Below are 60,948 nucleotides of genomic sequence, written 5' to 3' on the forward strand. Positions count from 1 at the left end.
GCTCTTATGAAAACATGCCTCAACATTCCAACATGTCTAAAAATCAGTGTTTAAAAACTCTTACTCAGACAAGGGCTTCGCCAAGGTAAAACCAACTTTTGTTGTGCGAGTCAATGATTAAAACCGTTAGTTTTTCATTAATGCAGGCCAAGCAAAAGAGTTTTTTGTTGACTTGTTTGGACCAAAATTGAGTTGACTCTTGAATAGGGGAGTTCTTAAACAGTGGTGTGTATATATATATATATATATATATATATATATATATATATATATATATATATATATATATATATATATATATATATAGAGAGAGAGAGAGAGAGAGAGAGAGAGAGTATAGAAAATATACCTATATAAATAGGATTGTGTAAAACGGTTACACATACTGTGTAAGTAATATCAAGAGATAGAGAGAAAGATAAACTAAGTTGTTATCCTCACAGCTGTGTTAAGTGTGTTCATCTTGTGTGTGTGAAAACAATTTCCAACATGGAAATCTTATATATTTTTGTTTTAAAATGTGAGGTTTTGTGACAGGCTTTTTGACACCCTTTTATCTCACTTTTTGGATCAAAAGAGACAGGTCTTAAATGCCTAATCTCATGTATCCTATTTCTCTATTTTGCAGCCATTTCCACTAAGTACGTCCCACGAGTGGAATGAGCTTTCGTGAGTCAAAGTTATGGTGGTGGAGTGTGTGTGTGTGTGTGTGTGTGTGTGTGTGTGTGTGTGGTGAGGGGGGTCGCTCAGTCAAGTGATTTCAGCTAAAGTTGTCACTTAGGACCAAAAAAGAATTATTTTTCGTTACTAAAATTGATGGAGTAATGATGTAGAGCGGAGGCGCGGAAAATGTGCTCGCAATGGCGGTAGCTCAATTTGTTTACAATGATGTAGGGCAGAGGCACGAAAAAAAACTTGCTTGCGATGGGGGACGCTCAATTGCCTTTCGATGATGTAGGGCGAGTGAATGACTTCTAATTCATAAATTGTGGTTGATTCATAGGCAAATAGGTAGGGCATCCACAAATTAAGGCCAAGCTGCCAATTCTGTTTTTCTTTTAAAACTTAAAAGAAGCTAAACCATAACAAGGCAAGTCAAAATGTAGTCCACACTTGAAATTTGCTTGTGTGCAAGTGTACAACCTCAAGATCAACAACTACGCTGAGTCTTCTACACCATGTGTGAATTGTTCTTGGAATTATTAGGTGCTGAAGCGCAGTTGTGCACTTTAATTTTCAACTGAGAACTACTTGTAAACAAGGAATAATGGAATATCTTGGATGAGGCATTTGGTCAAACAGTTTATGAGCAGAATTTTCTTCTTCAAAACACTAAGCTCCATGTGATATCATCATTCCAATACAAAAACTGAGCATTAAAGAAATACAGGATAGTAAAATGATCGGCCTCTTTAGCTAACAGATCAGTGATGCCTCTTGGTAGGATTTCCTTCTGAAGGTTCTGATTATCTCACCAATGGTCACACATGAGATCTCCAAACCTATGAAAAACATTTATCTCTACCTCCTTTGTATTGGCAAGTATTGTATTCAATCAACCAGATCTGGAGTGGATCTGAAATTTCAATCGGTAGTAAGGATAGGGTAGAAACTCAGCAGTAGTGCTCTGATCGTGTAGGCAAAAAGAGCTTACCGAGTTCCCAAAAATCTTTCTCCTTGCTTGCAACAAGGAACTAAGAGTAATTACAGAAATCAGAAATCAGGTTCTTGATTGCCTTCTAATTCTGAAATTCTCTGAATTCGAACTCTCCTTCTCTTGCTAGATGGAGTTCTCCCAAACGAAAATTTCCGATCTCAGCTTCACAATTTCTCTTTAAAAAAAAAGTCCCACCAAGAAAATGGCAAAAGTCCTATTTATACCAACCCTATTGACATAAAAGACGAAAATAACCCTCTTACGTACACTAACACACATTTTGTAACCTAGGAAAAATACTCTCCCCTACAACGAAGATTGCCCGTACTCTTTGGCCGGGACCCGCTCTACGTCAAGTAAGATGTATTTAAAAAAAAGAGACTATTGAACCATATGTGTGAGACTCTAATCACTCTATTATATACTTTTTCATTTTCTTTTGTCAGAGTTTAATTTCTTTTCCCATTTTCCTTATTGTTTTCCTTTAAACTTGTTATTTTGACTCAACCAGCCTGAACCCCTCTTGCTTATGCTTTGTTTTTCACTTTTTTTTTCAATCTTTATTCACATGATTTAAGGTTCTTCCTTGTTGGACATGTTTTTCTTGTAACCTCTAAGCTATTGGAATACTTCGTCTCCTCTCACATTTGGCTAGTGTTGTTAGTTATACTTATAACCTAGTCAAAATAGACTTCGTATCCTCTTACTATCCATGCATTTTCTCGTGTTTTTATCTTACAAAATCCCCTCATGACAATTGTATTTCTGATAAATGCAGGCAAAAATGGAGGCCGCAATTAATGATAAGTGGCTTATAGTCAACTTGCAGTCTGTGAAGGAATTCAGCTCACACATAGTAATCTCTTCTGCATTTCCCCACTTTTCCTATTGATTTTGAGTTTTTAATTTATGGCTGGAATCTGGGCTCATTTTGAAGTTCCGTTACCTTGTGAAGTTGAACAGGGATACATGGGGAAATGAAGCTTTGGCACAAACAATCAGTACTAATTTCATTTTCTGGCAGGTTTGTACTTTTATAATTCGTTTATTGGCCCCTCTACTGAATATTTCTTTTATGATTTAAACTTTTATGCATTTGATTTTTACCGTTATGTTTCTTTTCACATGGGCATAACTGCAGGGTGTACCCTGGACTCTAGTTGTTTCATATTCCTTTCTTCATGGAGTTACATAAGTGTAGAGCTTTCCAATTTTCCTCTCCATTTATGTTGCAACATGTATCATTGTATTGGTTGTTTCATATTCCTTTCTTCATGGAGTTACATAAGTGTAGAGCTTTCCAATTTTCCTCTCCATTTATGTTGCAACATGTATCATTGTATTGAAGTTTTGTAGGTGGTTATTTGATGCATCTCTTAGTGGCTTATTTAATGTTCCATTGATATACTCGAACATGAACATGAACCTAAATCATACATGCAATACCCTGCCCAACACTTTGATACCGTGCAGAGATATATTAAATTTTGCAACTACTTTATTAAATGAATATGTAAGCTCTGAAAATATGTGAAAAGTTTGTATACATAAGAAGTCTGTCTACATGTGCATATTCTTAAAGTACATATATGAACACAAAAATAGAAGGAAAAAAGGTTTGAAGATGAGATAGATTAGTCGTATGAGCTCTGGGTTTGGTTTGATGCTTTAGTAAGAGGCAGGGGTTGCTCTCCATTTGGGGGCGGGTCTAATGCTGCAGTTTCAGTTTGGATTAGGATTTCAAGGAATGCAGTTTCTTTATGAAGCCATTATATGTCATCATTTTTAGGGTGCTTCCTTTGTCCATAGGTTGCAACTTTCTTGGTTTTCATTGATGAGTGTTGAACTCAAAATTTTATGAAATGAAAGAGGCAATGGAAAAAGGGTAAAAAAGAACGAAATGTGGGTTGCATATTACGTTGTTCCTCAAAATAAAAGGGATAAACATAAAATAAAAATACTTTAGTCGAAAAGAGAAAAATTCCTAAATATAAGGAAATGAAAGCTTTTGTGAAGGAAGAAATGAGTCATCCACGTTTCTGAAAAAAGGGAGTTATGTGGTCGTGGAATCTAAGATAAGGGGTGAGATGGCAGTTGCAATGACTCCAAGTAGAGAAAGTTGGGATCGTGGAGTGAGAGGTAAGGGATGAGGTGACAGTTGCCAGCTACTACAAAAAGAATTTTATAAATAGAGGGAAGGTCCTTTGGAAAAGGATCCGAACTTTTGGAGAAAAAAGCAACGCAAAGGAAGAGAAGAACGAAGAAGAAAGAAAAGAGAGAAAAGTGAACAAAATATTTTTGGAACTAATTGCTTTCTTTACCTTTTTGCAGCCTTCCTCCGAGAAGGAGATAGGTCCTTTGAGTTTCTTCCAGGAGACTCAAAGGGAAGAAGAAGATCTCTTTTGGGTCTCTTCCGAGAGAAAGATGATGAAGAGGATGGGTCCTTTTGAGTTTCTTCCAGGAGACTCAAAAGGACGGTTCCCCAAACGAGAAGAAGGATTTCTTTTGGGTATCTTCCAGGAGACTCAAAAGAGCAAAGAAACCCTTTCTCTTTTGGGTTTCTCTTTCGGGAGAAAGATGAGATGACTCGACACAAAGAAGACCTTTCTCTTCCGGGAGAAAGATGAGACAACTCCCAAAGAAGTTCTTTCTCTTCTGGGAGAAAGATGAGATGACTCAAGAGAGTTCCTCGTACGGAAGGGTCCTTTATATAAATAAATCCATAAGATCTTTTTCAACTAAAAGGTGTTTCTCTTCTAGGAGGTCCCTCTACAAAAGAAGAATCAAAACTACGACTCAAGAGAGCCTTTTCCAGGAGGACTCTCTTAGAAAAGGGTCGAAACAAAATCATCAGAGATGACTCAAAGGTGTTTCTCTTCCCAAAGGACGCTTTACAATAGAAGAGTCAAAACTACGACTCAAGAGAGCCTCTTCCGAGAGGACTCTTTTACAAAAGAGTTGAAACAAAATCATCAGAGATGATTCAAAGGAGTTCCTCTTCCAGGAGGACTGTCTCACAAATGAGTCAAATTAACTATTGATGCGTATTGTAGGCCCACAATAAGTGGCATATTTGCCCATTAGAACTTTTAGGATTTTTATTTCCATGTCAGTTAGTTTCTAGGACTTCTATTTCCATGTTTTAGTTTCTAGGGATTTTATTTTCCATGTTATTTTATTTTGAGGTTATTTTAATTGCCCTATATATAGGCCTCATGTATTAGGGTTTTTAGAGATTTTGATGATGAATTAATGAATTAAGAAAATTGATTTCCCCCCTATAACTCTCTTCTTCTTCTTCTTCTTCTTATTCCCTTTTCTCCTCCTCCCATTCTTCTATTTCTCTCCTCTAATTTCTTGCCTTCACTCTTTTTTCTTCTATTATCTTCTTCACTTCTTCTACTCCTCCCCGCCCCCCCTCGCCTTCTCTCTTTCCCCTATATCCTCTGCTTCTCTAACCCTGGGCCACATCAACTATCTATCCAAGACTAAAAGAAAAGCCAATTTTTTCACGATGCTCAATAATCAAAATTTGTATTTAGATAGGGAACCTGTTGACGGATAATCAGAGGTGTTTTATTTCATTTCTTCAAGAAATGTAATTAACGGCCGTTAGAGCTATACGTCCCCACCAAAATCAATAAAACCTCTTCTCGCAGCAGTGAAATTTGATCTCAACGAGTTTTATGTCTGTGATTGTCTTTTCGTGCATGTGAAATTTGTTGCGAACAATGAGTTTCCCCTTTTATTATATAAATCACATTATTTTCCAAAGTCTTTAAGACAAGCTTTAAAGTGATATTTATTTTCATTTTTATTTGGAATGGTAAGGATTCGAGCTTAAAAGTGATGAAGAGGAGTTTTGCAATGCTACTGAGAATCATGGGCTAAAAGACAAATGAAGTATGGCGACAACCAGAATTTGCCAAGTGGCTTTTACCATGATTTTATTATATATTTATATGTGATTTCAGGTGTTCATGATCGTATGCCATTGTCCTCTACGACTTATTCAGTAATAAATGCTCTAGGTTCTGCATTACATCCATGAAGATGGGCAAGAAGGGGTTGACTTATTGCAGTAAGAACAAATTGTTATCCCCGAGAATAAGATTGTGGCCATTTAATTTTACAATGTCCAGTTAGGGTCGGACTCTAGGGAGGCGGACAATGCCAGCCATTTCATAGGAAAAATAGAGCTGAGAAAAGTTGAGAGCATCTGCTTCTGCTTTTTCATATTTTTGCTGCCAAAGCAGAATGTACATTGGTATGTCTATGTGTGTGTGCTTTCTATGTTTCATGCAACAATATATGCTTGAAAAGAAGGATTCAAGTGCGTAGAAACATTTGGAAGGATATGACAGTGTTAAGAACAAATGTTTCACGGATGCTGTGGGAATATTTACATGGGGTTGAGAAAACTATTTCAGAGGATGCAGCTAAGGGCCTGTTTGTTTGGGATTATGGCAACCGATTGCCACCTCCAATACGATTATTAGACCTAAAATTACAGTAATTTTGGGTCCCCAATAATCAGATTGGGGAGTGGCAATCGGTTGCCACAATCCCAAACAAACAGGGCCTAAGGTTGATAGTCCATTACAATTGATTATTTTATGGGCAATATAAGTGATGTCATTTTAGATGTGTTTATCAAGTTTGGGATAGGATGGCTTCAGGTTGAATCAATTCGCTTTTTGACCAAACCTTTCCCTGGCCAGATCCAATATGAGCCAGTAAGATAGCACAGGCAAAGGTTGAATTTGCGATGCAAATGAGGCCAAGTTGAGGGCCCTGCTGTTTGGGCTTAAATGGTACTCAAGTAACATCTCCATAGGGACCATACCTCTTATCATGGAGGGAGACTCATGAAACACAATAGCATGGGCAAAGGATGATATGAAAGGACCTTGCGGCTTCATAATTACATTGCAGAAATCAAGGATTTGGTGCGAGCGATCCGCCCAAAAATTGAGCATCAAAGGCGGACGGCAAATGAAACGGCAGATGGATTGGCAAAACAATGAGTATTGCTGGCGTTGATGTCTATCCACATCCCACAGCCTGTTATGAGTAATGGAGATGGATAGGGCTACTAATTACTATTTTGTTATTTTTCCATTCACGGTGTTGTAATCCTTGCTGGACACATATGCCCGTATACTGTTTTGGGGGACACTTTGACCCCTCTTGTATTTTTCTGGGTTAATAAAAGTCAATTTTCAAAACAAAACAAAAAAATATGAACCAGTAAGTGTAAGATAGAAATTTGGGTTGCAAGTTTGCAACTAGCCAGTTGCAACTGAAAAGAAAGAAAATGCTCCCAATCTGTGCTGGAAAAAATCCTAGTGGTTAAACTGTGTATCACTGCCTAATAGATCTTAACTTTTTGAAATTTAGTTGATTCACAGCCATGAAATCTGGCATCTTGAACTATAGCTATGGTACCATGGATGTTGGGGAAAACACCAAAAAATACATTTTTGTTGATTAGGGTAAAGATTTGTAAATATGAGTATAATGGGTATGATCACATAAATAGCCTTGGTAGTTATGAGTTATGAGCTATGACAATTACATGAATTGAGGAAATAGCTGAAGTGTCCTTGATAAGGATAAGGTATAGCATACTAACACATGATCACACTTGTCTCAAACAACCACCTCAATAAAGTTGTTTTTGTGAGCGCCCACATTATGTGGATCAATGTTACTTCGGAAGGAATCGGAGCATTATAAAGTATGGGATATGCTATTAGCCATTTTTGACTAAAGTTGCCAGAGTGTGAAGAAAAAAGCTCTAAAGAAAGTAAAGAAGAAGCGTGTGGAAAGTGTTATTGAAATTCAACCTGAAGTATGTAATAAGTCTCGTTGAAAGGGAACAAGAATTGCATGAAAAGAACCGTTCAAAAAAAAGAAGAAAAGAATTGCATAAAAAGACTAGGGTTATAATATAGGTTAGGAGTAAGGGTTAATGTGGGTATGGATTACAATTAGTAAAGAATACTTCGCGCCTTGTTAGAATTCCAAGTTTTAGGGATTTATAATTTCACATGTGTTATTCACTTATTCATGCAGATTTAATATTTAGTTTTGGGAAAAAAATCCCCATAAGTTTCATTTGGAACTTAAGATGAGTTTTTAAATTTTAAATACTTTTTTTGAAAGTTTGCTTCTTCAGCATTATCAAAAGGAGTAAACACTCTTTTTAGGAAAAAATAATTACCTAAATAACTGTGCTCCTCCTTCAGGTCTCAGGTTCGATCCAGCTTACCAATAAAAAAAAAACCGAACTCTTAATTAAGAGGAAACACGTAGTAAGCATGTGGGGAGTTCGCATCCCATACATTTGGGAAGTGATAAGAACTTAGTTTCCTAAGAGAGAGGAAATTTCCGGTAACTATACTTTTTGACTCCGCACTAGTTGTCATTCTAAATTATAGTTTTCATTTCCATATAGGGGTTGGCTGTTTGAATAAACTAATTCCCTTTCAACGACTTGGGTTATCTGTCTAGTGTTTCACAATTGGATAACTTGTGTAGTATGGTTTTTAACACATGCTTTCCTTGCTGGTGTAATTCTCCTAGGTTTTCTTGCTCTCATATGAGTAGGGCTCATGTCTCACATAGTATTTTCTCATGGATGTTCATAATTTTTAAGGCTCATCTTTTCATAGCTTGCTACTTTCAGGGAGATGGATAAATAAATGTAATGGATATTGAATTTGTGGTTTCGGCAATTTAAATAGATTAAAGTTGGCTCGAGCACGTATCCTGAGTTTGTGCATTCATGGACAAAAATTCTCTGAAATTGAAGACCTATGCATGAAATGGAGAGTTCATATGATATTTTTTCTCATGCTTTCTTTACAATTTATTCTTTGAAATACTTTAGTTACCCGTATGGTGTATCTTGTGACCATTATAGGTATATGATGATAGTAGCGAGGGAAGTAAGGTTTGCACCTACTACAACTTGGCTTCCATTCCTGTGGTTCTTGTAATCGACCCCATTACTGGACAAAAAATGCGCTCGTGGAATGGCGTGATTCAACCTGAGAGTTTATTGGAGGTACTAGTTACAGCGCATATCTGGTGCATTTACTGTCTTCCCTAGATTATTTTTATTTTTTATTTTTTATTTTTTATTTTTTAATAGTTGTCTTCCCTAGATTAGTGTATCGAGTTTTTAGGACTAATTGATAATTTGAAGAAAAATGGTTAGAGGAAAGTCACTTTTTTGCTCCTTTCTAAAAGACACTTATTGGGTCACACTTGTGCCTCTTTGTGGGATTAGATCCATTGATCTGAATGGCAACCATAAGCCCGGCCAAATATTGTTGAGAACACCTTGATTGGATGATCCATAAGGTAAGCTCATGGTATTCTACAAGATCAATGACTTGATTGATTTCACATCCATGCGGCCCCCCTATTCCCCCTTCCAAAGGAGGTGAACATTTCCTTTTACCATTGATTGTAAAAGTGACTTTCTATATAGTCCTCTATTTTGAAATGCAATTAATGAGCTGAAAACATATACTTTGGTCATGGTTTTAAATTTTGGTTTTGGTATACGTTTCGGCCCTCACCGAAACCCAAATTTCGGCTGAAATTTCGTAATTCTGGATGAAATCCTGTACAACATTAAAAAAACAATGTTTTGTTTATGACGACGTAATTTTGGCCGAAATTACCGAAATTTTGGACTAATACTATATATTATTAAAAAAATAGATTTTTGGTATAAAATTATAAAAATCCGAAATTTCGTGCGAAATCCAACATTTCAGGGGAAATTGCTGAAATTTTGGCAAAATAATGTACTATTTCATGTATACTTAATTTCGATTTTGGTCTTGACCGAAATCATCGAAATTTAAAACCATGACCAAGTGACAAGGTCTTTATTTTTTTTTTCACAGTCCACTTGTCTAATTGTTAAAAACATATCATTTGATGTAGGATCTACTGCCCTTCATGGATAATGGCCCCAAGCACCATCATGTGTCTCTTCCTCATAAACGTCCAAGAGAGAGCTCTCAGACATCTACTCACAAGATACTGGGTATTTGAGATAGTCTTGTTTTCTTATACATCTAACACCTGATATGCAATGCTATTTCAGGTGTAGAATTTCCTCTTCCTTTAAATAGTAAACTGTTTGCAAGGTAAAACCATGTTACTGTTACTTTTCAAAAAAAGGGGCAAATGATATCAGCACAACCGTACTTTAATAGTTGCACAAACGTGGCTTGTTTTTTCATTTTTTTAATTGGTTTGTAAGAGCTTTTTGGGAACTGTAATAACCCTTGACCGCTCTTTAAATAATAAACGATAAGATGGGTTAGTGCAATTATTAAACTATGGTTGCGCTGATATCATTTCCCAAAAAAAAAAGTACAACAAAAATTTAATACAAAACACTCCAAATATTTTCTGGAAGGGATTATCAGATTTTCCTACGGCCGCCATATCTTATAATTGAGAAGCATTTCTCTTGATTTCCATCATCTTTTTATGATAAAAATCACCAATCAGTCATAATCATAACCCGGGTACCACGGGACTTGTCAACTCTAATATGATAATCTTGGAAAGATGGGCTTGGACTCTCCATAGATTATCATATTATAGTGGTTGTATAATTTTATATTGTGTTTTAGATTTCTGTCTGTTACAGTTTCTACAGATGAAGCTACCGAGGATGAGGAGGATGAGGATGTTCTGCGAGCATTGGCAGCTTCTATGGGGAGCTTGACGGATCCTGTCAGCTCCACTACTACTACTGGTAATGAAGAACCTAAAGTAGAGGTGGCCGCGGAAATCTGCGAGAGTAAAAGCCCAATTTATCCGTCTCTCCCTGAAGAACCAAAGGGTGACCGAAGCCTTCTGTGTAGAGTTGGAATCCGTCTTCCTGATGGACGAAGACTTCAAAGGAATTTCCTCCGAACCGATCCAATACAGGTAAAAAATTCTGGTTAACTTCATTTTTTCCCTCGATAATCTAATGGGAGTCAACCGCATTGAATTTCAGTCTCGAGATCAGAACCTAAGTCACAAATATCATTCTAGGGAAATTCTCGGGTTATATTAATTTTTTCACGTTTATTTATAAAAGAAAAAATGATAAAGATAAAATTATATATGTATAAATTAAGGAAAAGGTAAAAATATAAAATATCGTGATATTATTGTGGTAAAATAAAATATCTCTTTTTATAATTCTCAGAATTATTTCGGGATTTGGTCGTTTTATCAAAATGACGTAATAAAATCAGTATATTTTGAAAATATCGGAGATAGTTGTGACATAGGTCGGCTGCAGGCCTGTGGGACTTCATATGACCCCACACCCAACAACTGTAAACTGATCAAATGGCAAATCTTGTTAGCTACTTATCAAATTGATCTCTGGCCTGAAAATAGCTCACTTTAGGCTCTGTTTCTTTCAACATAAAGTGGGCGTAAAACAAATGTTACACCCATTTTTAAGCCATTTTGAAGTAGAAAAAATGTTGTTTTAAGCCCATTTTACGTCGAAAGAAACAGAGCCTTAAAAGTTGTGACTCCTGAGGACCAAGTTTTTACTGTGTCATTGTTGGTATTTTGCAGTTGCTTTGGTCTTTCAGCTGTTCTAAACTCAAGGAAGCGGAAACACGCCCATTCCGCTTGGCGCAGGCAATCCCTGGGGCATCAAACTATCTCGACTACCAGAATAAATTAACCTTTGATGAGTCGGGGTTGTCGAATTCGATGATTTCGTTGACATGGGAGTGAAAGGGAGCCTGTAGGATCATCATATGTAGCTTCTTCATTTCCAGGCAGCCTCACAAATGCTGGAATCTCGTGGAAACAACTTTCCATGTCAACATTTCTCTAAATATTTTTTGTTTGATGAACGAATTTGACTTATTTATACTAACTAAATATACACATTTTTTTTCTCTCTTTTTTGTATTTATTTTTTGTGAATATGGTACTCTATCCAGTGGCTATGAAAATCTTCACTGTCTTTCTTATCTGCAATTTTCTCCAGTTTTTTGCTTTCCCATTTTTTTTTTTTTTCCATATTTTGATATTTTTACAAAGGGAAATGTTATCCGCACTACCTTATGTTGATGAGGGCACTCCTCACTTTATTAAAAGTACGGTATGGCCCGCACCATAGGATGATCCAAACCGTCCATTAGATGGGCCACAACCTAAATAGGTTGTGCCCCAAAAATCATTTCCAAAGGTTGATACTAACCCTCCCATCTATAGAAGGTTAGGATCAACCCTCTAACATTCAGATCGGAGGGTTAGGATTAACATATGGAAATGCTTTTTGGGGCACATCCTATTTAGGCTTTGGCCCATCTAATGGACGGTTTGGATCATCCTATGTTGCTGGCCATACCGTACTTTTAATAAAGTGAGGAGTGCCCTCATCAAAATACAGTAGTGCGGATAACATATCCCTTTTACAAACCAACTTCTCTTTCAGTATTTAAAGAGCTGTCAAAAGGTTATTACATTTCCCAAAACACTCCGGAGCTAATTAAAGTAGAAAAGATGGCTGGGTTTGTGCAAATATCAAAATATGGTTGTGCTGATAAACATTTTCCTAAAAATATTAGGAGGGTCAACCCATGTAAATTCCATAGGTCTTGTTTGGATTTCAGGAATTTTCTCGAAAAAGTATGGAAAGGAAAAATATTTCTAAAATTCCCTACTTTTATTAAGACATGAAAAAAATGAGATTTTATATGGCGTAAACCCATATAGTCCAGTATTTCTCAAAAAGTCTTGTACGGCTTACACCATAGGATGATCCAAACCATCCATTTGATGGGCCACATCGAAACTACATCGTGCCCAAAAAATCATTTCCACAAGATGATCCTTGCCCTAATTGTTTTTGGGGATTATCTTTGGGGTGCAATGTAGTTATGTTGTGGCCCATCAAATGAACGGTTTGGATCATCCTATGGTGTAAGCCGTATGGTACATTTTGGAAAATACCGACCGCCTATTCAGTTTTTATTCGGAGGGGCCTTCAATTTATGATGATGTCCCTCTAAATTAACCATAATCATATCATTTCCCTCAAAATCATGGAAAGAATTTTTTTTTCCTAAAACAGAAAATTCCATACAGAATGTTTTTTCTTGCAATCCAAACAAGGCCATATAGATTGCAACATCATCGAAGTAAAATTCCCTAGGTTGCTATAACAAGGGTGTTCTGAGTAAAAAGGAGGGGTTGCTTCATCATCTAGGAATTTTTAAAAAAAAGACTTTTATGCTCCTTAGGCCTCCCTATAAAAAGGTATCGGGTCCATTCAACCATAGATCAACGGTTCCAATCCTTTCTATGTAAAATGATTATAAGATTTGAATCCAATCTGTTGATGGTCCAGATCATCCGCATCTAATGTGGGCCCAGCAGTGGACGAGCCAGATGGTGTCCGATCAGCTTCCATCTGGGAAATAATAATTAAGGCCCTGTTTGGATTCCAAGAAAAACATTTCCAATGGAAAGAATTTTCTTGAGATTTTTTCCTTCTAACAATTTAGTTGTAAAACATTTCTTGAGAAAATTTAGAAACATTTTTCCTTACCAAACTTTTCCAAATAACAAATCCTGCAAACCAAACAGGATAAAGAAAGTTGAGTGCCGAGAGAGGTTTGGAATAGGAGATGACGAGATATTGAGAAGAGTACGAGAAGTTGAATTTATCGGGAGGTGAAATAGGATTAGGGTTTTGTGGTGTCGGAAAAAAAGCAGCAGAATCGAGGTGTGTGTGGTTGCGGGATGCCCCTGACACTACTGACACTCCCGGTCAAACCGACAGTCAAAGAGCACTATCCACGTGAATTTACCGAATTACCCTCCCCTCTCTAAACCCCACCAAAATACATGGCTGAAAATTGGTTGTGATGAGAGCTCTCTCGCATGGGACCTCTACTGTATTATCCAAACCGCTCATCCTGTGGACCCTACCTTTTTAAAATATCGTGCTGATCAGAGCCACTGATCTACTGGAACCCACCAATCGGATGATTCTGAATTCTTACTAATGGTTTGCCCGAATTGGGAATCTCAACCATCTGAATCAGCATCCAATGCCGATTCCCCTAAAAATGGAATGGAAAAAATAACAATAAAGGCTGTGATATAGCCATATCGGCACACCCACGTTTTGATAATGAGCCGAATTCATCTTGTCTTCTTATATACGCTTTCACGACTCATTGCAATTCCCAAAACGGTTTAGTAGCGTTTGACGGCTGCTTAAATCATAAAAGACAAGTGACTTTGTCTTATTATCAAAACATGGTTGGGATGATATCCATTGCCTATTCAAAATTTCCAAAAAATAATTTATTTCATTCCAGGCGAAATGAGAATACCACCTCTCGGGACAAGAAATTACCCCCTGCTAATTCTATTTGTTTTTAAGCAAATGGCAGAATAAGATAGAACCTGAATAGGATGCTGATTCCAGTGCTTGATTATGACAATCCAAACGTACCTTAGGTGCATTTGGATTTCTTGAATGAGATCCAAGAATCAACATCCTATTCCAATTCCACCAATTCTGACATTTCGTTCAAAGATAAATTAATGGAATCAGGGGGGCAGAATTGACATCAAGTTAGAATGAGGAGATAAATGTAGGAATCTCTTTCCTGCTACAATATACAGTATTTTTGATTCTACCTCAGCCGGAATGAAAATTTTATTGGAATATTTTGAGTTAAATTTTTTATTTTTATTTTATTTTCCATTCTGTTCATGGCTGAATCAGAATGGATATCGGAATAAGATGACAATTCCCATTCCTGATTCCGGCAATCAATACACAGCATAACCAAAATCCAATTTCAGGACTACTCGGAGCATTTTGGGAATCGGGATTTTCCATGAAATTTTGCAGGTTTTGATTCAAGGGTCATTATCGTCATTTGGGCTAAAATTTTGACGGAGACCCTTCATTTGTTGCATTCTATGTCAGGTCTGTTTCTCAATAGTACCTTTCCGTCCAATCAATGCCAATAAGGATCGGCATCTATATTATACGCAACTTTATTTCATAAAATCTATTGGGCCCCACCTTTTGGCCCTCGATCCAACGGTTAGGATACTTTCATGGTACTTCATGATGGGACCCACCAGATGAAAAAGGCCTAATGGGCTACCTTTAGTAATTAGGGCACCAGTCTCTTTGTGCTCCTCTTCTTTTCTGCATGATATAGGTAGCAGTGGGTGTAATTGCACCATTTTTTTGGTGGGCCCCCATGGTACTTCATGATGGGACCCACCAGATGAAAAAGGCCTAATGGGCCACCTTAGTAATTAAGGCACCAGTCTCTTTGCGTTCCTCTTCATTTCTGCATGATATAGGTAGCAGTGGGTGTAATGGCACCATTTTTTTGGTGGGCCCCCACAAGAAAATTTTGTTACGTGTTTGCTTTTCCTTCTCTTGCTTTATGTGTTAGTGTATGGCAGAGATCATGACACAGTGGAAAAAAGGTTAAAACTAATTGGATTTAGAAGATCCTAATAAGCCTTAAAAGTGTTTAGAAACATTACGTGCACGTTAGAGAATCTAAAAAATAAAATAAAATAAATCTAGATTTGATCCTGGCAATCAATCTAGGGGGGGTCCCACATGGTGCACGTGGGTGTGTGATTTGGGCCATTGATTTGTTAAATGCGTACAAAAATCAAAAGATTAAACCCTCAATGACTACTAATCCACGAAAGGGCAGAGAGATTTAAACAAATGATTGCATCTAAACATGATATGTTCACTCCCTTGTTTTGATAATGACACCTCTCTTCATTGACACTTTTCTAGCTAGCTGTTAAAGGCGTTTAAGATTCTCTGCCCCCGAAAAGCTATTGATTCTGATCATTGGGTATTAGATAAAGAATCCTAATCATTCTCCTTGGACCCAATTTGGATTGCAAGAAAAACATTTCTTAAATAAAAAAATTTCTTAGGTGAAAGTTTCCTTAGACCCTACTCTTGACTCGCAATGAATTATCTATCCCTAACTCGAACTCACGAAGCACATGAGCTAGGGATATCCAAAAGCTCGGGATAGACAAAAACCAGAGCACTAATTCTAAGATTTCAATCTGCTTAATACTCTTGAGTTACGTAATCTGCTAGCTCGATGGGAGCATGTTGGGATATTTTGGAGCGTCTTCTTCTTCTTCTTTAATCGTTGCTCCCCCTTGATATGGGCAGCAACTGTGTAACAGGACGTAAGAAAACACTTCAACAAACATTTTGATTCATATTGGGACCGTCTATCATGATATAGAACTATAGGTGGGTCTGATTCTAACTGGGTACAGTACAGCCCTATTGTTCTGATACGAACCCAATGAGTCTAACCAGAGATGGGCCACTGTTAGAAAATCAACGGATCGAATAATTCTAACTTCTAAACATCCATTTTTAACTTGATAATCTTAGTAATTTTAAAACCAAATGAAGCAAAAATCAGTTCTCTTATTATTTTTTTTTGGGTGGTAAGCTACGGTTTGGCTGAGACCCCTGCCAGTTTATAAATGAAGAGAAAGGTGTTACATTTAAGTATGATAACCATCATCCCTATCCTTGAGACACACTAGATAGGAAAAACAAAGGACTCGGATGAAACAAATCATTTCTATTTTGACGCTCTAGATGTATGTTTTTTAACGAGACAAATCACACCTCAAAATTCAACGGAACGAGAGAGATCAAATCAAGCCAAACTCATCTGAACCAAGCAGCTGGTAATGACTCTCCGATCATTAATTTGAAATTTTTTTCCAACGGTAAATCAGTTTTCCATCCTTTGGTAAAAGTTATTTTCATGGAATTTTTTCACAAATAGAAGTAGGAAAATTGCAAACCTACCAGGATTTTATTTTTTCACAACTTTGTTTGGCTGCTGGTAGTCATGTTTTAATAATTGCACAAACTCACCTCATCTTTTCTTTCTTAATTGGTGTCTGTGAACCCTTTGGGAACTCTAACAATCTTTTAACAGCTGTTTTAATAATAAAAGACAAGATGAGTTAGTGTAATTATCAAAATATGGTAGTGCTAATATCAGTTGCCTTTATTTTTCATCCAAACACCCCTTTCAAGCAAGAGAAACAGGGTGATATTTGGAAAGAAAAACAGGGACAAAATAGGAAGTTATCCTTAGAAGGATGTAGGAAAAATGTGAGTCAAAGAAAGGATTTGACTAGGGTTTTGACCACTCCAGAGAAGACTGGCAATATATGTCAGCTCTGAATTCAGTCCCGTAGTACTCAGAAACCATATTTCAACAACCAATCAATGCCCGCTAAAATCCGAATCCCCAATGATGCCCCTCCTCTCCTTTTTCCTTCCATCTGACCAAAATACCCCTCCCCCAAAACATGCCGAAAAAGAAATCAGTTTTGAGTGTGAAAATTGAAAAACCTTTTGTTAATGGGGAGAAATTATATAATTTCTCGTTTAATGGGTATTTGAGCTGATAGTTACACTCCCTTCTTTTGATAAGGGCACTTCTCTTTCATTTTACACTTTTTTTTTTTTTTTTCCCATTTGGCTTTGTAGAAGTTAGGGGTGGCCAGAACCGAACCAGAACCGAAGAACCGAACCGGAACCGAATTGTAAAAAAATATTTTTGGTCCGGTTCGGTTCCACTGATGAAGAACCGAAATTATTCGGTTCGGTTCCGGGTCTAATGTTCTCGGTTCGGTTCCGGAACCGAAGAACCGAACTTTGAATATATATATATAGGGCGATGATATTGTCACCCCCCCTGCGTACGCATTCGCCCCCCTTATTAAAGCTTTTTGACGTCAAATCAAGCCAAAAGGGGAGCGAATGCGTAATTTAGGGGGGGGTGACAATATCATCGCCCTATATATATATATATATATATATATATATATATATATATATATATATATATATAATTTTTTTATATTTCTATTATACATATACTTAATAATATAAATTACTTATAATATTAATAAGTAATAGTTAATACTATTCTTATAATAAGAAAGTAACTTATATTATAATTTTAATTAAAAGTTTTTATAAATTATAATTAATAATTAATAATTAGCCATTAGAACCGAAGAACCGGACCGGACCGAACCGATTATGTTCGGTTCGGTCCTATTGTGTACTACGGTTCGGTTCGGTTCTTACGGTTCATGGAACCGAGAACCGAGAACCGAAAAAAAAGGAACCGAGAACCGAACCGGTTGGCCACCCCTAGTAGAAGTTTGAAATAGAGAGAGACAATCATCTCCATGATGAGGATGATAGAGTCTTTCTAGCAAAAGTAAAGGGTAGTATTGGCAATTTATAAAAACAAATTTCTTTCTAATTATGTTCTGTTCTCCTCTCCTTACTTTTCTTTGAACTCGTGTTTTTAATCATTTTCATGGAAGAAATGATAAAAGAAAAAAAAGCTTTCAATTGGTTTAAAATAATTGTGGAAAAAGACTGAGATATCCCTATCTTCTCTGACAGTGTCAGATACGTCCTCTCCTTCTCATACAATGACAAACGAGTCCTGCACTGGTGACAACAACAGCTGGAGTTGGACAATCCAATAACCAAAAAATTACTATGAAGTTAGGCAACTGATATTGGCACTGTCCTGTTTTGATAATTGCACTAACGCAGCTTGTCTTTATTTTTTAAATTGACTTCTGAGAGCTTTTTGGGAATTGCAATAACCTCTGAGAGCTGGTTAAAGAATAAAATAGGAAGTGAGTTAGTGGAATTATCAAAACAGGGTGTGCAAATATCAATAGCCTAAAATTCCCACTACAATTTTTTGATAGTGAGACGAACACACCTTGTCTTTTACTATTTAAGTAGCTGTCAAAAGCTATTACAATTCCCAAAAAACTCTTTACCACCCAGTTAAGAAAGAAAAGATAAGGTCAGTTCGTCTTGTTATCAAAAACATGGAAGTGCAAATTTCAGTGGCTAATTATGAAATTCAAACGTGTTGATGTTATTATGCTGCAATAACCTTGACAAGGGCTAAACGAATTCAAGCATATATGATCTCCACTCTTCATCTTAGAGATGATGAAAATGGGCTTATCTTATCATTGCAGTTTTCTAGATCTCCCAAATAGGGCCCATCAAATCAAGTGGGCCCATCACACGTCTAACATTCCGTCTAATAAATAATTCCCTATCTAACACAAAAATTAGTCTATAATAAATAAAGAAAACTGATATCCGCAACATTATGTTTTGATTAATGGGATGAACTCACCTTGTCTTAAATGTTTTAACCAGAAGCCTATATAGCTTTTGAAGTTGGTAAAAATATGTAAAACAAGGTGAGTACGTCCCATTATAAAAAAAATGATCGTGCAGATATCATCCCCCTAAATAAAAACTGTTTACCCATCTGGCAATATGGACGTCGGGGGCATATCAGTCTTTCACCACAGCACAATCCTACAACCATGCAAGTTAAAGAGACGCAAAAGGAGCAAAAAGGGTCTCTCTCTGCAGAACCCACGATAACAAAAGCAGAGAGAGAGAGAGAGAGAGAGAGAGAGAGAGAGAGAGAGAGAGAGAGAGAGAGAGAGAGAGAGAGAGAGAGAGAGAGAGAGCAGTGTAGTACTGTGCCAATCAATATAAATAAATACCAATATCGATTGAGCAGGCATTAAAAATAACAATGATAATTAATAACAAAGAAAAAGAAAATACCCAATTGCAATTGCATTTACATTGGAACTCGCAGAGATTCGGATAAAAAGAGCGAGTTTCGGCAAATGTTTCGGTGACAATTGTTCGTATCTAATGGTGGCTTTATCATCTCGTATCGTGTCGGTCCGAAACGAGTGCATGAACAGCATTAGACAAATTATTAACGGCTGTGATGAGTCCAGCAATCCCTTGCCTATTCACCTCCGTTCGATCCTCCTCCATCTGGACCCTCCTCTCCTCCAATTCCATCAAATCTCTATGCCTCTTCTCCTTTTTCTCCTCACACGCCATAAGTGTCCGAGCCAACACGGTTGCACCCTTCACTATGCTCGACCCAATGTTACGAACCTTTCGCCTTTTCGACCCCGAGTCATGCCCTGACTCACTCCCTTCCGTCGACTCGGACGAGCCCACGGACGGCGGGGCCGGAGGCGGTGGTGGAGGTAGCGGTAATGGCGGTGGTGGGGCCACCCCGAGTGAAGGTGTTGTTAACATTTTTGGGGGTTGTTGTTTTCGATTTACGACATCGTAAAGGGCTTGGAAGACATCAAAGAGGAGATTGGAGGGGAGATTTCGGTCTTTTCGCTCGTGCTTCTCCATCCGCCAATAGGAGGGGTGATCCTGATCGTCGGATCTGGCTTCGTAATCCCGAACCTGTTGGAGGAAATAGTGTGATTTCGGATTACACCAATGAATCTGATGGAGTTTCAGGCCCTGTTCGTTTAAGATTATGACAAGCGATTGTGAGTGCTAAACTAATTATTGGACTCAAATTTAGGCCTGCTCAATTAAGCTTATGCCAGCCCAAAACTAATTAATATTGGACTCATTCAAATTTGAGCCCAATAATTAGTTTTAGACTTACAATCGGTACGCATAATAATAAATGAACAGGGCCTTATAAATGTAATTTTGAGGTCAATAATAACAATCGGTTGTCATAATCTAAAACGAACAAGGCCTCAGTAATGTACCTTTAGAAGATAAAAGCAAGAATCGAATGATAGAGAATGCCTTCTTATAATCGCGAAGGAGATTGTCCCACTTATCGTTGCACTGGTTTTGGCTACGGAGGCAGCCGTTATTCCAACAGTAGTTCTCGACCCACTTCCAACGGAGCTCAGCGGTTTTACAAGAGGAGGGTTTGGTGGGGTCAGTGGTGGGGCCTTTGGTTCGACGTTCGTCGTCGAGTTTTTTAGCGGTGATGAGGACGAGGGTCTCGTGGAGGGTCCAATTGCCTTTGCGGTATTCGCGTGCGAGAGAGGTGGTGGGGCCGGAGGTGGAGGGATGGCTGGGGAGAGAGGGAGAGGGTGGAGTTTGGTGGTGGTGGTGGTGGGGGACTATGGAGGAAGTGTTTGGAGGGTCGGACATGGTGGCTCTGGCATTTGTGTGTGTTTGTGTGGGAGAGGAGGGAAATGAGAGGGAAGGGGGAGAGGGGTTTTGTTAGTAGGTAAATTGGGGTGTGAGAAGGCAGAGAGGGTGTGTGTGTGTGTTTTGTTTTCTTTTAATTAAATACGGAATGGATTTTGAGTTTATCGTGATAAATTGGAGTTTTCTCCTTCTGTTTTCCCGTGGTGTTTTGGAGATTGTTGATGAGATTTTATATGGTGTAAGCCCGTACAGTCTAGTATTTTAGAAAAGTGCACTGTACGGCCAACACTATCCCAAACCGTCCATTTGATGGACCACAACCTAAATAGACGAGTTTTTTTTATATGGTGAAAGCCCGTGTAGTCCAGTATTTTTCAAAATGGACCTTGCGCCCAACACCATAAGACGATCCAAACCGTCCATTTGAAGGGGCCACAACCTAAATTGGTTGAGCCCATCAGACCCTTTATGTAGGATGATCCCACTCGTCCGATCTATATAGTAACTGTACATTCTAGAAACCTGTATAGATTGGAGAGCTAGGATCATCTTATGGACATGGTTTGATGGGCACAACTCCCATCATATGGACGGTTTGGATCATCCTATGGTATTTGTTGTATGGTCTTTTTGAAAAATACTAGATATAGGAGCTTACACCATGTAAAAACTCATTGTTGATTGGTGCGGAAGTGTGTTAAAAGAGTTTTTACGTGGTATGTCGCAGTATAGTCAAAGTATTTTACCAAAATGATTGTAAGGCCCACTCCAGAGGCCCATTCTAGGGGATGATCCAAACCATTCATTTGTTGGGTGACACCTTGACAGCATAAATAGGTTGTGCCCACAGAATCATTATTGAGTGGGCTGTACAATACTTATTGAAAAATACTGGACTACACGGCCACACACCATATAAAATCTCGTGTGTTAAAATCCTTTCATTTGCACATTCACATTGAAAGATCAGACGAATAGAAATGTCCAATAACTTTTATAAAGGAAAGAAGTTATTTAAAACCGTACAGATATAAGCTTTTTATTCATATTAAATACCTTACATAGCAAACAATAAAACTAAGATTCCCTGTTTGGATGTCATGAAAAACATTTCTTAAGAAAAACTCTTTCTAGGAAAATTTTCCGTTTCCACAATTTAGTGGGAAATAATATGGTCATGGCTAAAATTAAACTTTGACGACTCCGGTTTTGGTAATATGGGGTCAGCAGGCATTGGAGGTCTTCTTAGAGATGAGCATGTATCCACCGAATGGGCCTTCTCCGGCCTAGCAGATTTTGTCTTATTCATTTAATTCATCTGAACGACAACCACAAGGCCGATCAAAGGCCATGAGAACACCTTGATCGAAAAAATCATAGGCCATTGATGACCTATAAAAAAGAAGAAGCAGTGTTTAGGCCCCGGCGAGAAAAGCTAAACCATTGATTTTTGCTGTCCTTAAAGGCCATGTTGGGCAACCATGAAAGAAATGGAGCCTTTGTCATGGTGAAAAAAGGGTAGAAAGAGTAGGAGAAGGAGGGAATTGAGAGGAGATGAGTGAGGAGATGATGCTAAGTGGATGAAATGAATGGGAAAAAAAAAACTCTATTTTGAGTGGAGTTTTCCTTTTTCATGTTTGTAACCCACTTCTCACTCTGTCTTCACTCATGCCCTCTAAATTCTCACACTTATATGGAAAATATTTTTTATGGCTGCCAAACATGGCCTAAACTTATTTATGAGATGTCTGTTCCCAATGATGTTACCCTTCTTGCCCTTCTCACACCACTGGATACACTAATATTCAATGGGAAAAAAATTTATGGCTGCCAAACATGGCCTAACCTTATTTATGAGATGTATGCTCGGAATGAATGTTCTAAAAATCGGCAATCTTGATTTCACATAGCATTTCTCCATGTCACTTCCACGCAAAAATTGCATTTTTACCATTGATGAAAAAGTGACTTTCTACTAGTCCTTGTTGGGATCAAGATGAAGTAGATTCTTGCCTTCCAAGCCCTATTCGTTTGAGTCCAAAAGCATGTTTATTTTGAGTACAATAATCGGTTTTGGACTCACAATCGGTTTTCAAAAAGTTGTACCCTAAGAATTGATATCAGCACCCCTCATTATATTTTCAAAAGGGTTTTAAATAAGGTTTTTTTTTTATTCAAACAACTTTTATTTTTAGGGAAAATCATTAAAAAAATGCAAAGTTTATGCGAAATTGTGAACAAAAGGTAGTGATTTGAAAATTATAAAAAATGTGTTGTCATGTGAGAGAAGATGGATTTTAGGACAAATATACCCCTCCTAATGGTTCCGGGGTATAAAATGTGGTTCCGTAGTGGTTCCGGGGTAGAAAATGTGGTTCCCTAATAGTTCTGGGGTATAAAATGTGGTTCCCTAGTGGTTCCGGGGTAGAAATTGTGGTTCCCTAAGGGGTTCCGGGGTATAAAATGTGGTACCGTAGTGGTTTCGGGGTATAAAATGTGGTTCCCTAGTGGTTCGGGAGTAGAAAATGTGGTTCCCTAGTGGTTTCGGGGTATAAAATGTGGTTCCCTAGTGGTTCTGAGGTATAAAATGTGGTTCCGTAGTGGTTCCGAGGTATAAAATGTGGTTCCGTAGTGGTTCCGGAGTATAGAATGTGGTTCCGTAGTGGTTCCGGGGTATAAAATGTGGTTCCCTAGTAGTTCCGGGGTATAAAATGTGGTTCCCTAGTGGTTCCGGAGTAGGAAATGTGGTTCCTTAGTGGTTCCGAGGTATAAAATGTGTTTCCCTAGTGGTTCCGGGGTAGAAAATGTGGTTCCCTAGTGGTTCTGAGGCATAAAATGTAGTTCGGTAGTGGTTCGAGGGTATAAAATGTGGTTCCCTAGTGGTTCCGAGGTATTAAATGTAGTTCTATAGTGGTTCTGAGGTATAAAATGTGGTTCCGTAATGGTTCTGGGGTATAAAATGTGTTTCCGTAATGGTTTTGAGGTATAAAATGTGGTTCCCTAGTGGTTTCGGCGTATAAAATATGGTTCTCTAGTGGTTCCAGGGTAGAAAATGTGGTTCCCCAGTGGTTCCGGGGTATAAAATGTGGTTCCCGTTCCGGGGTAGAAAATGTGGTTCTCACGCCGGGTCCGTATGGGCCGGGTCAACCCACGTGTCACCCGGATTTTTGCCGTATTTTTTAAGATGTTTTTGGGAAATGTTATCTGCACTACCATATTTTGATGATGACACTCACTTTATTAAAAGTACGGTATGGCCCGCACCATAGGATGATCCAAACCGTCCATTAGATGCGCCACAGCCTAAATAGGTTGTGCCCCAAAAAGCATTTCCGTAGGTCTATCCTAACCCTCTGATCAAAATGTTAAAGGGTTGGTCCTAACCCTCCAATCTTTGGAGGGTTAGGATCAACCTATGGAAATGAATTTTGGGACACAACCAATTTAGGCTGTGGCACATCTATCTAATTGACGCTTTGGATCATCCTATGGGGGGCCATACCGTACTTTTAATTAAATGAGGAATGCCCTCATCAAAATACAGTAGTGTGGATAACATTTTCCTTTTTTTGTATGGGAATTTGCTAGCCACCTTTGCCGAGGCAACTTCTCGGCTTGTGGCCCATCCTTTGATGCAAAGATTGGCAGAAGTAATATGGGTGCAAAGGTGGCTAGCAAAAGCATAATTGCACAAAATAGTAATCATTACTTGCAAAAAATAGTAATCATTACGGATTTGTGGCTGAAGTGCTAAGTTTTAAATGAAAAATTACGAAAAAATGGAAGCAAAGTATTAAAATTACGAAAAAATACCAAAATAATGCACTAACATATGATAATTACCGAACTACAAAGTTTGACTGTCTTCCGTCGGAAATCCGACTCGGAAGTCCGAAGTTTTGTTCGGACTTCCGACGGAATAAGGATAATTCCAAAGATTTTTATTTTCAAATTGAGTAAAAATTCGAAGGATAATAGGGATACACATTGTGATCTTAGTGTCATGCAAGCAACCATAAATTGAAGCTTGATTTTGATGTTTTAGAATTAAAAAATGCAAAGAAAATGGATTTATCTTGAAAATGGGGAAAACAACAAAATTCATTTTCTTTGCATTTTGTAACACTGCTTCGATAAGTTTATCATGAATAAACCCTCATGATTACCAAACCCTGTTGTAAATGGCAACCTTCAAAACCCTTTGATGGAGTTTTCCACGTTAGAAAAGTCTTGAGGAAGAAGAAGAAGGTAGTAGGTGAGAAGGTAATAAGTTAGGGATAGGTGCAAAAAGGTGAAGAAAAAAAAGAGGTGGGAGGGGTATATTTGTCCTAAAAGTCATCTTCTCTCACCTGACAACACCTTTTTTATAAATTTCAAATCAATACCCTTTGTTCACAATTTCGCATAAACTTTGCATTTTTTAATGATTTTCCTTATTTTATTTAAAGAAAACAAATTCTACTACGACCAATTAGACATGATGCTGGAAGGAAATTTTTCACGATAAAATGAAAAGAGGGAAATGATATATTTGCCCCTATTTGTTCCCAGGACCATCCAATTTTAGTGTAAAAAATAGTAGTCATAATTCTGTATACACCTGGAAGGGTGTGGCTCTTTGGCGTAAAGTCATGGGTCTGCTTCGAACCCCGAAGGGAGAGGGGACACCCTGTACACTAACGCGGGGTGGCCAGGTAAATAATAATGTATTTCCTAGGCAATTTCCGGGCTGACTTTTGCATGAGAGAACAGCCACTCAGATTAATTAAATGAATAAGACAAAATTTTCTAAAAACTAAGCATGTGTGGCTGTCCTCTCGTGCAAATTTAAGCCGCGAAATTCCCTCGCAGGTCGCAAAAAAATATTTACTATTAACACCATAGCACCAATCTGGAAAATATGATGGAGGTGCGGGGAATCGAACCCCGTGCCTCTCGCATGCGAAGCGAGCGCTCTACCATATGAGCTACACCCCCTGGTTTTGTAAGGTAACGTTTAATTTTGTTTATTTATTGCCTTAAGATTTGTGCAAAAGCTGTTTTCCGACCCAAATCAAACCTGTTGAAAATAGAAGAGAAACATTCTCTATTTATATGGAAACCTAAATAAATTTGAAGCTTAGGCCATGTTTGGCTGCCATTATTTTTTTTTCATAGAAAGTAGTTTATCAAGTTGTGGGAGAGGGGCAATGATGGAGAGAGATTATAGAGGACATGATTGAAAAGGGGGTGAGAAGTGGCTTAAAAGTTATAACTAAGGAAAAAGAACTCTACATTAAGTATAGTTTTTCTTTCCTTAATTTTTGGCCACTTTTCATCATCTCCTCACTCATGCCCTCTCAATTCTCTCCCTCTCACTCACCCTATGCCTCTCTCACCACTTGGTATTCTAATATTCCACTGAAAAAAATTCAAGGTTGCTAAACATGGTCTTAGAATTGTTTAATTGGGATGGATTTATTTTGGGAAGTTGTATATTCTCCCCATTTTCTTCCCTTGGTCACCCCTTCTAGTGTATTTATGACTACCCTTTTATACTATAAGCGGTTGTCACAAGTAAGAAAAATGGGTGAATAAATCATTTCCCTTTTTTTCATTGAAAATTATGTGCATTCGGGTTTGGACCATGGTTTAAAATTTCAGTTTCGGAATGTGTTTCGGCAATTACCGAAACTGAAATTTCAGCCGAAATCGGGTACACGATTTAAATATTAATTTTTAATACGAAATTATAAAAACACAATACTTCGAAATTTCAGCCGAAAATAGGTCCCTTTTTGGGTATTGGCATTTTCGGTTTCGGTGTTGACGGTCAAAATTTAAAACCATGGTTTGAACTATATGACTAACCACCTATATCTTACTAGCCACGGTAGCAGGACGTTAGGGCCGCACGCCAAAACTCCCTACACACATACTTCGCCACATTCGCGACGGGCAAGGATTGGCCATCCTGACTCCAACACTGACGATCGCGCAATCTCATATCATTTTTCCATGTATTAATTAGATATGGAGTCGATTTTTCGGCATGACTGTAGAAAACTGAAAAATGCCTTCTCAAATAAGGATCTAACACTATGTGCAACAAAACGTTAAGAAGAAATGCAAGAAACACAATCACACAAAACAAGAACATAAGATTTACATGATTCGATAGTGTGCTTATGTCCAAAGGAGGTGGAATCAGAAACCACCACCTCTTGGGGTGGGAAACAGGTTCCAGTATTTCTCCCCTCTAGTTCGGAATCACATCCCGATACTAACCCTTTTTCCGGCAATCTATACATGCTTTTTCTAAACCTTGCTTGGATATTATTTTAGAAAAAAGTGGGATTTTATGAGTAGATTTGAAATGTTGAAAAGAAAAGGAGCATTGTCGGAATTTAGCCTTTTAGAGTTAGGGTAGCTTGATAATTATCCTTGGCCAAGATCAATTGAGACTGCTGATTACTTGATAGGCTTGATCGGATGACCGGGAATTGACGATTTCTAGCCGGGGTGTAATTCTTGAAATTTCTTGAGAATGGTGCTCTCTCTCTCTCTCTCTCTCTCTCTCTCTCTCTCTCTCTCTCTCTCTCTCTCTCTCTCTCTCTCTCTCTCTCTCTCTCCTATATTTGTAATGACTACCTATATTCTTACTCCCCGAGTATGCGGCACAACCAAACACTAAACCACTATTCTTCAAGATAATTCCAGGCAAATCCAATGCTTGTGTCTTTTTTCTTTCTTTTTTTATGATGTAGGGTGTCCCCACCCCACTTTGTAGAGTGGGACTAATTCCCCTCCGGATGCGCGCAATCACCCGTAAACCACGCGCATCGGGTAAGCCAGGGGGATTCTAACTCTCGTCTCTGGGAGCATACCCAAGACTTTAAGCCCTTGCTTGTGTCCTCTCTGTTGACTACTTATTTCCACTACTATCCTAGTCCATGCCGTGCAACCGATTGGAGCATATCGCTAGAAGTCACATTTATGCTCCCTCCTAAAAGATAATTAGGATGATCGATGGCTTAATTACTTTGATAGGATGATTAATTCTAGCCCTCTAATCGAGACAAACTAATGGTTAGGATCATCTTATGGAGATGAACAAAGTGGGCCCCTTTCTATTTTTAAAAAAAATGTACACCTAGTATGAATATTTATTAGAAAAGTCATTGATGCCCACCTTGTTTGATGTTCAAACTGTCCATTTGTTGGGCCCCAATGTAAATATGCCTTTTTCTCATAAACATATCCATAGGATGGTCCGACGCAATGTTTAAAAATGCAGATGTGAAGCGGAACGTGGCCAAGAAAAATCCTTGCCGACTCGGTGCAGACACGGCCAAGAATGCAGTTGATGCGGTCATAACTCAAGAGAGTCAAAAGAGTGTTTATTGACTCTATAGGGCAAAAAACACGGAATTCAGATGTGGTGCAACACAGAACGCGACCAAGAAAAATCCTTGTCGTGTCAATGACTTCTTAAACATCGGTCCAAACCCTCTGATCTCTCGACGGGAGACAGCATAAATCCGTGGAGGTTCATATATGTTATCGTCTGTTTACAGGGTGGAGGGTTAGGATCATCCTACATAGATGACTTTATGCGAGGGCCTACTTACATTGAGGCCCAACAAATGAACGGTTTAGATCTTCAAAGAGTAATGGGAAATGGGCCCCACCAATAAAATTTATATGATGGCCGGAAAAAGAGTAGTGGGCCTACCTATTTGGATGATCTAAACCATTCATTTGTCGGTCTCTACCACAGATAAATCTTCTTCATGGGTAAAACACCACTAGTTAAATGATCCCAACCATCTAAACCATGGCCTCCAAATGGCGATCATTTGGATGATCTGGATATCTTGTGGGACCCACGTCGACAATATCAAACTCACTTTTCTGTATGTGCTCAACAGGACAGACATTGTCATGTGAGAGGCCAACGAGAATTAGGTTCACATGGCCTTTTTGTGGGGTCATCAAGTCTGGTAACCACCAAATTTAGGGGCATTTTTAGCAGCTCTAAATAATAGCTAACCCAATAGATGGTGTCACCTCTTTGCCCAAAAGTCCTGTGGATCAAATGACCTTCACCAATCTTATTATGGACTTATTGTAGAAAATAAATATTACTTGTTCACCTAAAATGGAATTACACGCAATTTCTGTGCTTATTCATACATAACATTCAGTAGATCATGTGCCCATTGATCTAGACCGTCCAATCCAATAGATGCCAATTGTGCTAAGCAGCCTACTCCGATGGGCTTATTGTAGAAAATAAAGCCCATCAGAACATGGGTCGATAAGGAAGACTCAAATTCGATAACTTTCGGGCTAGGGTCATTGACTATAGACGGTCTGGATCGATGGGGATGATCAATGACTACAGACGGTCCGGACGATAAGGCTTATACACTCAACTCTGGGGTATGTCACATAAACGACCACTATCTTCCTAGCTAAAGACCCCACTCTCATAAACAAGATATGAACATCTCAACTTAATTCTTCTCTAAATTTGGAGGATGACCCAACATTTGGGTTAGGGAAAAACTAAAATTTGCAACAGAATACACACCCAAATACTTTTAACTTTCACAAGAAGGCTCACTCAAAACACATGAAATTCTCAAGTGGGTCCCAACTATCAGATAGAAAACATTCAAGAAGTAGATACAAAAAATCAGTTTGGTTCTCTTCAAATATAGTAATTAAGTTAATGTTTGGCTAAAGCTTCTTTCATATTTTGCACCTAAAAGAAGTGCACATGAGAAATATGAGAAATACTATAAAATAGAGAATATCGGTGTAATGGATATGGATGAATGCATGTGTGGAGCCTTATCCTTTTCTCCTTTTAGCAGGAAAAAGGGAGACAAAGAAGCTAACGTGGATAGTGGAATGGATAATCTACTTCGTCTAAATTTGTGGGCGCCACTTGAATTCTCCTCATACACCATCAAAACCACCCATCTACAGTTATATGTATTGGGTTCTTTCATTAAAGCTCTCTGGATCTTGTTTATGTGATGAGATAGGTGGGAGCTCTTGAGAAAAAGGCCTTTTGGTGTAGTTTTTCTTTTTTGTTGAAGGCATAAACGCTTGGTATCAAGAGATTTGAGAGATTGTTTGATTGAGAATGGAGGCTTCTTTCAACCCACAAAACAACTATGGTGGGATCAGAGAGGAAGAAAAGGATATATGTGGCCCTTTATTTGAGATGTCTTCTCTCATCGAACAGCTGCCCTTTAAGTGAGTCTTTCTCTTGTTTTTTTTTTCTAATTACTCTTTCTCTCTCTCTCTCTCTCTCTCTCTCTCATTATATTGTTGGGTTTTATTTCTTATTGTAGGAGAGGTCTGTCAAAGTATTTCCAAGGGAAGTCCCAGTCATTTACATCTCTATCAAATGTGAGGTGCTTAGAGGACCTTGCCAAACCAGAGAACCCTTACAGGAAGAGGCTGAAGTCATGTAACAGCTCTGGAGGTGACTTAGACTGGCACAGACCATGCCCTGCCAAATCTTGCTCTAAGACCATCTCAAAGAAGGCTTCAAGGAGTTCTTGTCTTTCCCTCCCTGTAAAGGGGAGTAGCTTTGTGGGCAACAAACCTCCAATCCATCCACAAAGGACTAGTCACCTTTCTAATCAAGCCCCTTTGTTTGCTTGAAAGGGAAGCGAATATATAGGCTAATCAAACCCATGTCTGTAGTTATGTAAATAAGAGAACAAATTTTTTTGAGTAATGGAGATTCCTTACTGGTTTTGTTTGATGATCTTAGAGAAAACCATGTGTTTGTAATGACATGCTTGTTGGTTTTTACAAAGTCATGTTATGTTTTAACATAATCTAATGTGGCTTTGACAAAGGATCTCAGCCGTTGATCGGCTTGTGGGCCAAATCCATATATCCCACTGAAAAATCAAGTGAAATGGTCGTTGATTGAGATTAGCAGATCAAATTAAGAAACGTGATGGATAAAGCTCATGGAGAGAAGACAGCCTAGGAGATGTGAGAAACTACAATCTCTTAGAATCCACTCACAAAGAGAAGCATAGAAAACTTCGTTGGATGTTCGAAGATCATTTAGGGGCCATTTGGATACGCTGATTTTAGAATTCAGGATTTCTTCAAAATTGTAAATGAGAGACAAGAGAAGAAGCAGACCAGACTTTGTGTTTTGATTTCTCGCCCTTCTTTCCGTCAGCTCTCCGCGTATCCAAATGGCCCCTTAGGCTCCCTTTCTTTCAACGTAAAAGGGGAAATGACAAATGAGCCCATTTTCATCACTTGGGACACTCAGCTGTATTGTACGTGGCAATCAGGTCACTTCATTCCTTCATATGTGAAGCATATCAGCACCTTTTCAGTCATAGATAGAGTGTTGCTGGGTGTCCCTAGTAATGAAAAGGGGCGTAAATATCACTTCCCCTTTAAAAATGGATGTAAAATTTGTTTTATTCGTAAAAATGAACATAAAACAGATTTTACTTCCATTTTTACGTCAAAAGAAACGGAGCCTTAGAGAAAAGAAATGGGGGCAACTGGGATGATCAGAAAACCCGAACATTCGAATTTTTAGAGTAACAGTGATTTTCAAACTGTAACTCTAATAGCCCTAGATCGAAGCAAACATGGGTTAGGCCTATAACTTAATGGTTGAGGCTTTGTATCTCAACCTTGAGGTCACAGGTTCGATCCAAGCCTACCTACCCAAAAAAAAACTCTTATGACTGGTTAATTTAGATAGATATTATAATAAATTGAAGGTCACTCCAAGTAAAAATTTGAATATGGTTGCTTCAATTTATATTTTCTAATGTATAACAAATAGTAGGAACCATTAGAAATATTTTTCCGTTTCAAACTTTTCCTGAAAATCTTGGAATCCAAACAGGGCGTAAGAGAAAAATTTTGGTGTTTAACAGACTACACACGAAACACGAATGTTGGTGTTTTCCTGAAAATCTTTTTTTTTTTTTTTAACTCACAAAAAAAAGGAGAAGGAAACGTATGCTTTTGTTGCTATTCTTATCCTCAATATGTTATGTAGAAAATCTCTGTTTTTGGAACTGCAGATATCAGCTACCAATAACACTCGTTGTGTTAAAAAAAAAAAAAAAAACACTCATTGTGCTCATAATTAAAATGCAAAAGGATAATAATGAAGGCAAATGATATCAGCACAACCATGTTTTAATAATTGCACAGACACGGCTTGTCTTTTCTTTTTTAATTGGATTGAGAGAGCTTTTTGGAAACTGTAAGAACCTCTTCACAGCTCTTTAAATACTAAAAGACAAGATATGTTAGTGAATGAAAATATCAAAACACGGTTGTGCTGATATCATTTCCCATAATAAAATAGAAGAAATGTCAGCTTCCACGAACAAAAGAACAAGATTGGAACAAACCATGCAGAAAAAATCATAACCTTATGGATATGATGCATAGATAACCGAATACATATCTATGGATCTGTTTCATAATACAATCAAAGATTCCATAGGAACCCAAGTTCAGAAAATTGCTGAGCTAAACAAAGTACATATCAAATGAAGTCCCCAATTCAAATGCCACATTAGGCCCCAATTCCTTGCTGTTATGCAGAAACCTAGGTGTAACATTGATATGAACCATTCAATAAATAAAATCAGCTCACAGGGTCATCATCTGCACAACCCAAACAACAGAAGAAATCTGAAAGTCTCCCTCCTAAGAGAACATAACACCTATCCTCTTTGCAAAGTCATCTCCATCTTCATCATCAAAATATTCATCTTCTGGGTCGGCATTTTCATCCTCAGTTTTGCAGTCCCCGCCTTCATTTGGCCCATCATCAAACTCCCCACCTTTATGATCGTAAATTCCGGGCTCGTCATCCCCCCTTGCTTCAACCATCAACCCATCTTCCATCTCAAGCATATCTTCTTTTCGAGCTAAAGGCTGACCATCGTAAACAAATTTGTTGCCTACAGCACAGACTTGGCCTTCTTCCTCTTCTTCTTCTTCAAATGTATTCACAGTAACTCCAGGCTCCTCATGACTGCTAAGAGTATGGCTTGTTTCTTTCTCAGACTCTGCCTGTGCTACCATAAATGATGCACCAGAGCCACCTTTATTGCCTTCCTCTCCATTGCTCGAAACCATGCAATCCCCAGATGATACCGCTCTCTTTCCTTTCAGAATCAATCCCAGCGGCTTTGGGCCTTCAAATGAAAGAGAACTTTCAGGTTCTTGATGATCCATAATTTTTCCCAACTTAAAATTTGTATGCTCCCCGTGAACGAGTTCACTCTTCAACCCAGTACCATTGTTGCTGTCCGAAGTCTTTGCACCTTTCAGCTCTGCGAGGCTTTTCGGACCAGCAAAACTGAGTGTGTCCACCTCGTCTCTTTTGACCGAAGGGCCCCTAGTGTTTCTCACCTCTGTAGTCATGTCCTCTGGTGTTCGTCTTATTCTGTCATGGTACCTTGGCCTGCCTGGTGATGATCTTCCCCAGTTTCTTCCCCTATCTGTTTCTCTATCAGAACGAATGTCATTATAGTTATCCGATGAAGGTCTCCGTGGAAGAGTTATTCTACCTTGTAGGCGGTTGCTTATGGAGCTTTGTCGTCGGTCTCTGCGAGAATGATCTCCATATCTTTGTTCCTCAACATATCGATCATCCCTCCGGTGGTAATCACTACGACGATCAGGACTAGTAGCCGACCTTGACCCATTTACCCTTCTTTGCTTTGAGAGCCGATAGCGAAGATCAGACCTGTCAATTCGATCAGGGCTTTCCTCTCTTGCATAACCCCTTTTTCCCGTCATGGATGATCTCTCCAAAATCCTCTCAGAAGACGCCCGCCGATGTTCCCAACTCAACTGATCTTGCACCTGTCCTCCATATAGCTCGTAGTCAGAGAAATCTTTGTGTGGTTCTCTATCAATTTTAAGGAGAGAATCACGATCGGCACGATTGTAGTCAAATTCATTTACAGTGGTCAAATGCATCTCCCCATGCCCTGCTGATTTTCTTCCAAATTCACCTTCATTAAGGTAGTAATCAGAATCTTCGACCTCGTCATCTACGAGAACATCAAAACCGGGAGGAGACTCCCCCAAGAACTCATCAGACTCCTTGCCATTCTGAAAATGTTCATCTAATTGCTCAACTGGATTACTGTGGGGCCTACTTATAGAATTTCCACTGATGCCTGGGGCATTAATTGGCATGGGTTTAAGTAGCTCGTTGTCCAACAGGGTAGGCCGAATGTTTTTCATAACTGCTATTCCATTACTAGGTGTGGTTTCAGCTTTAGTAGCAGGTTTTGTCATGGCTGGTACTTCAAGAGGCTCTGAGACATTTACTTGAGAAATCTTTTGTTGAGAAGAGCACTTCTCAAGGCTAACGGTAGCCTTCTTAAGAGTCTGTGGGAGTTCACTAAGAGATGTTACGACCTTCGGTGTCGGTTGTGGAACTGGATTACTCATGGGCTGTGATCCATGCATGAAAGGACACCTATCACCCTTTAAACAAAGCCCCTTCTGGAAATAAAAGCAAGGGGTTGCTTGTTTATTTGGATTATAAGCAGTAGGAGTGTGTGCTGTAGCAGGCATTTGCATTGGTGCTGCAGTTTGAGAGGGAGGAAAAGCTGACCCAGCAGATGGCCCTGGAGTTCCTAACAAGCCATCGAGCGGCTGAAAACAGAATATTGGATTTAAACCCTTCACAATGATATTTATGAATGCATGCAAGTAAATTAGACAAGTAAATTAGAATATTAGATTTTTTTTTTAAGATTTTTAGAGTATTAGATACGGAATGATATATTCCTCAAGAAATGCATGTGCAGATAAACCAAGGAAAAATGTATTTGATGAAAACTTGAACAATAACAGGGATAACTAGGAGGGTGAGATAAAGAAGAGAGACTCACCGGGTGCCGGAATGAACATTTTGGATTCAAGCAGTTACCATTTAACCAGTACCAACAATCCCTGGGGTTAAGCCTGGCACCCTCACTATGCCGAAATTCACATTCATTCCCCTGAAAAAAAAAAAAAAAAAGAGGAAATCTTAGTACATTCTTAATGTGGTTCAGCCAAAAGCGATAGGTAGAACTTTGCAAAGTAACCCCATCAAATATACATAGCGCACATGGTATGCATTCATATAAGTAAACCAGAAACAACCACAGAAGTTTAGAAGTCATGAGCGAATAACCAACTACTTCTCAAGAACCATGGCATACCAGCCAAAAAAAAATGGCATTCCTCATATTCTATGACACATAAAAGAGCATACCTAAGGTGAAAGAATTTGGATTCAGAGATGGGAGGTCGTGATGGTTTGGAGGAATTCTTGGGAAAGATGGCCCTTGCCCATTATCATATCACACTGGCAGAATTGTCTTAAATAAGATCTTTGGAAATTATTACTTTCATATGGTAAAGAAAATAATACGGAAGATAACAAGGGGGTGAAGGCAACGGACAAAGATATGTGATTGTATAAGAATGCCATCTGGAAACATGTACCCCAACTGTAAGAACGGTGTGTTTGCCACAAATGGTTTTTTTTTTCTAAATATACACTCAACTCCTATTGTTAAAGCATTAATTATTAATGTTAATCTTTATTGGTTAGTTGTAAGAATTTGATGCTCAAAATAAATTGATCTTAAGAAAGCTTTTATTCAAAATATTCAAAAAAGAAGAAGAAGAAGAAGAAAGCTTCTATTCATGGAAAGTTCAAAAGCATAATGCAACTAATTAGAGATTGATGTCATTCGGACCATGTTTGCACTTGAGATGAAGAAGTAGAAGACATACGAACCTGTTTTGATACCTTTTTTCTTTACTGGTTGTTTTGTTTTGATACCTAATGTGGCCTAAAGAGTGGTTTCCCTAATAGTATTGTTGAATGTTCCCCTTTTAAACCTTTTTTTTAATGGTTGTTTTGTTTTGATACCTAATGTGGCCTAAAGAGTGGTTTCCCTCATAGTATAGTTGAATGTTCCCCTGTTAAAGAATGTTTCCAAAGTAAGATATATGTTTAGTGATAACCACTACTTTCTAAGGTAAGATTAATAGCTCTTGGACAAAATTTTGTTCACACCGAAGACAAATCATGAAAAGGAACAAGAAGGAAACTTGGTGACATGTTTTATTGTCTAAGTTTTGTGGAAGATAAGTCATATCGGTCAGAACTAAGACACGGATTAATATCTTACCAAGAAAAATAACATATGCAATTACATATATCATCTAGTGCAAGAAAATATAATATACAAAGTGGCTCACTTCAGCTGAAATTTCGAATGTAACCAGATCATCCAACCACTAGCAGCAAATTCAATATAATCATCAGCCACTTAATCGAGACATATGCTCTATTAAATGATCACTCCTTCCGAAGAAACAGAATTAGATTCATTTTAGCAAACGGCCCCGGTTCTTGAAAAGGGATAGAAATTAGAAAGTAATACATAAAGTCAGAGACATTCCCAACATCTAACAATATGGTCTTGTTCCCTTCACCAAATAAAAGATTACATGCAGAAGAGAAGCATTAATCCTTGATAACATTGTTGGATCAAGAAAAAAGTGTATTAGAGTGGCAGCTCTTGGCGGTTAGCAAGTTCAATCCTGGAATTTAGGACTTAACGCCGAGAGCTTGAAAACTAAAAACACAATCCAAGAACTATGGAGCAACAGACTCAATAACCAAAGAAGGAATTGATAGAACTGAGCTTGGCATCAAAGAGATATCCCAATTTTGTAGCTCCCTTACTATTTGCCATCTGTGTTGCTTCCCTGGGCATGCTGTGTTGTTGCCCCTTCTCTCATACCACTTAAAAAAAGAAGTGGATTTCCTTCGCAAGTGAATTTTTATGCGATGAAAAGAAACCATATTGAGATGCATTGTAGCACATTCATATCAATCTTCTCGTGTATGGTCTCTCCTCTACCCTTCTGTTTGGTGTCAAAAATGCATTCAAGTGGGCCTGGCTTCCAATTCTGTACAAAGGAGAAAAACTAACACCCTTATTCGAATTTCCCTTACACCAAAAAAGGTGGAACTCCTAGCACAGAAAGCAACACCATCCATGAAATCTTCAAGGCGTCTTGTATATCATCCTCTCCCGTGCTTTTATAAGATATAAGCTTGCTAAATGCTAATGCTCCAGACTGTAGCCCAAAGTGGAAGCACAACTTTTGGAGCACAACTTGAGTTTTATGTCATCAGATATCACAGTTCAGACATAATCAGCAACCAACTCACTGGAGAAAAGGGCTATCATTAAACAAACCTCATGCCATACCCATTGGAGAGCAAACGAGAATTATTGCTCAATTCTTCAATACCCAGATCAGCTACATTCCAAGACCTAAAAAAGCTACACCAATGGTCTCTGCCAACCTAGCAACTTCATTGTTTCTTTTTGCCGAGGGAAAAATAACAATCATAGCGATGTAGTGTCCAATTCTCCCACGCGTTAAGGATTTCACTCAAGACAATGGATAGTCATACTCATAGCCAGCCATTACTGTCATAGTCTGTGAAATTGAAGTAGATTTAAGCAAGCCAACCAAAGACTACATCCAAGAAGCGAGACTGTCAACAAACCCACAATACCTAGTGGATGAGACGTAACGAGCTCCCCAACAATTTGTATCCTTTGAATTCAAAATCAGCAATTATAACCAATTAGGTATATTCATAGGGAGTAAAACAATCACCCATTAATAAGTCACCTTGTCAAGCAGTAAAACTCTGCTCGTTTATCCAATCTATAGTATTTCATAAAATTGTTGCATCTGGCAGACACGTTCAAATGGTTCAATGTAACGAAGGATTGTACTGTTTAATTTATTTCCAGGTTATATTTACATTTTCCCACTAAACGAAAATCAATTATTCAAACCAAACATCAATCCGAAAACCCTAACCCTACCCAGCATCCAAAACTCATAATTCCTATTTTATGCCCAAGATCTCAGCGAGAAGCCCAACCCAACGCACATCTCACGAATTCACATCGAATTTCTAGATCAAACCCAACAAATCAAACACATTACTCTTAAAACCCAGATAAAAAAAGCCACCAGATTTAAACATAAAAACATAGATTTCCAACCACAATTCCAAACAAAAAAAAAAAAAAACTCTAGAGAAACATTGACATAAAAACATCGATTTCCAATCACAATTCAATGCAAACCAATCCAAACAACCACCTAGAGAAAGATTCAAGTTTTAACCTAAAACAAAGACCAAAACCCTAAAACCCTAAAAACCCAACATAATAATAGAAAGAAAAAACAAGAACGAGATGAAATTGAGTACCTTTTTGCAAGTCAAAGGAGATGCCAAGAAATAGACGCAATCTGTGTTCCTCTTCACCGCCTCCTCTTCGGCCGTCATCGATCCTGCCGTCGAATCTCGAGACCCAGCTTCCATAATTTAGGGTTTTGTTAAAAGATATGAAGATTAGGGTTTTGTTAAAAGATACAAAGATGGGTCGATTTCAGAGGGGTTGGAAAGAGGAGTTTGAGATTAGGGCAAACGAAGAGAGAGGCAAGGGTCTGAGATTGTTCAAATAGGGTCATGTGAGGAGAGAAAAAAAGAGGCAAAATTAGGGTTTGATAGGAAGAGAAGGAAAGGTCAGAGGGTTTTTTTTTCTTCTTTCCTTTATTCTACTCTGTTTGTATGGGGGAAATAACAGAAGCCTCAGCTTCACATATGACCTGTTTTTCTTTCTTTTTCTTTGATGGATGGATTGGGTTTTTGTTTTGTGAGTTCTCATTTTGTGCTCCATTAGACTACCAAATTTAGAAACTCCACTACCCTTATGGTGGGCCCATTTAGGCCAACCATAGATGGGCCTCTATGGTGGGGCCTCAAGGTGGCAAACGGGCCGTACCGGCCTGCGGTCCGGCAAGGCAAGGCACGGCACGAAGCCTCGGGCCGTGCCGGGCTTGGTTGGGCGGCACGGCCCGCGAGCCCGGATGCCCCCTTTAAAAAATGTATTTTTAAAAAAAAAACCTGAAAATACCCCCCAAAAGTACCCCCAACAACCCTTTTTGGGGTATTTTGGGAAGGTAAAAGCTTTTTACCAAAATACCCCCCCCCCAACAACTAGTTTTGGGGGGTATTTTGGATTTTTATTGTTTAAATCTTTTACCTTCTCTAAATACCCTCCCCAACAACTCTTTTTGTGGACATTTAAGTCATTTCATGTCTTTTACCAAATTAACCCCCCAACAACTAATTTTGGGTGGTATTTTGGATTTTTATTGTTTAAATCTTTTACCTTCCCTAAATACCCTCTCCAACAACTTTTTTTTGTGCATATTTAAGTCATTTCATGTCTTTTACCAAATTAACCCCCCTAACAACTAATTTTGATGGGGTATTTTGGGAAGTCAAAAAATAACTCACCCAATCCTATAAATACAACTTTCCACGCCCTTCATTTCTCACCAAAGCTTACTCTCTCTTTATTATCTAAACTCTCCAATTAACTTCTCCCTCTCCCTAATCAAGTTCTCTCTCTCCCTAATCAAGTTCTCCCTCTCTCTCTCTCCCAATCAACTTCTCCCTCTCTCTCTTCAATCTACTTCTCTCTAGCTAGTAGCACTAACTACTCAGCAAGAAGGCGACGATTGGCGATCAACAAAAGGGCGAGATTTTGCTCAAATAGGTTGAGGTTGGTACCCATTTAAATTTTTAATTGTAATTCTCATTTTTCTAATTTTTTTTAAACCTCTCTTAATGGCCGATTCGGAAGAAGTTTTTACCCCAACATTGGCCATGACAACAACCAAGTCATGGGCAATGATGACTTAATGAAAGCTTGTTTTGGAGGTCAGTGGAGTGAACACGAATTTGAAGTCCAAAATGAACCCAACCTTAGTGCTAGTGGGAGCCAAGCTCTTTCTCGCTCTAAAGCTAAAAGGGGTAGAACTTCAACTATTTGGTCTACCTTCACTAGTGAAGAGATAAGACGTCCCGATGGGAAAGTAGAAGTTAGGGCAATTTGTAAATATTGTAAAAGGGATCTTAGTTCTAATGTTTCGAGTGGAACGGGCCACTTAAAAAGGCATGCCGACGCTTGTGGTAAAAAGCATGGCCCGTTAGACCCTAAGCAAACTCAACTAAGTCGCACGTCTAGTTCAATAGGAACATTTTCCTACTCTCATGATAATAATAGAAGAGAACTAGCTGCATATGTTATACACTCCGAACAACCATTTGTTTTTGGAGAAGATAAACGTTTTGAAAAATATGCTAAACAAACTTTAAATCATGCTTTTAAAATGGTACTTAGAAATACTCTAAAATCAGACAGTTGTAAACTTTTTAATGAACATAAACAACAACTGATTTTATATTTTGAAGGATTTAATGGGAAAATTGCACTTACTTCTGATATTTGGAGTACCAAAAAGGGTTATTCATATATTTGTGTAACCACACACTATATCAACTTTAATTGGCTTTTAGAAAAAAAGAATTATTAGCTTTAGTCTTATTGATTACCCACATACTGAAAATGTTATATCAACACATATTTTAAATACTGCCCGTGAATATAATATTACAAAAAAATAAAATTTCTATAACTTTAGATAATGCTAGTAATAATAGTTCCGCAGTAGAGTTATTAAAAACTGAATTGAAACCTATTTTAAGTGGAAATTTTTTTCATATTAGATGTGCATGCCATATTTTAAATTTGGTTATGCAAGATGGTTTAGCTCTTATTGACCCACAAATAGAAAATATTAAAACTTATATTACATTTATTAATTCTTCAATGTCTAGAAGACAAGAATTTGCAAAATTATGCAACACCTATAGAAAAGAATTTTCTAAATTCAAATTAGATGTTAGACATAGATGGAATTCAACTTATTTAATGTTCAAACATTGCCTCCCATATAAAAAATTATTTCAATCATTTGGTAATGAAAATATACCTCAACCTCTCCGTTACACTGTAGGTCTCCCTAATTGGAACACTTGTGAGGGTTTCATGAGTTTCCTTGAAGTTTTTTATACTACAACTAATGTTTTTTCTGCTGTTTACAAACTAACATCAAACATAATTATATGTAACTTTTATAACATCAAGCTTACTTTTTTAAAAAAAATAGAACTGAAAGACATGAACAAATAATTGAAATCATGGAGGCAAAATTTTAAAAATATTTTAATGAAATTCCACTTTTATATTCCTTCACTATAGTAATGGACTCTAGGTTTAAGTTATAAGGTTTAGAAGTCTTTTTAGAAGAGTGCAATAACAACCTCGGTAATGATAATAAAGATTCAAGGAATAGTATAAATGAAATTAAATCATTATTAAGGTCTATGTATCATATATATGAGGTGGAACATGGACAAAGAAGACCCAGTTCTTCTACGAGCTCGGGACCTAAAATAATCCAATTATTACTTTAATAAGCTTAAAAAGAGCAAACCTAGTAGTGTTGGTGAAGCATCTTGCATTGAGTTATCATTGTATTTGGAAAATGAACATTATATCAATCCAGTGCTATCCGACATGGCACGTGATCTACTAATCCCCCTCCCTCGGTGTCTACAGTAGCATCGGTGTCCACTTTTAGTGCAGGTAACGGAGTTTTAGAAGACAGAAGAACCAAAATGTCATAAAAAACATTGGAGGTATATGTGTGCTTGAAGGACTGGCTTGATGCAGATGCTAGGATACAAGGACTGGAAGGGTCGAGCTCATCATCTGAAGATTGTTGAAGACTTTTAATTTAGAAGTTATTGTAATTTCAAAGTTGTATTTATTTTTTCTCTTTTCTTTCCTTTAAAGGGTTAAAGGCAAGGTTCTATGTCCTCCTCAACTCCTCTTTTCTTGTTATAATATTTGATATTGATAAAAATAAATGTGCCGCCCGGGTTTCTTGATAAATATTCCGGGCACAATCGATCTTTGTTTCTAAATTACTATTGTAAATAAAATTGACAAAAGGGGGGCCAAGAAAATTGTAAACAAAAATCGACAAAAGGGGACCAAGAAAATTGTTTACAAAATTTGAAAAAAAAAGTTTTTTTTTTAAAACAGAACATTTCTTGGAACTCCGTGGGAATCCACGGAATTCCGAGAACAATTCTCGGAACTCCGTAGGGATCCCACGGAGTTCCGAGGAATGTTTTGTTTAAAAAAAAAACTTTCTCGGAACTCCGTGGGATCCCCATGGAGATCCGAGAAATGTTTTAATTCAAAAAAATAAAATAAAAAACGCGGGCCGGCATGGCGTGCCGCGGGCCATGCCGTGCCTAGCCTCGAGGATTCCGGCCCGGCCCGGCACGGCCCATGAACCCTTCTGTACCAATGCCGTGCTCGGCCCGCGGGCCTATCCAGGCCTCATTTGGGCGTGCGGTGCCGGCCCGTTTGCCACCTTGAGTGGGGCCCATGTTGGCCCATCATAGATGGGCCATGGCTCTGAAGCTGGTTTGATTGGACAATCCTAGCCGTTCAATGCAATGGAATGGGATACATCGTATTCTGATGCATCTCTTGCTACTTGGACGTGATCGGGACTGTTTATCTGCCTCGTTAGTAGAAATCCATTCCGATGAGATGATCCTAGCCCTTTGTTCTTTCAGACTTTGTTTCTAGTTCTACTAAGAGAAGCCAGAGTTGATTTTTAAGGGCCTTGATCATCTGTTCAAAATGTGACAGAAACGATTTGATAATAGTCCACCAGATCAATGGTCCTGATTACACATACATGTCTTGTGGGGCCCAATACTCTCCAATACTTTCATATAACCTTTGGTGATGATTGGACCCCACCGTAGACGTGGGCAATTGTCATTGAGTGATAGAATAGATATTTTCCCATTATTGAAACAAGATTCCAGATCAATAGCATCCAAGCAATAAATATTAAAATCAGGTACAATTAAAGGGTCGGGATCATCCGATCAGAATGGATCAGACTTAATGTGGCCTACTAGATGAATCATGGCCAGATATCAAATCGTGCACCAACCATGCCCCTACCATCTCGATTGATGTACAAGCACTTGACTGATGATCCGGACTGTTGATCTTGTGGGCCAACATGATCACATCGTCTAGATCAAGGCTTGTGGAAAATTAATAATTAAACTTTTCTTGGAAAATAGTAAATTGATGCTTTTTTCCACAAATTAAAGGGCTAAGATCATCCGGTGCAAATCAATGGACCGGATCACCAAACAAATGTGCAACGTGTCTTGCACACATTTGGTGCACCTACCAATTCACAGTTGTGGAGTAGGGGCCACAAAAAAAACAAGGAGAGTATCGATCATATTGGAGCCTCAATGGCAAGTTTTAGATACTTAAAAATATCGGCCGATACCGATATGTTTTAAAGGTCCGATACTTTTCTCCTTTTCCTTTCTTTTTCTATTTTCCTTCACTTGACGTTATTGCCCCAGTTTTCAGCTTGGCCAATTACTATTTAGAACCACTGCCGTCCCTTCATCGAAGGGTATTTATGTTAGGAAAAATTGAGGAATACAATGGAGCAATTCAATCACAAAACTTCCGTAAATGGTTTAGATCATTCATTCATGTGGGCCCTACTGTTACAAACTTATCTTTAAGGCTCCGTTTGGTTGCCTCTCCTTGAAAAGGAAAGGATTTGAATTATTTCCAAACAAGGCTCCTTAAGGAGGAAGAAAATCAAATATCTCAAGCGATTCCATAATCTTATCGTTATTCGTTTCCAACCTTTTTTTTTTTTTTTTTTTTTTTTATCATGGAATGTTTTTACATAGAATTTTGTTTTAGGGAAGTGATATATGCGCCCTTTTTTATTACTTGGGACACCCAGCAGCAGTGTACGTGGCAATCTAACCCCATTGAATTCTTACGTGAAGTACATCAGCCTCTCTGCGGTCATTGATACACTGCTGCTGGGGTGTCCCAAGTAATCAAAAGGGGTGGATTTAATCACTTCCCTTGTTTTATTATTAATGCATATAATGAAATCACAATCATAGAAATGCGTATAATAAAATTTAAAGGCAGAGAAAAACATTAAACGGGGTGAATTTATCATCAGGCAGTGAATGTGTGTGTGTGCGATGGTGGTAGTGGTCGTGGTGTGTGTGTGCGCCCGTGTAGTGGGGAGAAGGGAATCATTTCCCTAATAAAACAATCAGTCCTTTTCACTTTCCTTTCCCGTGTGCATGCAATCAAACAGAGCCTTAGATCCTTTTGGATACTAATGGTATAGAAGAAGGAAAGCAATATGGATTCCCATTTCTTTACTTCTCTTTCCATTAGAAAAATTTACAGCCAACGAGGACTGCCATGTGTAGAAAATCGAACTCAAACAATGCCATGAGATGTAAACTGTTTCCTCTTACTTTGATTTTCCTATGGATTTTGGTGCATCCAGACTTACCCTTGAAGGATATGTTTGGATGCTGCTAATTTATTAGTGTGAATGTGACAGCAAAGTAGTGTGAAGGTAAAAATTAATACTACTTTCCTGTTGTCATTTGGTTGGCTTTATTTGAGAAGGAAAATGGAAAGTGAGAGAGAGCATAGATTCCACCCTTTTCCTCCGGATTTGGGATGAAAGAGGAATGGGTCTTATAGAGTCGATCTACTAAGGTATTGAGCAGCGGTGTAGCATCAGATCCAAAGATAGTAAATCCTTTCTTTCTTTTGGAGGAAAGAAAATCATTTTCAAAGATTCTATATGAATTTCTATATGAAAATGAAACCGAGATAGTTACCTTTCATAAAATTCTAAGGATAGGGGGAGGATACCTATGCTTCATTCTTCTAAAGGTGGGAGAAAAGATAAAACTGATTTGATTATTGATTCAAATTAGAGTTTGAGACTCATGTAATTCACCTCTTCTCTTCTGGTTAACTCGATAAAAAATAGGATCTATTTACGAGAAATCTCATTCAGTTAGATATGGTAGATTAAGATGGGACACCAAAAGAGAGATTTCAAGAAATGGCGGATCTATTCACTCTATCAATAACCGAGCCGGATCTGGTGTATCATAAGGTATTTGCCTTTTTCTATTGATTTCTACGGATTGGATCAAAAAAAAATCTTGAATGAGGTATTCAACTCCAAGGATGAATCGAAAAAGAAATCTTTATTGGTTCTACCTCCTACTTTTTATGAAGAGAATGAATCTTTTTATGGAAGGATCAGAAAAAATAAAATAAAAAAAATCCACTCATATGGCCATGTTCTATTTGGGGGAATAAAATAGAGATTGTCTCTCGTAGAGATGGCCGAGTGGTTGATAGCCCCAGTCTTGAAAACCGGTATAGTTCTTTGTTCAGAACTATCGAGGGTTCAAATCCCTCTCTCTCTCCTTTTGCTCATTGAATCGATTTGTTTCTTTATTGGCTTGGCCCCGCCTGGTGTCATAAAAGGGAATGCAACAAAGATTCGAACGATTAGGTGACTTTTTAAACATTTCTTCCATGGGGATACAATTCCAGGTTCAAAATTTCAAGGGACTTATTTTCTTCAAAAGAGTAGATTCGGAATTAAGGAATGACAAATATGAAAATAAGGGCTTCTGTTCGTAAAATTTGCGAAAAATGTTGACTGATCCGTAGGCGAGGGCAAATTATAGTAATTTGTTTCAATCCGAGACATAAACAGAGACAAAGGGTAATCTTTCTTACTGAAAATTTGAGAGAGGTAGGTAATGACATCCTGCAGGGAAAACATCCAAACTGCTCTAGGAAAGAGAGAGTGAAGTTATTTTTTACTCTTTCCTAGAGTTTCCAGGCTTTAGTGGCATCCAAACGGGCCCTTGTGATTTTCGAGAGAGACTTTAAACCTTTTTGGGGAGGGCTGTTTCAGGAATGTGGAGATTCAGGAGCAGGGATGGAAGAGGCAGACATGGCAAATCCACATCAACGAACTTTCATCCAAAAAGAAAAGAACTGGCTCAAGAGGAGTAAAAAGAGCACTTGAAACCTAGGTATAAAATAGAATATTTAAAACAGTTATAGTACCACAAGAAGACACACTTTATACCCATAGAGGAAGAAGATAAACAAAACATATAAACTCAAAATATACATATAGGAAGAAGATACAAGTGCCAAAAACAAAATAGAATGAGTCGGACCATGAAGAATAGGGGACAACATCAGATATATGAGAAAACAAGTAGTTAAATCTAAATCACTGTTAAACAAAATTTAGGTGCTTTCATTTGGGAAAAATAAAGCATGTCTAATTTCAAGTAGATTAGGGTTCTTTATTTCAGCAACCCTAATTTGTTGAGGTATATAGGTACATGAGGTTTGATGTTTCATGTCATGTCCAGTAATGAACTCAAAGAATTGATTATAGGTATACTCCTTCCCACTTTACAATTGCAAAGTACGAATACAAACGCCAAATTGCATTTTTATTTTCATAATAGAAGATTTTAAAGATGGCAAATGACTCAAAAAGATCTTTCATTAAAGTTAACCAAGTCATTCTTGAAAGATATCTACAAAGGTGACAAAGTATTGAAAAATTCGGGTTGAGCCTCTCGCTCAATTGGTAAAGACGGTTCTTCAACCATGAGGTGGGAGGTTCAATACCAGCTTACCTACCACAAAAAAGTATTGAAAATTCAAATAAGAGGTTACATGAACAGGTCTCCAAACATCTAAAGGAACTAACAAAAAAGGATTAGTAACATGGCTATCGACTCGAGATTAGAAAGACACTCTGTCATGCTAACTGACCTGAGAAGTTTCACAATCTAAGGATAACAAAGACTGAAAGAAGGAAAAAATCTTCAAATCGTGCAATGAAGGATGGCCAACACGGCAGTGCAACTAAAGAGGAGAAGGCAAAGACAGTACTGCTAGAGCCTAGAGAGCTAGGACCACCACCACCATCATCAAAGTAATGCATGCCTCCATATTCATGCCCTTTAGCAACCTTTTTCTTAGTCATAAGATTTTGGAAATAAAAAAAAAAAGAAGGGATAGAAGGCTACAGAACAAATTCAGAGGAGATACATGCATCTTCTACACTAAAACATAATTAATTATAGGCGGCAGATCTTCAAAGTTGGGAGTAGAGAGTACAAGCAGCATTTCCATGTTGAATAAAGATCCCTTCCCAACTATCAATTCACATGCACACTCTTAGGTCTTCTAGACATTTGATTGGACCAATAGTATAGATGTATCACACATTCCGTCTCTGATGAACTTCCCAAATATTGTCTCCAAGATAAAAACCTTGGAGTGAACAATGCATTTCTACCATCCATACTCTACTACTCAAGTTTAATAGCATCTTCTATGGGGCCCATGTCATTTCTGTTCTTACATGCCAGTCCTATATGTTAGGGTTTCAAGTAGCTCTTCTTTTATTCATCATTTGTGTCATCAATTTTCTTCACTGCAAAAATTCAGAAATGTAGATATTATATGGAATCTCCCATCATCAAAGCATTTGCTACTTTAGCAAATACTGAAACTGCACGCAGCAGAAACACCACATCCATGAGCATATCAATAATCGATGCATTGAAATGAAGAAACCCCACAGACTGCTCATGTGCCCATCGGTATTATCCTCCATCTATTCTTTTTCTTTCTTCACAGATCAGTCATACATGCATGATCTGAAGTTCTTTATAACGAAGGCAGTAGAGTTAAACAATCTAGCAGAAATTAATAAACTCCACAAATGCGAGAACGTTAAATAACCAACAATCACACCATTAATAATCCCAATTATCTTTTAACTTGCATTGCCCTAATTTTCAACAAAAGAATCCCTTCTAGAAAAAAAAAATAGCTTGTCTCATCAAGCAAATGAATAATTAGTAAACAAAATACTTTCGCAAGAAAAGGGCACATCCATTTGGAATCTTGAGACCACTTGGCTGGATTGTACAATTCATTACCTACGAATTGACAAGCTCTGCATACCATTTTTTATTTATGCTTTTGCACACGACATTTTGAAAGCAACATGCACAGAATTAGTAAAGCTAGTAGAGGTGTACTTATTGAAGAATTGATAAAGCTAGTAGAGGTGTACTTATTGATAATGTCTAATGAGTACAAGTGAGAGCCACAAATCATCAACTGAAAGCCATAAACAATACATAGAAAGTTAAAGAGACATCAGGTGCTCGTCCCTTTAGAGGTGTACTTAAGATAATTACTGAGTACAAGTGAGAGTCATAAATCGCCATTCATATGGATCGATCCTTTTGAAGGGAATTTGATTATCAGGGAAGGATGACTTTCATTATGACTAGCCATAAGAAAAACAGGATGTTAAAGAGACATCAGGTGTTCAACCATGTATATATTACAGAGGAAACTGTGGGTTCTACTCACCATTAATTGTCTGTAACTTCACCTCACATAATAACTAATATAAAGCACGTGCAAAGTTGGAGAGCCCTTCTGTAAAATGAACATGGTCCATTTAGAAAAACCTGCATGCCAAGAGAGATCTAACCGTAATTACATCACTGTTGTGTCTGCAAATTGAAACCACAGGTTAAACGAACTAAATTACCAGAAAAGGCAGAAAGAGAGACCTGAGGCAGTGAGAAATACTAGAAAACTATTTTATGACCCAAATAATAATAGGAACCGCAGCAGAAGAAGAAACTTTATAGAGCTAAGGCCAGGACATCAGATTTCCTTACACCAACACACCCAATTAAACGATCATAGGCCCGTACCACTACAGTCATAACTCTTAAGTGGTGCGGAGCACATGCCAGTGCCATTTTGATTGTGCACTCAGCTATGGGAATTGTCCGTAATAAAAATAAAAATTTGGCAAAAATAACCTTCTAGAAGCATTTGTGGACACTCTTGCTGCACAAGAATGCTTTCAGATACAGAAGAGTATATGGGTCATTTCTCTGAATATGACCATTAGTGATTCAGGGTAAATTTTATTATGGTCAATAGAAAGCAGATGAGATGATCCTATTTTGAGAGTACCAATGATTTGTGGACACTGACACGAGTGTCGCATGTCGACAAGGACACGGAGTGTCGGACACGGCAAACTCCAAAAAGTTAGAAACGGGGACACGGCTAAAATAGAAAGTACAAATAATCATGATTTGTGGACACGATTTGTGTGCCAAGTTTCGACATGGATACGAGGTATCTGACATGGCAACCCCTAAAAATCAAGAAATAGTGTCACACTCATACATACAGATGGGTACATATAAAGTTACTGGCACTTCTAGCAGTACATTTAAAAGTGTCTAAAGGAGTGTCGACACGTGTGGACACGGGTGTAGTGTCCGACACAACACGACACGTGTGTCGGCAATAAATTCAAAATGTTGGCCAAATCATAGGAGAGTACATATTGAGGCCATCTAAGTTTCTTCAGTTCAGGCTCTTCTCACCAAAAAAAACACAGGGAGAGGGGAAAAAACAGAAGGCCCAAGTTATACTTGCATCAGATGGGGCCTAAACCCTGTCGTTTTGCATGCAGGAGCTGGATTTCATGGCTATTTTTCATAATTCTTTTGGGGACTAGTCAGATGGGTTTTGAAAAATCCCTGTTATGAAAGCTCGGCAAGGTAGACACACCAAAGATAGGAAATAAGAAGATTTTAAAGGATTCTGCATCAAGACCCTAGAAGATTTTTATAGAATCAAGACTTCTATTCTAATGGTGAAAGAGTCCAGGGTTATCCCCTAATAAAGAAGGGCTATGTGCAGCCCAAGGGACGCCATCTAAAAGATATACTATATTCCTTTTGTACAGAAAATTATTCCAGAATTAAAATATAGAATTATCGCTTTGGGAGAAGCGCTTAAAACCCAAAGTGGGTTTAGCATATTAATATTTATATCATCACGCAAAATATCATGAAGAAACCCTAAACCACCGCGTTAAGTACGCCTATTACTCTCCCTCAAACTAAACTAATGGGAGTATGGACAACCAGTTTGGCTCTAGCATGAGAAGTAATGATGCAAGAAGTCCTTCGCTAAAGACATCGGCTATTCTGTTGTCAGACCGAACAAAGAGAAGATATATTGTTCCATTGGCTTATGTGAAAGTTTTTTGGCGTGTATTTGTCTTATTCTAGCAGTTCCTGAAGTTTCATCTTAAATATCCATCATTTGCATATGTTTCCATACATTTCTATGATTATACAAAATTTCCATCCGAAACCAACATTTTCCCATTTCCGTAACGACCGAAGCACATACCAAAAGTGAAACGTGAAACCTTAAAATTGGAACTGAAAACACTTATCAATGACTATATGGGAACTGAAGACGTTTCTGAGATTTTAAAGGTACTCTGTGATTGATTTGGTGCCCTTTTTGATTTACAAGCTTGAGATTTTTGGATGGGGTGTGTGCATATAAATATATATATGCACACACAGTATGTGTTAATGTGTGTGTATGTGCCATCGTTTGTGCCTATGAGTGGCCCAAATGCATGTATAATGTATGACATACCACGTTGTATCCATTTAATATCCAAGCGAGCCCACTAAGGGTATTCCAGACGCAAGGTTCTGAGCGTCATTGCTGTTGTTGCTCAGGTTTTGACCTCCAGTAGGGTTTAAGGACTCGAATTCCTCCTTTCCAAGTTCATGCACATCGTCGGGAGAAAGTATCTTGATATACCATACATTATTTACAAATGCCCTGCATAAGTGATAAAGTGTGTCAGAACCACAGAAAACAAACACAAACAGATACTTCATAAAGTTTTACTCAGCATAACAAAACCACAGAAAACAAACACAAATACATATTTCACTTCCTCAGGAGAAAGTATCTTGATCTACCATACATTATTTACAAAAAGCTAGAGAGATCATACTTCCCACTTCTTTCTAAGCAGTTCATACTCTCGATAGGAAATTGGAATTTTTTTTCCTCATTGGTATGCCGGGGTTAGGCAGGACCCCTGCTAGTGTATTAATATAAAAAAGATATTACAATCAAGAGCAAAAAGCACCACCCCTATGCCTATCTAAAAGAAACGCGGGGGGGGGGGGGGGGGTGTGTGGGGACAAAGGATCTCAGGCAATCCAAATTCTTTGAACCAACACTAGAGACAATAACTAGGGAAAACAATGGACACCTAATGATCCAATATATATCGTGGATGTAGCTGAACACTCAATGGATGGCTGTTGAGTTACATAATGGGCTAGCTTGATGGATGCATATTGGGATCTTTGGAAGCGTCGTCAGCAGGAAGTTGGAATACGGTGGCCCAATCAGCTTGTAATAATGAATGGTTCTTTTCATAGTTATTTATGGTTAGGGAACTGTGGTTAATGCAATTCGCAACCATGTTTATCATTTGTATCAGAAGCACGCACTGTTGTCCTGACACCTAGATAGCCTTATTACCGTGACATACCCTTCATTCTCAGTCAATACTAAACAATACCTATGACCATCAGAAAACAGCTTTCAACATCCAGAAACAATAACACACCAAATTTTTTTAATAAAATTTTTGGCTATCATTCAAAAAAAAAAAAAAAAAACATCAACACCCCAAACTTTAAAAAAAATTATCCATGTAAATTCAAGGAAATCAGAAATTAAATCAATGATTTTCAGTAACATACCATGGTTTACCCAGAAAATAGAATAAGCATATTCAGAAAGTGAGAAAAGGAAACACACTTCTAACATAAACACGAAGACTATACATGAAATCATTTCACATCTGGTTGTTGCATAACGTTAAAACTTACTCCCAAGGGTCGTCTCCAAGGAGAAGTAATTCATTCTCCCTGTCGACAAATACAAGCTGCCAGCCTGATCTTAGAGGGTCCTCAAGCAGCCCCTCAATGCCAAACATCTGACCTAGCTCCTTTCGCAGCTCATGGTAGCTGCAGAACCGGGTGATGTCCAAACACCTCCCAACTGATCCCGACATATGAACCTGCACAAATTTAAACAGCAACTTCAGTTCAACAATTGTAAGCTATAACAATAGGAAAGAATCTTGTTTGTTTCACTCACCTTAACAAATGTTCTGGTTGCCGGCTCAACTTGCCCAGGATCTTGTAGCAAACTGGAGGAGTCATTTATGCAACCATACATCGAGCTTTGATAACAGGAAGTAGCGTATCGCATTGCAGATACGTCTGTGTCTATCGAAACAGAACTGAGATTTGGAACTTGAGTAGGGAGCAGAGATGAGTCAATATTAGCACCAAACAGGGTATGAGTCTGGGAATCTGGAGTATAATTTTGTGGGTCCATGGCACCTTCTTTCCCAGGGAATGGAGGAAGTGATACCGTATTCCCAAAGGAGCTGACCTGTGGCATCATTAACTTTGGTACCCAAGGTTGCTGGGGCTGTTCAATCATAATGGACTGGCCATTTCTTGAAAGGTTCAGATGATTGGCACTTTCTTCCGGACCCAATGAACCCAACATACTCGATATGGAGGTAGGAGTTATTGCCGATGAGAAGGCGCCGTTTGTATCTGGAAAGGGAGATTTTTTACACAATGAAGTGGGCAAAGGAGATAGTAGTTGATTTATCTGATCATTTGGAAAGTGAAACATTTCTGGGTAGGTGTGTTGTTGCTGTTTCTCTGATATATTATGTGACTCTCCATGCAGTATCTGTTGAGACTGTGTTTGTTGAATGATTTGCTGCAACAACAGTGAGTTGGGCCCACCCAGCTGTTGTGGACATTGGAAAGGTTGCTGGAAGTGCAAAAATTGCATGGGGTCAAGCCTCTGTTGCATCCAGGGGCCCACACCAAGTGGTTGAAAATTCAAGGACTGAAGGCCTCGCTCCTGGGTATCCCCTCTCATGCTCATGAAGGAATTACCTTCATCTTCTTTATTCTCTGAAATAAGGAAAAAATAGAAGATGAACACTATTGCAAGATGAGAACACAATTTAATATTGTGTTTAACTAAAAATAGTCCCCTGGTGGGATCCTACAAGGATCCTACGTTTCAGCGCATATGGCCTTTACGGGTGTCATAATGTCAGCTCACAATGAAAAAGCTTTCTGAATTTACAAATCATTCATAGAATTAATGTGTGTGCAGACGGTTATGTAAAAAAGAGCAACCTTGAAAATTATGCCACCCCTATTCAATTTCCAACATCAGTGAAGAAAATTGGAAAAAAAAAAGTTCCACTAAAGCTAAAGATGCAATTGTAGAATTTGAAGCTGCAGAAAAATAATTTGGTAGAGATTCCCAACCAACATGGCTGAGAGAACTTTGTCAAATTCATCTCATTATTATGCTGCATACAATATACGTACATATCTTGGGTGAAATGTCTTCCATCCTTCCGATTTGTATCGGCATTTGATCTATGGGAGGGATGGAGGGTAGTTTGCTTCAGTAGGGAAAATCGGCCTCGGATTATTCAGCATTGGGAGGCTCCTCTTTTTGGGAAATGGAAATTGAATTTTGATGGTTCGAGTTTTGGAAATCCGGCTCCGGCTGGGGTTGGCGGGTTGCTTCGTGATGAAAGTGGTGGAGTTGTGTGGGCCTACTCCGGCCCTTTGGGGAGATGTGATGCCTCGGAGGCAGAAGTGATGGCGGCGTATCATGGTATTAAGAGATAAGATAGTGAGTGTTTGGATAATACCATTGTGGAGGGTGATTCCCTCAATGTGATTCGATGGTTGAAAAGAGTAGTGTTGCCTCCTTGGAGATTTTTATCCTTTTTTGATGAAATTGAGGATCTAATATCGGTTTCGTCTATTACCTTCGATCACGTGGGGAGGAGTGCTAATAGGGAGGCGGATGGGTTGGCTAGAAGTGGGGTTGACAGTTTGGAGTTGGAGTGGTATGATTTTCTCCCTCCGTAGTTGATTATGTTGTTTTCGTTTTTTTTCTTCTTTTGTTCTTTTTTTTTTTTTTGTTCTTTTTCTTTCCGTGTAATTTTGGGTGCAGTCCATCTTGGTCCCCTTCCCTTTCATAATATACTTCTGCCATTTCAAAAAAATATATACGTACATATCCATTGAAGACATTACTTGGAAACATATATTTCAAAGACCACAGTGACGGTCCATGGTCAGGCTGAGGTGTTCATTCAAAAGATTTTTTCCATTTCAGGAATTCAAGTCCTTTCTATCGGATTTCAGGAATTCAGGTCAAAGCCCACCCCTCTCCTTTTTTTTATGCTAAAGGGTTGATGGAATTCAAGATGCTTATGTGAATAATACCCATGGAGAGTCATCTCTATGTTCATAAGCTGGGATTCAACTTACAACCTCAAGGTTCGAGATACAAAACCTCGGCCAAGTGAGCTACATGCCCAACCCCTGGATCTTAAGCTTAAGTTATACGACCCAATGGGCTGTTTTGAGCAATCTTTTTCCCAAGTTTCTGTCTCTGATCATTGCAGATCTTGGGAGTTCTATCTTATGATACTCGAATATTTTTAGAGGCCAGCGTACTGTGTCTGATCATTGTAGATCTTGGGAGTTCTATCTTATGAGTCTTACAAATGCAATTTTAAATTTATAATTAATTCCATCATTTAAGTTAAACCAAATTGAGATTTATTATATTGTTTATAAATGTCTCATGTAATATCTCATAACATGGGGATAGCTATATCTATATCCATGTCCTACATTTTGGAAAATATTGAGTCATATGTCGGTCACTGTGCATATCCCTCCCTCCCTACCTCTACTCTATGATACCTAGATACGAATACGAACACAGAAACAGAAATTCGACAGCATTTTCCAAAATGTAGGACACGGTTATGAATATCACATGCCACGAGATAAGGCATTACAGTTATAAACAAAACATCACAAAACTTTAACGAGCACCAGCCCACTATTGTCATATTTCAGGTAAATCAAACTCAAGCAACCAAACTGTACCATACCAAGAGTGCTGTTGAGAATGGTCATGTTATACCTCACTCTATAGAGGGATATTTCTGTCTTTCTATGTAGAACGCATACATACCTATGTATATGTATATGTATATGTATATGTATATCAGTGTGTTTCAACTCTCTCATTCAAGCATTCTCCTCTCCATCTTTTCTCTCCTCTCTTCTCCACTTTCAATACTTCAATGTAGATTCTAACAAGTGCAATGGTTTCAAAATACATAATCTCTATTATTTCTCTCTCGGTATACTATGAAATTAATGGTACCGAGAGCTAGTGGCCATAATGAAAAGTAAAGCCACCAAACTTTACTGCCAAAGAAGACCATTAAAACAAGAGAATATATACCGTGGAAAGAAAGTAACCCAGGATGCCAAGGACGTTTCAGCCTGAGGGGAAACAATGGCGGATACATGGGGAAAGATGTTAAAGGCTCAATTTCCCACAGAGACACTCTTGGCTGTCTCTCACCTGTTGTTGACTCATCCCAACCAACCTGCACTTATAAAAAGAAAAATTGATTCAACATCAAGAAGACCTCATGCACGATAATTTGAATATTTGAGCAAAGACTCAGGAACTTTGAAGTTTGAACTATACAAACAATAATCAGCTTAAGGTAGAGGGTTATTTACCTACTGCAGAATGGCTTAGTGTCTGCAACATAATTACGGATGAAAGCTTCGAAGGAAAAATTAAAAGATTCATGACCTCATGTACTAGAAATATCTTATTTGATCAATATCATATGCATGCAGTCCAAGATAAGAATACAAACACATTTGAACATAATTATATAAACATATAAGAGTAGAACAAAGGTGATCAAATTACTACGAAAGATAGTTTCTGCCTCTATTACTGTATCTTACACCAAAGATACCTCCCCAAAATTATCTACAGAGAACTTGAGGTAATTGTTATATATTGGTAAAGAGGTTGCCAAGATATCTTTCCAAAGCAATATAACTCCATTCAAGCTTGTTTACCTTGACAGAACGCCAATGAGAATTTGGCCAACGAACAGGATCCAAATCACATATGCCAGTTATTGTACCCATATACCTGGATTAAAAATATGTTTCAGATAAAATCGACCTTAAGTTTGTTGATGAACTAGAAATAATTATAAAATAAAGTATAAACTGAAAATACAAACATAGAATGACACTATGTTTCAATTACAAACAAAGTGATTCCAATAAAACAGACCTCATAGGTGTAGCAAGAAGGCTTGCCATGTTAGATTTATTTATGCACTCCAGTCCAAGGAAAAAAAGCAATACATTAATAATACAAAGAAATTGTTGCTGTATCAAAAAAAAAGTGTTGATAAACTCTGACAAGCATACCTACGGACACTTGATTCCTCGGTCTCAAAAAGCATCCTGAAACGCAATCCAACTGATACACGAGCGTGAAAGACTGCTTTTACATATTTTGACAGTGGTATGACAAACTCAGACGGACTAGCCCTGCAAAGATATGCATCCACATAAAGCCATAAAAAAGATTTTTGAAAAGAAGAACAAAAACATGCAGAGAAGAAATATTCCTGGCTACCTTGGGTTATAAAAGACAGTGAAACGACTATTTGTGACAGTAGCATGAGTTGCTGCAGCAAGGAGTCCAATGTGCATGCTATCGCTTGATAAAAAAGATGAAGGCATTATGGTCTGTGGTCGACTGGCGTGTCGGATTCCCAATAAAAGTTGATTTTTTTCATTCCTGAAAGTGACCAAAAACATAGGGATGGTAATATTTTGCAAGTTACAAATGCATAAGCTTCATCCCCAAAAGGAACAAGATAATCACAGGATAAGCCATACCAAATGAAAAGCACAGAATCCCCAGCAACAAGCCTCTTGGCACTAACAAACACACTCCAGCCTGTAGTAAGAAGGTGCCTTTTGGGCTGGCCTGCACAAGGAATTGTTGATTAAAATAATGGTCATATGTGTAGAAAATACGATTCTTGTTTTTTTTTTAATGGTAGAAAATATGATTCTTGTTTGCACATAAATATTCAGGGTCTGCACAAATAATATAACAAATGGCATAATGAATTGAAAACCATCCATTGACCCATGATATGTTCACTTGTTCTTATGATGTTCGTAGTGCGTGCATCAATGCTCCCAAGATCGTGCATCAATGCATAGACCATGTTTGCCAAAAAAATAATAATCAGCAAGTGATTTTTTTTCTAAAATGAAAAGGCCAGGCAAACCATGCTGACATGAGCGAGATACACGGATAATGAAACAAAAATAAAAATTACAAACTAGGCATCTCGTGCCAGACCATCAAACTAAAGTACGATCACCAAAGTTGCCAAATTATCCTAACTTGTATATCCTTACAAGACTAACAGATGTTGTTAACATTGTCTCTCACTCTATCTGCATTTCGATGCTACTATGATTCAAATATAATGCAGACACATCCCATCCAACCCACTCCACCACACAGACAGCCCCATCTTTGACGAATTATTAAAACAAATCAATAGATATGCTTTTCATTTTGGTGCCTAGGGTCTCACATCCCTGTTCACCTACCCATGAAGTAGAGGAAGCTGTAATGTGTGTAATGGGTACTCGTCTTTAAGAGTGTGTTTTTTCTGGCCATTTAAAAGTTTAGTCACAAAGGAATACTCAGCTAACCTCGAAAAATATGCCTGAACTTCCATTCTACATCATGGAGATCCCTTGCAATAAGTTCCTGTACCGGTGGCTGCTGAGAGAAATCCTGAACGAACAAAAAAACAACGTTACCCCATTAAACATCATGCGATACATGACAACTTTGCAAAAGAAACCTACCAGCGGAGGGAACACTTTTTCAGCTGCACGACGAGGAACAGAAAAGCCCCCATGAGTACTAGTATCACTTGCAGTTAACGTCTTACAGAAATAATTTGTTGGCTGCTTGCTTGGAACTCCCAGTTCATCAGGAAAATAAGTATCCTTTTGTTCTTGCTGAGTAGACAAGTTTCCAGAACTATTTTATGCAAAGAATCCTAAAATTAGGTAGTAACAGACAGAAATTCAGGTTTACCTGGCTCAGAGGCTGCAAGGTCATTTGAGCATATACTTCATCTGTTTCAACATCCGCCTGAAATTCCACATCCCATTGCTCTTTTTAACCATTTCCCCACCTTCCCACAGAGAAACGAAACCTCGAGAAATAGTACTGTAGAACTCACATGCATGGTAACATTATGAAGCTGGCAGATCAGTTGAGGTGGCAAGTTTGGATAATTGGGTATATGTCCATCAATTTCCTTGTTCGTTGATGCAGCAACCTCCACACAAAACAAGGTTTGTTAAAATGCTATAGAATTTTGGAAAAAGAAAAGAGAAAAAGGTACTTTTCTGCAAATTTATTTGCACCTGTTCACTATGACCTTGAGGAAAGTAAACAACACGGCTACCAACTGTTGGTAAGGATACAAGAGGGCCAGCACAAGCATGCCAAAGCTCTGAATTCAAACATCTCTTTTCTTCTGTCAAGAAGTGTAGAATGTTGGTTACTCTTCAGATTGTTTTTCTAGGACAAAAATAATTAGAGATGGTGATATAGAAAATTCACAAATATCAAAACACTTGTGCACATGACCTCTGTAATATATATGTTGAAGTATAAATGATTAAATGACACAAACTCTTAACAGTTTAAACTTTTAGAATAATTGGTTGTTTTACATGGTATCAGAGCTATTGCCTCGCGTCAAAACCAAACAACTCCTTGATATTAAAAATCCGCAAGAGGGGTCACACGAGGGAGAGTGATGAAGTATAAATGATTAAATAACACCAAATCTAACAGCTTAAGCTTATGGAGCAATAGGTTGTTTCTCAATATTGTTAGAAAGGCGACAGAGGGAAGATGTTTCAAATGGACGAATGTCAAAAAAGAATAATATAATGATAATAATCTTTAAAATGGCAGGATAAGATATACCATCCTGAGCATGAGGAGCCAGCCCCGAAGCCAAAATCTTCATCTTTTCAAATTCTTTCTTCAAGAAAACCCCCACAAAGATGTCAAAAGCTTCTCTCAAATTCCACTCCACTGCTCCAATTTCACCCTCTTCTCCATTCAAAAGCTCAAAAATCTTCGATTTGGGATTCTACCAAAAAACGCTACACACTTGAAACTGCTACAGAATAGAAAACTTCTGCATTTCACATATGAAATCTTCGGAAGCAAAAACTAATCAAAGACATTATAAACTACAACCTTCAAACGATTTCTCATCTGGCAAACCAGAAACCACAAGAGCATACATAAACATCTAATGATCTCAAATCATGTTCTTTAGAATAAAACCTCAAGAATGAAGTGTTTCAACATACATACCACTTCAAATCAAATCACACTCTTAAAGCTGCTCATAATTTACCAATTCCCTTCCCTAAATCTTCAATTTAGCTTCTTCCCGCTCTCTTCTTACAGAGAACAGAAAGAAAATAAGATTATTATGGAAATCTAACACTTCTTCACCAAAATCACAACCGCAGTCGTGTCAAAAGAAGCTCAATCCAGCTCTAAACAAAGCTCAACATTCTAGACCGCTATGAAAGTTCCAGAGAACCAAAACACCACTGAATTCTTTATAAATCACGCGTTCGCTCACCAAAACCACTACCCTAACCCTAATGTAAGACCTTATCATTCATAAAACCTAAAGAAAATAAGACTATTCAGGAAATCTCACACTCCTTCAGCAAAATTACCTGCGTAATCGCTATGAAAGATGCAAAGAACCAAAACATTACTAAATTCTTTATAAATCACGCATTTGCTCACTAAAATCGCAATAGAAACCCTAATTTACTTCCGAGAAGCACTTCTTTCTTGAGATCCCTCTCTCCTTGGTAAAACGATCCGAAATTGAAAGAAAGAAAAAGTTTTTTTTTTTTTTCCTGAACTAATACATTTCTTCACTTAAATTATCATTGAAAGAGCAAAAATAACCTCCATTCAGCAACGAAAAGTGCTCAATCTTCGAGATCATCGCGAAATAGCTTCCTTCTGAAAACGCTGCGAAATCGAAAGAAGGTAAAGTTCTTTCTGAACTCATTCATCGCTTCACCAAAATCAAGAGAGAGAAAACACTAGAAAGAACCAGAATTGAGTTTTGTGAAAAGCGCTCGATCTCTGAGATCGCCATGAAAGAGCTTTTCTCAACCTCTTTTTCACCTCTAGAGAGAGAGAGAGAGAGAGAGAGAGGAGAGTTTTAATTGCAATCGTTATCCAAACGCGGCAGAAAAATTTTCGAGGCGGAAAAGTTTACAGTTTTGGAAATTTTTTATCTAGACCGTCGGTTTAACCGTATGGAGAGATCTGGATCGTAGAATTGTATTGTTTGATCTGACTGACGTGATGGAAGGCATGTGTGCTGCCTCGTCTTAGAGTACGAAAAGCGTGTAAGAAAATAAAGGGAGATGATATCTTCACCCCTCTGCAGTACGCATTCGGCCCCTTTTAGCGTGAACAGTGGGCAACTCTAACGCTTTTTGACGTCAAATAACGTTTAAAAGGGGTGAATGAGTACTGCAGTGGGGGTGAAAATATCATCGCCCAAAATAAAAGGTGTCGTTTTCGAGATTTTAGATGAAGTGGGCGATTACTATCGTCTATTCATTTTCTTGTCAAGATATTACCGAATTTTGCATTTTTTCAAAATTTTGGCCGGAATTTGGTAATCGGAGAAATTTGGATTTCGGCCAAAATTCGGTTTCGGACCCAACGTAAATTCGAAGTTTCGGTTCCGACGAAATTCAAAACCATGCCCTTGACTTCCCCCTTGTAGTGTAAAAAAGAGTAGTCATAAATTTACTAGGGGGCGTGGATCGGGGAAGAAAGGGGCAAACAAGTCCCTTCCCAAACCTATTTTATGGATCCTTTGGCCATGTTTGAGACCCATTAACGTTTTTTCCATGGAATATTAGTTTGTCAGAGAAATGGACAATACGGGGATGACTGAAAAATAAGAAAAACAAGGACTCATCTGTCTCCCTCTCCCACACTCTACTCCTCTCTCAACACTTGGTAAGCTAATAGTTCATGGAAAATAAATCATGTTACCAAACATGGGCTAAGGTTCCTTCTCTTGGCTGATTTGTACTTCATAAAATAATATCTTTTATGTTATAACATAATAAAGATCAGACATAGTGGAAAATTTTATGGTAAAAGAATCCATGAAAAAAATTTATGAAAGAAGAAGTTCCTCCAGCTAGAACAATTTATTTTATTAAACCACCCACATA

The 60,948-nt window shown here is 38.1% G+C and overlaps 4 protein-coding genes and 1 non-coding gene across 6 annotated transcripts in view; 1 reads left to right on the forward strand and 4 right to left on the reverse strand.

Moving 5' to 3' along the window:
* LOC143864300 (UBX domain-containing protein) overlaps positions 1-11,679 on the forward strand; it is an 18,007-nt gene extending 6,328 nt beyond the window's left edge. For both annotated transcript variants that reach the window (XM_077375214.1, XM_077375215.1), the window contains exons 5-10: positions 2,436-2,513; positions 2,613-2,681; positions 8,586-8,729; positions 9,623-9,725; positions 10,341-10,624; positions 11,273-11,679. In XM_077375214.1, the coding sequence (XP_077231329.1) occupies positions 2,436-2,513; positions 2,613-2,681; positions 8,586-8,729; positions 9,623-9,725; positions 10,341-10,624; positions 11,273-11,437 (843 nt within the window). In that variant the 3' untranslated portion in view covers positions 11,438-11,679. The remainder of the gene's footprint in view (positions 1-2,435; positions 2,514-2,612; positions 2,682-8,585; positions 8,730-9,622; positions 9,726-10,340; positions 10,625-11,272) is intronic.
* A 7,626-nt stretch (positions 11,680-19,305) lies between these two features.
* On the reverse strand, positions 19,306-20,859 carry LOC143864351 (uncharacterized). The gene is made up of 2 exons (XM_077375277.1): positions 20,412-20,859; positions 19,306-20,051 (listed from the first exon to the last, which is right to left on the reverse strand). The coding sequence occupies exons 1-2, from the start codon at positions 20,766-20,768 to the stop codon at positions 19,503-19,505; spliced, it is 906 nt and encodes a 301-aa protein (XP_077231392.1). The 5' UTR covers positions 20,769-20,859; the 3' UTR covers positions 19,306-19,502.
* Positions 20,860-25,672: 4,813 nt separating this feature from the next.
* On the reverse strand, positions 25,673-25,745 carry TRNAA-CGC (transfer RNA alanine (anticodon CGC)). The gene has a single exon. It is a non-coding gene; the product is annotated as a tRNA-Ala (tRNA).
* Positions 25,746-32,178: 6,433 nt separating this feature from the next.
* On the reverse strand, positions 32,179-38,546 carry LOC143864234 (zinc finger CCCH domain-containing protein 32-like). Its single transcript, XM_077375129.1, has 3 exons — positions 38,101-38,546; positions 34,688-34,798; positions 32,179-34,448 (listed from the first exon to the last, which is right to left on the reverse strand). The coding sequence occupies exons 1-3, from the start codon at positions 38,212-38,214 to the stop codon at positions 32,478-32,480; spliced, it is 2,196 nt and encodes a 731-aa protein (XP_077231244.1). The 5' UTR covers positions 38,215-38,546; the 3' UTR covers positions 32,179-32,477.
* A 9,264-nt stretch (positions 38,547-47,810) lies between these two features.
* Positions 47,811-59,896, reverse strand: LOC143864417 (auxin response factor 12-like). Its single transcript, XM_077375354.1, has 16 exons — positions 59,651-59,896; positions 58,634-58,832; positions 58,063-58,175; positions 57,876-57,974; positions 57,728-57,784; positions 57,493-57,648; positions 57,334-57,418; positions 56,497-56,587; positions 56,231-56,395; positions 56,020-56,142; positions 55,657-55,732; positions 55,016-55,163; positions 51,791-52,632; positions 51,520-51,710; positions 50,258-50,449; positions 47,811-48,240 (listed from the first exon to the last, which is right to left on the reverse strand). The coding sequence occupies exons 2-15, from the start codon at positions 58,674-58,676 to the stop codon at positions 50,272-50,274; spliced, it is 2,367 nt and encodes a 788-aa protein (XP_077231469.1). The 5' UTR covers positions 58,677-58,832; positions 59,651-59,896; the 3' UTR covers positions 47,811-48,240; positions 50,258-50,271.
* Positions 59,897-60,948: the final 1,052 nt, after the last annotated feature.

The sequence above is a fragment of the Tasmannia lanceolata genome, unplaced genomic scaffold (genome assembly GCF_043159265.1).
Source record: "Tasmannia lanceolata isolate RefF3 unplaced genomic scaffold, GAP_Taslan_0.1 ptg000048l, whole genome shotgun sequence".
Lineage (NCBI taxonomy): Eukaryota > Viridiplantae > Streptophyta > Magnoliopsida > Canellales > Winteraceae > Tasmannia > Tasmannia lanceolata.

Bases quoted from the DNA above. Each gene is read 5' to 3' on its own strand.
- LOC143864351 (XM_077375277.1), bottom strand. From the start codon at position 20,768: ATGTCCGACCCTCCAAACACTTCCTCCATAGTCCCCCACCACCACCAC. The intron at 20,052-20,411 runs GCATTCTCTATC...TTCCTCCAACAG, and splicing joins TCCTTCGCGATTATAAGAAG to GTTCGGGATTACGAAGCCAG.
- LOC143864234 (XM_077375129.1), bottom strand. From the start codon at position 38,214: ATGGAAGCTGGGTCTCGAGATTCGACGGCAGGATCGATGACGGCCGAA. The intron at 34,799-38,100 runs GTACTCAATTTC...TTTTTTTTTCAG, and splicing joins CTCCTTTGACTTGCAAAAAG to GGGAATGAATGTGAATTTCG. The intron at 34,449-34,687 runs GTGAGTCTCTCT...TTCTGTTTTCAG, and splicing joins AATGTTCATTCCGGCACCCG to CCGCTCGATGGCTTGTTAGG.
- LOC143864417 (XM_077375354.1), bottom strand. From the start codon at position 58,676: ATGAAGATTTTGGCTTCGGGGCTGGCTCCTCATGCTCAGGATG. The intron at 56,588-57,333 runs GTTAGCTGAGTA...TTCCTTGTGCAG, and splicing joins GTTCAGGCATATTTTTCGAG to GCCAGCCCAAAAGGCACCTT. The intron at 55,733-56,019 runs GTATGCTTGTCA...TTTTTAATCCAG, and splicing joins GAGGAATCAAGTGTCCGTAG to GTATATGGGTACAATAACTG.